The sequence below is a fragment of the Rhinolophus ferrumequinum genome, chromosome X, assembly GCF_004115265.2.
Source record: "Rhinolophus ferrumequinum isolate MPI-CBG mRhiFer1 chromosome X, mRhiFer1_v1.p, whole genome shotgun sequence".
NCBI classification, from domain to species: Eukaryota; Metazoa; Chordata; class Mammalia; order Chiroptera; family Rhinolophidae; genus Rhinolophus; species Rhinolophus ferrumequinum.
This window is the reverse complement of record NC_046284.1, coordinates 64,932,486-65,004,574: the sequence shown is the minus strand read 5'-3', so window position 1 is coordinate 65,004,574 and position 72,089 is coordinate 64,932,486.

Genomic DNA, 72,089 nt, shown 5'->3' with positions numbered 1-72,089 from the left:
TCTTTTGATTTCCACTTTCATGGGATATCCTTTTGATTTCCACTTTCATGGGATATCTTTTTTTTTATCCATTCACTTAGAGCCTATGTGTGTTATTAAATTTGATGTGTGTCTTTTAAGGCAGTATATAGTTGGGTCTTGCTTATTTATTCATCCAACCACTTTGTGTCTTTTGACGGGCGAATTTAATCTATTTTTATTTAGAGTTATTATTGATATATAAAATCTTACTAATGTCATCTAATTAATTGTGTCTGGTTGTTTTGTATTTCTATTGTTTCTTTTTCCTTTTGTTTCTGCATTTAAAAAAAGTACAGAGGGTGCCAAAATAAAATGTATACATATTTTAAGAAAGGAAAGCTATATTAAAATTATAATAATATATACCAATAACAAAAGATGAATAAAAGTCATGCTTGACTTCTGCAATTAAAAGAGGTGCTCACCATGGTTACCATCAGCATCCAGACACTTCTGATTATGGCAAACTACTGCTTGAGTAACGTTGACCAAAGTGTTGTATACATTTTTTTTGGCACCCCCGGTATATGGGTGATTTTCTGTGATGGTATATTCTAGGTTTTGGCTTTGTAGTTACTACGAAGCTTACATAAAGACATATCATAGATAAAACAGCCCATTTTAAATAGACAAAAACTTAACTTTGTTTATCTACAAAAGCTTTACTCACCCCCTTTTAATATTTTTGATGCTATTATTTGCCTATTTTATATTGTGCATTGATTAACAAATTATAGTAGTTATAATTATTTTTAATATTATTTTTCTTTGCCCCTTATACTAGAATAAAGTGGTTAACATACCATCTTATGACAGAAATGGGGTTTTCTAAGTCTGGTGTATATTTACCATTACCAGTATATTGTATACTTTCATGTTCTCATGTCACTCTTAGGGTCTTTTTATTTCAGCCTGAAGAACTCTTTCCAGCATTTTTGGCAAGGCAGAAGTAGTAGTGATAAACTCACTCAACTTTTGTTTGTCTAGTAAAGTTTTATTTTTCCTGCAATCTGAAGAATAACTTTGCTAAGATAGAGTATTTTAGGGGAGCATTTTTGTTTGTTTGTTTGTTTCAACATTTTGAATATGTCATTCCACTATCTCCTGTCCTATAGGGCTTCTATTGAGATATCAACTGATAGACTACTGGGTGTTCCTTTGTAAATTATAATAATTGCTTTCCCTGGCTTTTTTTAGAATTATTTTTTATTTTTGATTTTTGACATTTTCATTACAATGTGTCTTGGAGAAAGTTTTTTAGCATTGAGATAATAAGGTGATCTATTAGCTTTGTCAATTTGGGTGTCTAAGTCTCTGCCTATTGTGAAATTCTCAGCTATTAGTTTTTAAAATAAATTCTCGGCACCCTTCTTTCACACTTCTCCTAGAATATCAATTTTTCTGTTTGTTCTTTTGATGGATTTCCATAGATCATGTAGGCTTTCTTTCCTTTTTTTATTCTTTTCTTTGTTCTTCTCTAACTGGACTATTTCAAGATTCTTATCCTCAAACTCACTTATTCTGTTCTCATTTGTACTCTTGAAGTTCTTGTCTATTGCTTTTTTCATTTTATTCTTTTATTCTTCAGGTCCAGAATTTCTGCTTGATTCTTTTTTATGGTTTCTCTCTTTGGTAAATATCTCAATTTGAACCTTTATTTTAAAAATAATTTCATTGAATTGTCTTTCTGAGTTTCCTTATAGCTTCTTCTGTCACACTCAGGAGCACTCACTAGAAGCCAACCTCATAGGGTTGTGGGGAGGGTGTGGTTTTAGCACTCCAGGCATTGGTGGTGACTGATAGGTGACCTGATAGGGAGATCTTTAGGTATTGTAGAGCCAGAGGCTTCTGAGTGGACTTCCTGTTGTGCACAGTCAGCAGGGATCACAGTCCCTTTAATTCCTTTGATAATCACATTTGTCTCTTTCTTGATCTTTTTCCTTCTCCAAGACATCCATGTCTGCCTTAGAACTCTGGGTGCTATTGGAGAGAAAGGGATGGATTTCTCCAGCTACTTCCTGTGCCACTAGGGTAACTGGGTACTTATTTGCTGCATCCAGCATGAGGAGGGTTGTGGGGAGTGAGGAGGGTGGCGCAGGGTTAAGAAAAGACAGTAGCCATGAATAGAGTTTAAGTGTGAGGGCCAAGGGATGGCAGCCTCAAGGTCTGGGCTGTGGTGCCTAATCGGCCTACGCATTAGCTTTTATTGCTTAGGTGGGGATAAAGCTTGTCAATCTGAAGATCTGTGAATTCCATACACTGTAATAGAAAACTGATTCAAGCCAATCACCCTTGCCTGCAGGCAGCAGAAACCTAAGTCTCAGGATGTTTGTACTTCCCCAAGGGAAAAAACCTATATGCATATGAATAGATGGAGAGCACATCATTGAATCTCTTCCCTTGCAGGTTTCTGGAAGGAATGCAGCCACAGAGGCAGAGGCTTTTCTTAGCCTGGGGAAGGTGGGGGGCTGTGCCCACCTTTATGAACCCCGTTGGTTCTCCTGTTGGCCCCCACTTGACTGCGCCAGGCTTGAGTTGTCCCCCCCTGGCTTGAGTTGTGGGGAATCTTACTCGTCATTGGCTGACCAGCCATCTTTTTGGGGACAAACAGAAAGACATAAGGTGCAAACACAAAGGTGTAGCAAAGTCCCTGAGAGGATCCGTCTCACAGACTCTCCTTTCTTTGGGGGCAAGTACAAGGAAACAAATGGTTAGGCTGCTGCATGGAGACACTTATTCATTGTTCTTCTTTTGCCCTGTGATACAGGTTGCTGTCATCTGGTAGTTCATCCTGGGGCATTGCTGTCTTGGGGGAGGGGAGCAGCACTAGTTAAGTTCTTCCTACAGCACTAATTAAGTTCTTCCAATACATCTAGTCATTTTATTTTCTCCAATGACATGCTGGAATATTCTCTCAGGAAGACTGGACTTCTGCAGTTTCTCTCATCATGGGTATCTGCCCGAGTCAACACTCTCCAGTATTTTTCCCGACCATGGCAAGAGAAGTTGGAGCATGTTTGTTGCTCCACTAGTTTTACAACCCATAAAAAAGGCCTGTCTGACTATTACTGGATACACAGGTGGGCAAGACTCCTCCTGGGTCCCTTGGCATATGATGGTGGATCCCACTACTCCTACAAAGGTGCTTTTGTTCATGGGTGGATGTCTAATTCTTTGCCAGAAAAGGGGACAACAGGGAGAAAGGTCTCATGCCACCATGATACTGATGCCACTCTGAGATGTGAACTATATACTTTAAATATGTATAATTTGAATTACATATTTTTTCTTTCACTATAAAATTATTTATTTATAGTTCATATAGTGTTATTATAATTTCCTTTCAGCTTTTTGTTTTGTCTGAAGTTGATACTTGCTAACTTTTTCTTCATTTAAGTGTTATTATTTTTTGTTTTTATTAACTTATCTGTAAACTTTATGCCAGACTTGTAATAATAATCTCAATATTGTCAAATTGTTGCCATATACCTTTCATTTTCTTCTTGAACACAACTCTGCTTCAAGCTGGTGGTGGTATAGGCTGTAGTACTAGAATTTGTCTTTACCATCTTCCTGGGATTTCCCTTCATCTTGCTCCTATGTAAGATTGTCTGTTTCCAAGATTTCATGTTTTCTTCTTTCTTGGTTTGCTTACTCACCTGGTACCTAATAGTTCTGGATAAATGATGCATAGGAAGTGCATTTTTTGAGACATTGCAAATCTGAAAATGTTTTTATTCTACCTTCGTATCTGATTGATAGTTTGCCTGGGTATAAATTTTAGGCTGGAAATTATTTTCCTCAAAATATTGAAGGCATTGTTCCATTACATTTAGCTCTCAATGTTCTGTTGAGAAGTGACTTGCCATTTTGATTTATAATCATTTGAAAGTGATTTATTTATTTTCTTTCTTTGGAGGTTATCACTCTATCTTTTGAGTACTAACATTCAAATACAATGTACTTTTTAAAAAATTTTAAAGAAAATCTATTACGGCTGGCACATGATGGATCCTTTCAATCTGGAAAATCATGTTATTCAGTTCTAAGAAACATTGTTAAGTTATTTCATAAATTTCTCTCCCCTGAGTCTCACATTTTCTCTGCTTTTTATTTCTGGAATTGCTGTTCTTCAGATATTGAGCCTCCTAAATTGATGCTCTTATTTAAACAAAACAAAACAAAACAAAAAAAAACACATAATTTCCTGTACTTCCTTGTCTTCTCGTCCTATCTTCGGTATACTTCCTTAACTTTTCCTGCCACCTCTTAAATTTAATCTGGCTATTGAATTTTTAATTTTCCAGAGCTGGAATTTGATCACTAAATTTTAATTTCTATAACATGTGGTACCACAGATACAATATTCCACTTGTTTCTCTGAAAATATTGCATTTCTTTTCTTTTGCTCCCTGCATTGTTTCTGCTTCTTCTGAATTCTTTTTTATTTGATTTGTCTTGGGTTCTGTTTTTCCTATTAGGGGATCTTTCCAAATATTCCTTTTTAATAATAGGAGCTTTGAGAGTGTGCCTGACTGGTGAGTTCAGTGAAGAGGGCTCTGGCATGGACCTGGTATGTTGGGGGCATGCTGGCATCTCTGTATCATTTTTATAGAGTTATTCCTGCAGAGATGAACATTCCAGTGTCTTACTTAGAAAGATAAACGTGGCTGCCAACGTTCCCAAAGCTGTGTGAGGAGCTGGTTCTAAGCATTTCGCATCCACCTATGTTCTGTGTTCAGAATGGTACTCATTGCCTCAGCTATGCCTGGTGTTCCCACATCCATAGGCCCTATGATTCAACCACTTCAGGCAGCAAACTTTATATTCCACCAGAACAGGAAAGTGAAGTCACTTGAGGGGTGAGGAAGGTGATCTGGTTAGTTAATTGCTTATTGGGCTGACTTGCAATTGCTCCTGTTTTCATATTTTCCCAAGGGCTTTAGATGCCCCTAAATATTGAACTTTTCTGGGTTCATCAGGTACAAATCAACTTGTGTGTTATTAGTATCTTGCGGAAGGCTGTTAGGTTTCAGCTCTCCCTACTCTGCTAACTTAAGGGCAACGATGGTCAATCCATCTGCTTTTCAGATACCCAAATGTTGTGGGCATTCCTATGTATTTATTTATTTATCTAAGGAAAATTGATTAATAACATTATATAAATTTTGGCTGAATGCAGTAAAGATAGATAAATAATTATTTAAATAATATATAATATCTGTATATAAGGTATGGTATACAGATATTATATAATGTTTTTGAAAATTGTATTTATTTTCAGTGTGTTCAGCCATGATGTGCCATTCATTACTTCTATAAACAATTATTGCATGATGAGGAAACAATTCACATATTGAGGTTTCTTGTACTGGGGTTTGTGTGTCTGGACTTACCTAGGAAATGAATAAACTAACCAGGCAGTGTAGATTAGTCTCCTGTAAGGAAACTAAGCCTACAGGAAATTTTAAGAGAAGAGGCTGTTGTGCTTGCTACAGCAGTATACTATGGCAAAACAGTAAAGATAGAATTTTAGTAAATATTTGTGAGCTATCATGTCAGCTTTCTTTAGAGAATTGCTAAAAACACTGGGTGATTCAAGTCAAGATGGTGGAGTAGGTAAAGACTGTGCTCAACTCCTCCCACAACCACCTCAAAATTACAACTAAACTACAGAACAACCATCATTGAGAATAGCCTGAAGTTTAGCTTAACAGAAGTCCTATAATTAAGGGTATATAAAAAAAAAGCCCCCTCAAAACTGGTAGGAGAAGCTGAGATGCAGAGCAGGCTATTCCCACATTCATGTTCTGAGCTAAAATCAGAAGAAATAGCTCAGCTCTGGAGGTTCTCCCTAAGGAGTGAGGAGTCCCAGCCCCACACCAACACCACAGCCCAGTTTTCCAGTGCTGGGAAGTGAAGACCCCATAAATTCTAGCTTTAAAAACCAGCAGAGATTGTGGCTAACTATGACAGAGGGTGGCTGAAGTTCCAGGGATTTCTCTTAAAGGGTCCCCACATGGACTTTCTCACTGATGGACTCACTTGCTCTGAGCTACAGCACTAGGGTAGCAGATAGAAAAGCACCAGGGACATACAAGAAGGAACTAAGTTGTCTGGCTTCATAGCAAGGGATAGAGGGGCAATTTATCCTAGATAGAAGTACTGCCAGAAGCCATTTTTCCTTTGTTGAGCCCTCCCACCATTGAGTCTTCATCAATCAAACTAACACCAGTCACTCTGCTGTGGGGATTCCCTGAGACCCCAGCCCACCCAACATAAAAACCTGCCGAAGCTGATTCCAGAGTCTTTTCCATACAAACATCCTATCTTGTCTCATTCTGCAGACTTTCTTGAAATCTCTCAAAGATTCACAAACCCTGGATAAGTAAGAACTGGCCTCAGCCTGCCCTGTACCTCTTGCTGAGCAGTCCCACCTTGGCACTAGCAACAACAAGCCTTAGTTCACAGCTGCAAGTGGCAACCATCTGCAGATCACGTTGTAGCTAAGTGGCCCTGGGCAGGGCACAAACAGTGACTGAACTTGGCCTGCACGAGAGTCCCTCCCAAGAGGGCCCAGAACCAACGTATCCAATAGTCAGCTACAGACAACACCAGAGCACCATTCACCCATCTCCACAATTGTCACACCCACACCCAAAGGACAGACTTGGCAGGCACAAGTGCCCTGCTAAAGTGAATTCTGCACCATAGGGTCAGCCCCTACACAATAGCTCCTCCACTTTAGCCATAACCAGTCCTCACAACAATTCAGCCTGAGGGTCAGTCCCTCCCATTGATGTGCCAATAGCAATCAAAGCTCAACTACAACAAGAGGGAACACACAGCTCATGTAAGAAACACACCTTGAGCACCTGGATCAGGAGACAAGGGGAGACTACACCACTGGGCCACATAGGATACCTACTACATAAGGCCACTCTACTACCGTGTTTCCCCGAAAATAAGACATAGCCAGACAATCAGGTCTAATGCATCTTTTGGAACAAATATTAATATAAGACTCAGTCTTATATAATATAATATGATATAATATAATATAATACCTGGTCTTATATTAATTTTTGCTCCAAAAGACGCATTAGAGCTGATTGTCTGGCTAGGTCTTATTTTCGGGGAAACAGGGTAAGACCAAGAAACATAGCAGCCTACCTAATACAGAAAATCAAACACAAGGAGGCAGCCGAAAGGGGGGACAAAGAGACACATCCCAAATGAAAAAACAGAAAAAAAATCCAGAAAAATATCTAAGCAAAATGGAGAAAAGCAACCTACCAGATGCAGATTTCAAAATACTGGTTATAAGGATGCTCAATGATCTCAGGGAGAACTTCAACAAAGAGATATGAAACATAAAAATGGAGACAGAAAATATTTAAAAAACAGTCCGAAATGAAGAATACAGTAATTGAAATAAAGAATACATTAGAAGGAATGAATAGTAGATTAGATGAAGCAGAGGACTGAATCAGTAATACAGAAGTTTAGGTAGCAGAAAACACCTAGTCAGAACAGCAAAAAGAGAAAAAAATCCAAAAAAATATGAGGATAGTTTAAGGGGCCTCTGGGACAACATCAACTGTACCAATATTTGCATCATTGTGGTACCAAAGGAGATGAGAGAAAGCAAGGAATTGAAAATTTATTTGAAGAAGTAATGACAGAAGTCTTCCTTAACCCAGAGAAGGAAATACACATACAAGCCCAGGGAGTGCAGAGTCCCAAACAAGATAAACCAAAAGAGGTCTACATCAAGACGCAGCATAATTAAAATGCCAAAGCTTAAAGACGAAGAGAGCATCTTAAATACAGGAAGAGGAAAGCAGTTAGTTATCAACAAGGGAGCTCCCATAAGTCTGTCAGCTGATTTCTCAACAGAAACTTTGCAGGCCAGAAGGGATTGGCACAAAATAATTCAAAGTGATGCAAAACAAGGACCTACAACCAAGATCACTCTACCCAGCAAAGCTATCATTTAGGATTGAAGGACAGATAAAGAGCTTCGCAGATTGAAAAAAAAAAAAAAGAAAAAGAAAAGTTGAAGTAGTACATAATCCCAAACCAGTATTACAAGGAATCTTAAAGGAACTCCTTTAAGACAAAAATTTAAAGAGACTTTGCACTAGTGTGGTACATTAGTTACAATTGATGAGCCAATATTGATACATTATTATTAACTAAAGTCCATAGCCCATTGTTTATATCATGGTTTACTCTTTATATTGTTCATCATATGGATTATTATCAATGTACGAGGTATGATGAAAAAATACAGTGAATGCTTTAAAAAATTATTACAGTAAAAGACACATTGCTATTAATCCCCCTCCAAATACTCCCCCTCATTTCAAACACTCTTATGACATCATTCTCGCCACTTTCTGAAGCAGTTCTGGAAGTCCTCTTTTGTGAGTATCTTTAGTTGAACTGTTAGTATTAGTGTTCTTAAAGAATCAAAAGTCTTTATTAGAATTTAGAAATTTTATTAGAGAGAAATCTATGTAATTATATAATGTATCATACTTATATGAGCAGTAAGTAACTATAAAAGTAATGAGTAAGTAACCTACAATATCCCTTGAATTTATTAGGTTGGTGCAAAAGTAATTGCAGTGTTTGCAATTACTTTTGCACCAACCTAATAACATAACATGTACAAAATGTATAAAAATAAGATTTTCCAATATTTTCCAGCTCATAAGTATTAATTATGTAAGTTAAGACCAAATATTTTTACTTTGCTGTGGCTAATTCTCAGAAATAATAAAAATCAATAAATCTCTTGGTTACTAAACTGAAAGTTCAGGGTTTCAAAAGAGTACTATTTGGCTTTGGAATGGAATATAATTGAACAATCTTTATCGAAGAAATGTAAGAATAATGTTGGGTTAGCAGAACCAAGAACTCTCCTAATAACTAGCTACAGCAGACTGCTGGAGGACAGTAAAAACATAAAAAGAGACTCCCACAGAATTGACATAGGTGTCCAGGAACCTTTAAAAGGTGGATGTGGAAGAAGAACACTGACAAAAACCCTCCAACACTCCAGAATTCACAATAAGCAAAATGCAGCTGCAGACCCATTGCTGGAGGACTTCGAAGCTCGCAATACAAAAAACGAGAGCCGTTGCAATAACAAAACCCAAACTGAGCTCAACTCTGGTTCAGACTGAATCAATCTGTCTGTGGACAGAAACATCTGAAATGGAGTCTCTAATGTCAAGGTGCCCTAAAATACAGACGGGAGGCCATTGGGGAAGTTGGTCTTATATACGTTTACACCTAGAAGGAACATGAACTTTTAGACTGCCCACCATGAACAACTACATCCTGTTGCAGGTCTCAGAATGAGGCTTATTTTACTGAACTCCAATCTAGTAACTAGCATAGTAACTTATATTGACTAATGTTAGCTATTTTTGCCTATGCCAATCATAATTTATTCAAAACAATTTGTATAAACCTGTGTTTTTCTGCCTCTATAAACCCTGTCTTTCTCCTCCTGTCCCTGCCTCAGAGCACATTTCAGATTCCCCCTGAATCTGTGATTTCACATTTCAGATTCCCCCTGAATCTACCTGTGGTTTTACAAACCCAGATAAACTTTTGGTTTGCTTTGCAGCCTCAGTTCTTTCTGCATTGACATGCCTCAACAACTCCTCCGCCAACACCCCTTTCCCCCCCACACACACCCAAGATACTAAATGCTTAACAGAGGAATACACATCATTTTTCATTCCGTTTTGTTTTTTTTCAATATTTGTCACAGCAGGAGAATATAACATATTTATTTAACACAATAACATTGAATGTTTAGACATACGTTATACAGATCTTTAATTTTTTGCTCCACGTGTCCTCTTGCACATGTTACCAGCACCCTTGTAACTCAGAAAGCAATATGGCACAAATAGCTGGAATGAGGTTGAGATCACAGCGTATGGCAGTTATTCATAAATTTTAATCTGTATCAGAATGACTTGAGGAGCCTATCAGAAATGCAGATTGAAACATACTTCTACAGGAATTTATGTTGTATGAGATATGTGCTAAGAATCAGGAATATGCTTTTCTTCTTCTTAACTCCAGTGTATAGAATTGTGTTGTTCATGCTCAGTTCATGGAACATTGTCCTCACAGCCCTTCATTTGTTCAAACGTAATTTTAATTGGTTTTATTCTCCATCCTTCTTCAACGTATTTTCCTTCTCCCATAGACATTCACTCTTATGTATTTGATATATTTCCTTCCAATCCACCTTGCATGCTGTCTCTATGTCTCTATATTTATACCTATATAGACAATAAATAGATGGATCTGAAAATATGAAGTATTGTTTTTATGCGTTTTTAACATGGTATTCTGCTATTATTTTTATTTTTTATTTTTTTCACTGAATATTATTGTTAAACTTATGTATGTCTCATAGTATTAGTTTAAAGTGCATTACACTCCATTGTATGAATGCTTCATGCATTTGTTCTGCTATAGATGGACATCTAGGTGTCTTCACCTCTCTGTTAGCACAAACAACACTAATGAACAAACTAATGCATAACTCCTTATGCAGCTGACAAGAATTTATTTTATTTTTTTTTTAAATATATCTCCCAGACCTGAAATTGCTCAACCATAAGCATTCTCAATTTTACTAAATATTGTGATGGTGTATTTCAAAACATCCACAGTAGTTTACATTCCCAGTGACTATATATTAGGGTTTACAGTTCCCCAAATCCCTACTAATGTTTTAAGTTACTTGACCTTCAAGTTTACCTTGGAATAGTTCTAAGATGGTGTGTTAATGTTGCTTCACTTTTAATTTCCCTGGTTACTAGTGAGGTTTGGCATGTTTTCATATAATTGTTGGTAATTTGTCTTCTGTCTTTCTTTCTCATTCACTTAATATTTACTGAGTGATTATTTTGTATCAAGCACAGCACTAGACATCCAGTGATCAAACAGTGAATTTTTTTTATATTGTTTGTCTGTTTCTTGTGTTATTTTGTTATCTATTGGATTTTCTATCCTTTTGTTGTTGATTGGTGGAAGTTCCTTGCATAATATAGATATTAATCTTTTGTTGGTAATAAACATTACACATAATCTTTCCCAGTCTCTTACCTATTACCTTTTATTTGATTTTGTAGTTTTGGAATGTAAAAATCTTCATTTTTAAGTAACACCTCAGGTGATTCCAATGCAGGTGGTTCCTGGATAAACTGGAGAACTGTTGGGTCTGGAGTTGTTTTCATTTATCCACACTTTAGGAAGCATGAGCATGAAACTAATATACTTAACTGTTAGTGACAAAAGTTTGCTACCTATTTGAGCAGAGCACAATCTCTTTGCAATACCTAATGCAGAGGGTTTTGCACCATGGAATACTGTTCTATTAAACCAACTTCTCTTATAAATTGAAGCCAAAACAGCATAATAAATGTTTTTGTTTGTTTTTTTAATCTCTGAAGTAATTGCATTGCCTTTACAGTCTGAGGATGTGTTACTCTTTTAAATAAAATTGTCTCCCTACAGTTGTTTTCAGCTTTAATATTTTTACAATCAGTAGATCTTCTGAAAAATATTATAGCCTAAAATCAGAAATAGAGAGAGTTTAGCTTTTTCATAGGTTGTCAGGACACCTAAAATCTTCATATTATTTTGGGTTTTATTTGAGTACATTATTCATTCAGGTTATATTTTATGTGAAGACTAAGATAGAAATGCCTTTTTAAAAATAGTTAATTCACTTATAAAGAAACACCAATTCATTTTTTCCTTAGAAGAGTTTTTTACATTCATTTTTTTTTCTTTTCCTAGGCCTAATTTGTACAAGGGAAATATAATAATTAGGTGAAAAATAAATATAATAATTAGCACTAAGTCATCAACTTAATTTTTTGTTGTAGTCATTATCTGACATTAAGGTACAAAGTTTCCCCTTCTCTCCATGTGGTTAGGTTCCCATAATCAATCTCTTCTCCATTATGTATTTTTTAGCAATGAGTTGAAACAATTTTTTTTTAGCGGTGTTAAAAATATTTGAATTCAGTAGAAAAGGAAGTTAAATTCTATCAAACAACTCCTGTTTGTATCTGTTTAATGCTAAATGATAAGTTTAACAGATGTGTTTGCCCCTCTCCAGATATTTTGGTAATATTTATGCACAGCCAATATTTACTTTCTAAAGTTGTTTATTTCAGTTCTCGCCAAAGCTCCTCCAAGGTATAGAAATGAGACATTTTCACTAACAGATGTCTTAGATTAAGCTCCATTTCTATCAGTCTGCCTTTGCCTTTTGCCTGAATGTTTCTTAGGGCAAGCAAGTGTCAACAGCAGTAGCAGCACCCCAGGGGACCCCAGAGAGAGAGTCGTTGGCTTAAAAAAAAATTGGAATGAAATTCGTTTTTGTTCTGAAATGCTGTTGAGATACTTAAGCATGACAACTGAACATAGGAATAATTAATTTTTAATAGTGTATCAGTTATTGTAGTTTTTTATTTCTGTGTAACAGAGCACCCTAATGCTATGTAGCTTAAAACAAAAACTGTTTTAACTCCTTATTGTACAGGTCAGAAATTTGGGCTGTTTTCATTTGGTTGGTTCCTCCTAGGCTCATCCTTGCATTGTGATCAGGTGCTAGCTTGCTTGGGGACTGGCTGGTCTAGAAAACCCTGAGCTAGGAGAATAACTCTGTTCAAGATGGTCTCTCATCATCTAGCAATTTAACTCTAGGCTTTTTCTCTTGGAAATTGAACAAGGCTCCAAAGAACAAATTGAAGTATGAAAACGTTACAGCTTAGGCTCAGAACTGGTATATGGTCACTTATACTGTATTCTATTGGCCAAAACAGGTTGCAGTGAAGACTGTGATTCAAAAGAAGGAAAAATAGATTCTGTCTCTTGATAAGAGGAGCTGCAAGATAAAATTGTGGAAAGTATGGGTACACATAAGAATGAAGGTCAGCATGATGGTTGCTGAAGTTTGCGTTGGCTGTGGTAATTTCTAAAGTAAGTCAACAATGAAGTGTTCCACAATGACTCTTCCTTTCATGAACGATTTCTTTGTAGCACGTGATGCTGTTTGATATCATTTTACACACAGAGGAACTTTTTTCAAAATTGGAGTCAGTCCTCTCCAAACTTGCCACTGCTTTATCAACTGAGTGTATGTAATATTCTAAATATTTTATTATCATTTCAACAATCTTCAGAGCATCTTCACCAGAAGTTGATTCCATCTCAAGAAACCACTGTCTTTGCTCATCCATTGAAGCAACTCCTCAGCTGTTAAAATTATATCATCAGATCGCAGCAACTCAGTCACATCTTCTAGTTCTGTTGCTATTTTCACCACATCTGCAGCTATTTTCTCTACTGCAGTCTTGAACTTCTCAAAGTCATCCATGAAAGTTGGGATCAATTTCTTCCAAACTCCTGTAAATGTTGATACTTTGACCTCTTCCCATGAATCATGAATGTTCTTAATGACATCTAGAATGGTGAATTTTTTCCAGAGGGTTTTCAATTTACTTTGCCCAGATCAAACTGAGGAATCACTATCTATGGCAGCTATAGCCTTACAAAATGTATTTCTTAACAAAATAAGAATTGGAAGTCAAAATTACTGTTTGATTCACAGTGTCCAGAATGGATGTAGTGTTAGCAAAATGAAAACACCATCAATTTCATTGCATATCTCTATCAGAGCTCTTGGATGACCAGGTACATTGTTAATGAGCACTATTATTTTGAAAGGAATCTTTTTTCATGAGCAGTAGATCTCAACAGTGGTCTTAAAATATTCAGTAAGCCGTGTTGTAAACAGAAGTTCTATCATCCAGGCTTTGTTGTTCCTTTTATAAAGCACAGGTTGAGTGGATTTGTCATAATTCTTAAAGGCCCTAATATTGTTGGAATGGTAAATGAGCATTGGATTCAACTTCAAGTCACCAGCTGCATTAGCCCCTAACAAGAGAGTCAACCAGCCTTTTGAAACTTTGAAGCCAGGCATGGACTTCTTCTCTGTAGCTATGAAAGCTCTAGATGTCGTCTTCTTGGAAAATAAGGCTGTTTCATCTACATTGAAAATGTGTTGTTTCGTTTGGACACTTTTATTAATTATCTTAGCTAGATCTTCTAAATAACTTGCTGCAGCTTCTACATTAGCACTTGCTGCTTTACCTTGTCCTCTTATGTTATGGAGGTGGCTTCTTTCCTTAAACATCATGAAACAACCTTTGCGAATTTCAAACTTTACTTTTGCATCTTCCTCACTTTTCTCAGCATTCATAGAATTGAGGAAAGTTAGGGCTTTGCTCTGGATGAGGCTTTGGCTTAAAGGAATGCTGTGGCTGGTTTGATCTTCTATCCAGACCACTAAATTTTGCTCTGTATCAGCAATAAGGCTGTTTCACTTTCTTATCATTCATGTGTTCACTGGTATAGCACTTTTAATTTACTTCAATAACTTTCTTTTGCATTCAAAACTTGGCTAACTGTTTGGCACAAAAGTCCTAGATTTTGGGCTGCCTTGGCTTTTGGCACGCCTTCCTCACTAAGCTTAATAATTTCCAATATTTGATTTAAAGTGAAAGATGTGGAACTCTTCCTTTCACTTGAACATTTAGAGCTCATTGTAGGGTTATTAAATGGCCTAATTTTAATATTGTTGTGTCTAGGTAATAGGGAGACCCGAGAAGAGGGAGAAATATAAGGAAAAGCCACCTGGTGGAGCAGTTAGAACACAGAGAACATTTATCGATTAAGTTTGCCATCTTACAAGGTGTGATCAAACAATACAGTGAATGTTTAAATAAAAAATATTATTACAGTAAAAGACGCATTGCCATTAATTCCCCTCAAAATACTCTCCCTCACTTCAAACACAGTTATCTCAACATTCTTGCCACGTTCTGAAGCAGTTCTGGAAGTCCTCTTTTGTGAGTGCTTTCAGTTGCACTGTCATGGCTGCCTCAATGTCCTGAATCAATTCAAAGTGTTTTCCTTTCAATGATCTTTTTGACTTTGGAGAAGAGCAAGAAGTCACACGGTGACAGATCCAGTGAATAAGGTGGATTAGGACTGTAATGTTTTTATTTGACAGAAATTGCCGTACCAGAAGTGATGTGTGACACGAAGCATTGTCATGATTGAGGAGGATGTAAAGATACTCACAAAAGAGGACTTCCAGAACTGCTTCATAAAGTGGCAAGAATGATGGGATAATTGTGTTCAAATTGAGGGGGAGTATTTTGAGGGGAATTAATGGCAATGCATCTTTTACTGTAATAAATATTTTTAATTTAAACATTCACCGTATCTTTTGATCACATCTCTTATATGGACGTGGTTTGTAGTCCCTCCAAGCAATTACCAAAGTAACATCAAATATTACTAATCATATCACCATAACAAATATAATAATAATGAAAATGTTTAAAACATTGTGAGAATTAATCAAAATGTGACACAAAAACACAAAACGGGCAAATGCTGTTGGAAAAATGAAGCCAATAATCTTAATTGATGCAGGGTTGACCCAAACTTTCATTTGTAAAAAATGCAGTATTTTACAATAAAATGAAATGCGGTAAAGTGAGGTAAGCTTGTATTAAAATGGCAAGTCAGTTTTATTATTAATGTTATCACTGTTACTAATTGGTTTATAGTAATAAATGTAAAATCAACAGATGTTTCAACTGTAAGAAACTATTCTAACCTAGAACAGTGATAAAAACTCATTTTTAAATAGAAATGTTGGGGAGAAGCATTTCTGTGATTATTATGTGATAATAAACAAGCTATTTTATTAACCTTCTATTTCCTAAAAGAACTGTCTTTCTTTCTTTAATTAAATTTTTTTTCTCTGCATAACTGTATTCCTGACCTTTTATTCTATAAAAATCAACAACAGACATTTAATTCTTTATTAAAAGATTGATTTCCAGAAACTTGGGAATATAGTGAAAAACATAAAGTTCAATTAGAAAAATACCCATATCTGTGACATACATACAACAAATAGTATTTTACTTTGGTATTGAAAAGTAAGCAGGTCAACCTTGTTTATAAGCTACAAACAAAAATCAAATGGTAACGTACACTCCTGGAGGTACGCTGAATGAGCCAAGCAGGCAGGGTCCAAGGTAAATTACCCAGAACATCACAAAGAAAACTTTTTGAACTTGAAGTTGAGCTGGTTCATTTCCCCCTCAATACACAACAAGCAGAGATCCACTTCTTTCTCTTTTATAAATGTTTTCAAGATAATCATATATTTGTATAATAAGCACTCCCAAACACTGGTGGACAAAACTGTCCAGAGTCAAGCACTTTCTTTTTAAAAAATTAAAAAATAAATTTCAATTACAGTTTACATACAATATTATATTAGTTTCAGCTGTACAACACAGTGATTAAACACATATGAAGTGATCACTCTGATAAATCGAGTACCCATCTGATACCAAGTGCAATTATTACAATATTATTGACTATATTCCTTATGCTATACTTTACATCCCCATAACTATTATGTAACTACCAATTTGTACTGCTTAATCCCTTCCCTCTTCCACCCATCCCCCAAACCTCCTCTCATCTGGCACCTATCAAAATGTTTTCTGAATTTACGAGTTTCTGTTTTGTTTGTTCATTTATTTTGTTCTTTAGATTCATATATAAGTGAAATCATATGTCATTTGTCTTTCTCTGTGTGACTTATGGCATTGAGCAAAATACCCTCTAGGTTTATCCATGTTGCAGCTGGCAATATATATATATATATATATATATATATATATATATATATATATATATATATATATATATATATATATATATATGGCTGAGTTATGTTCCATTGTATATATGAATTACCTCTTATTTATCCATTCAACCATTGATGAACATTCAGACTGCCTCCATATCTTGGCTATTGTAAATAACGCTGCAGTGAATATTTGAATGTGCATGTCCCTTCAAAGTAGTGTTTTGGGTTTCTGTGAATAAACACCCAGAAGTGGAATTACTGGATCCTTCTTTGTGTCTTGTTATAGCCTTTGTTTTAAAGTCTATTTTGCCTGCTATAAATATTGCTACCCCAGTTTTTTGTTTGTTCATTTGTTTGTTTCCACTTTCATGAAATATCTTTTTCTATCCCTTTATCTGTGTGTGTCGTTTGCTCTAAAGTGAGTCTCTTGTTAGCAGCAAATATCAGGGTCTTGTTTTCATACCCATTCAGCCACCTTATGTCTTTTGAATTGGAGCATGTAATCCATTTATATTTAAATTTATTATTGATAGATATGTAGTTATTTCCATTTTGTTGTTTATAGTTTTGATTTTTTTTTCTTTTGCTTAAAGAGGTCTCTTTAACATTTCTCCAATACTGGTTTGGTGGTGATGAACTTCTTTAGCTTTTTCCTGCCTGGGAATCTCTTTTATCTGTCTTTCAATTCTAAATGAGAATTTTCCTGAATAATCTGGTTGTAGGTCTTTTTTTTTTTTTATCACATTGAATATTTTGTGCCAATCCTTTCCTTTATACCCTGCAAAGTTTCTGTTGAGAAATCAGCTTATAGTCTTATGGGAACTCCTTTGTTAAAAAACAAACAAACAAACAAAAACAAACAACAACAAAAAAAACTGCTGTTTTCCTGCTGCATTTAAGATTCTCTCTTTGTCTTTAACATTTTGCATTTTAATTATGATGTGTCTTGGTGTGGTACTCTTTGTGTTCATCTTGTTTGGTATTCTGTACTTCATGGACTTGTATGTGTATTTCCTTTGCCACATTATGGAAGTTTTTCATCATTATTTTTTCAAATAAAATTTCAATTCCTTACTCTCTCTGCTCTCCTTCTGGTATACCTGTGATGTGAATATTTGTAAGCTTGATGTTGTCCTAGAGGCCCCTTATACTATCTTCGTTTTTCCTTTCTTCCTTTCTTTCTTTCTTTCTTTCTTTCTTTCTTTCTTTCTTTCTTTCTTTCTTTCTTTCTTTCTTTCTTTCTTTCTTTCTTTTTTTTTTCCTTCCTTCCTTCCTTCCTTCCTTCCTTCCTTCCTTCCTTCCTTCCTTCCTTCCTTCCTTCCTTTCTTTCTTTCTTTCTTTCTTTTTTTTTATTCCTTCCTTCCTTCCTTCCTTCCTTCCTTCCTTCCTTCCTTCCTTCCTTCCTTTCTTTGTTTTTCTACTCCTCCTCCTCTTTCTTCTCCTCCTTCTTCTTCTTATTTTTTCCTCCTTCTTGTTGTAATCAGGAGTATTTTGTTACCTTATCTTCCAAATTCCTAATTCAGGCATTTGCTTCATCTAATCTACTGTTAATTCCCTCCAATGTATTCTATAATTCAGTTATTCTATTCTTCATTTCTGACTGGATCTTTTTTATGTTTTCTATCTCCCTTTGTTTCCTATCTCATTGTTGAAATTCTCACTGAGATTATTGAGTATCCTTATAATCAGTGTTTTGAATTCTGCATCTGGTAGATTGCTCACCTCCAATTTGTTTAGTTCTTGTTTTGGAGCTTTGTTCTGTTTTTTGTGTTGTTGTTTTTTTTTTTTTTTTTTTCTCATTTGGAACATGTTTCTTTTTATTCCTATTTTGGATGCCTCCCTGTATTTGTTTCTATGTATTTGGCAGAGCTTTTATGCTTCCCAGTCTTAGTATAGTGGTCTTATGTATTAGGTATCCTGTGGGGCCCACTGGTGCAGTCTCCCTGGTCACCTGAGCCCGATGCTCCAGGTGTGATCCTTGTGTGAGTTGTGTGTGCCCTCCTGTTGTAGTTGAGCCTTGATTGCTGTTTGTACATAAGTGGGAGGGATTGACTCTCAGTCTGATTGTTTATGAGGACTGGCCATGATTACAGTTGAGGAGCTGTTGTGTAGGGATGACCTTATGGAACAGGATTTGCTTTAGCAGGGCACTAGTGCCTGCCAAGTCTGCCCTTTGTGTGTGTTGTTTGTGGAGGTTGTTGATTGGTGCTCTGCTGTGGTCTGAAGCTGGCTACCAGGAAATTTTGGTTCTGGGACCTCTTGGGAGGGGCTCCGTTATAGGACAAGGTCGTTCACTGCCTGTGCCCTGCCGTGGGCTACATGGTATGAGCTACATAGTGATGTGCAGCTGGTTGCCACTTATCCTAGACTTGAAGGTGCCTGGGAGAGGCTAAGCTGCAAACTGAAGCTGGCTGCTGCTAGTGTTGAGCTTCGGGCTTATCAGGAGGTATGAGACCTGCTGGGGCCAGATGGTTGGGGGTTTGTGAACCTTTGAGAGATTTTAGGACAGTGTGCAGTGTGAGAAAAGACAGGCTGTTTATGTGGAAAAAACCCTGGAAGCAGCTTAGATGGTCCACTTTTTGGGTAGCATGGGGTCTCAGGGAATCCTCAGTGTGATGCAAATGGTATTAGCTAGGCTGATAGAGACTCAGGTACGGTGCCTGCCTACGTCTGCACATTGGATGGTGAGAAAGCTCAACAAAGGAACAATGGCTTCTGCCAGCACTTCTGTCTGGAAAGAAAGCTACCCCTCCAGTCCTTGTTCTGAAGCCAGACAATTCTGTTCCTCCCTGTATATTCCTGGCACTTTTCAAGCTGCTGTCCCAGAGATATAGCTCAGAGTGAGTGAGTTCGTCATCAAGTAACTTCATGTGCAGGCCCTTTAAGAGGAGTGCCTGGGCTTCCAGCCACCATCCATCTCATTCAACCACAATATCTGCTAGTTTTCACAGCTAGAAGTTGTTGGGACTTGTTCTCACCACTGGAACCCTGGATTGCAGAGCCTAGTGTGGGGCTGGGACTCCTCATTCCTCAGGGGGGACCTCTGCAGCCCAGAGTTTTAACCCCCACACCATGGGTGTACAACCATCTCATTTCGTGTCTCTGCCCCTCCTATCAGTCTTGATGTGGCTTCTACTGTATATCCTTAATTATAGGACTTCATTCAGCTAGACTTCAGGAGATTCTAAATGATGGTTGCTCTGTAGTTTAGTTGTAATTTTGAGGTGGTCGTGAAAGGAAGCAAGCACAGTGTTTTCCATCTGCACCATCTTGACTTGGACTAAACTCTAGCACTTGTGACTTATGATGTATTTGAAGATAAACTAAGTTTTCATAGTCACTGGAATATTTTATTTTCTAAACACAAGTTAGAGCATGAAAGAAGAAAATTCTCTGTGTTTAGCAAGATACAAACAAATATACCATGAGAATGTTCCTTTTCAGAAAATGAAAATCAAACATGGGTATCCCAATCTATTTATATGTTTTTCGCTGTTATAATGCATATTTTAGAACTAAGCATCATTTTAAAAATACACATGAATCAGGATACTTCTTGATTGAAAGTTAATGTGTTACTTTTCCTTATATCTATGATTGGTTATTTCAGTTGATAAGGGCATGGTATTAGTGAACCCTTGTGAGAATTATTAAAATTCTTATGGAAACACAAGCCTGGACAATCATTTTGTACAGATTTCATAAATGGAGCAAGTATGACTGGATCAGTATAAACACATATCTACTATTGAAAGACAATTTAAATCTCATTGTTATGACAGTTTTTGGGTAGAGTCAGCTGGTTTAATTTAAATGGTGTAGCTCTCAAAATATATTTTAAAAACTCAACAGTGGATATATTCATTTGAAGGCTCTATCTGGACCACTATTAAAGCTGATACCTACAATTGGATGTTGTTTGGGATTATGTGTTTCCAATTGCTTTGCAAATTAGAAAAAAAATCTAAAAAAAAAAAGTAGGAGAGTATCATAATAGATCAATTGTAAATAATATATTTATTTGCTAGAGCCACAACCTGTTATTTATAAAAATGGAGAAACAACAGTCTCTTTAACAAGTGATACTGGGAAACTGAACATATACATTAAAACAAAAAATGAAACTAGACCTCTCTCCCAGACCATATACAAAAATAAACTCAAAATGGATTAAAGACTTAAATATGAGGCCGGAAACCATAAGACTCCTAAAGAAAACATAGCTAGGAAACTATTGGACATCAGTCTGAGTAATATCTTTTGGAATATGTCTCCTCAATCAAGGGAAACATGAGCATAAATAAACAAATGGGACTTCATCAGCCTAAAAAGCTTTTGCACAGTAAAGGTAACCATCAACAAAATGAAAGGACAACCTACTGAACGGAAGAATATATTTGCAAATGATATATCCAAAAATGAGTTGATATCCAAAATATATAAGGAACTGATACAACTCAATAACAAAACAAATATGCAATCCAATCAAAAACTGGGCAGAGGACATAAAAAGACATTTCTCCAAAGAAGATATACATATGGCCAACAGATAGATGAAAAGATGCTCAACATCACTAATCGTCAGGGAAATGCAAATCAAAACCACAATAAAATACCACCTCACACCAGTCAGAATGGCTATTATCAAAATGTCAACGCATTGGTGAGGATGTGGGAAAAAGAGAACCCTTATGCACTGTTGGTAGGACTGCAAGTTGGGGCAGCCACTATAAAAAAAAAAAAAAAAAAAAAAAAAAAAACAGTATGGAGATTCTTCAAGAACTAAAACTAAAACTACCATAGGACCCAGCAATTCCACTTCTAGGTATTTATTCAAAGAAAACAAAAAGACTAATTCAAAAAGATATATGCATCCTTATCTTTATTGCAGTATTATACAATAGCGAAGATATTGAAGCAACTTAGGAATTCATCATTAAATAAATGGATAAAGAATAAGTGATATAAATAATGGAATATTATGAAATAAAAAGGAATACAATCTTGCCATTTGTGACAACATGGATAGATGTAGAAAGTATTAGGTTAAGTGTTATAAGTCAGACAAAGACAAATACCGTATAGTTTCACTTTTATGTGGAATCAAAAAACAAAACAAAAGAAAAAGAGACTCGTAGAAAAAGAGACCAAAGGGATGGCTGCCAGATAGAAGGGGATGAGGGGATAGGTGAATAAAGGGGAAATAGTCAATAACATTAAGATAAGTTAGCACAGTGACTCATGGTTACTAGAATTAGAGGGGTGATCAAATTGTGAAGTATAACAATTTTGAATCACTATACTGTACACCTGAAGCTAATTTAACTAATATAATATTGTATGCTATCCATAAATAAATAAATAATAAATAAATATTACCTCAGGAGATAAAAAACAAAGAGATTTTTGTCCTTGTTTTCTTTTAGAAGTTTTACAGTTTTGGGATATAAATTTTGAGCTATTATCAATTTTGAGTTGTTATGCATTCTTTTTTTTATAGACGTTAGTTTTTGAAACACTTTTAGGTGCACGCAAATAATTGAGTAAAAGTTACAGAGATTCCATGTATATTCCCTGACCCTTCATATGCATAGACTCCCTCATTATGAACATCTACCAGAGTGCTACATTTGTTACAATTAAACCTACCGTGACATATCATTATCATCCTAAATTCATAGATTACCTTACAGTTTATTCTTTATGGGTTTGAAAAAAATTATAATGACATATATCCACTATTATATTACCATACAGTGCAGTTTCAGTCTCCTAAAAACCCTTTGTGCTCTGCCTATTCATTTCTCTCTCCCCCATAAACCTGGCAAACAATGATCTTTTCACTGTATTCAAAGTATTGCCTTTTCCAGAATATCACATTATTTGAATTATGGAATATGTATGTAGCCTTTTTAGATTGGTATCTTTCACTTAGTAATATGAATTTAACCTTCCTCCATGTCTTTGCATGGTTTGGTTAATCATTTCTTTTTAGTGCTGAATAATATTTAATTCTACAGTTTATTTACCGATTTATTTACTGATGAACATCAATCTTCCAAGTTGGTAATTATGAATAAGGCTGCTATAAACACCTGTGTGTAGATTTTTGTGTGGATGTAAGCCTTCAACTCCTTTGAATAAATACGGTGGAACACAATTGCTGGATTATATGCTAAGATTGTTTACTTTTGTGAGAAACCACCAAAATGTCTTCCAAAATGAGTATACATTTTACATTCCCACCATCAATAAATGAGAGTTTCTGCTGCTTCACATCCTTGTCACTATTTTATATTATCAGTGTTCTGAATTTTGGGCATTCTACTATGTATATAGTGGTAGCTTATTGTTGTTTTAATTTGCTATTCCCTGATGACATATGATATTGAATATATTTTTTTCATATATTTATTCGTCATCTGTATATCTTTTTTGGTGAGGTGTCTATGAATGTCTTTGGCCCATTTTTAATTAGGTTATTTCTTTATCTATTGTTGAATTTTAAGAGTACTTTGCATATTTTGGATAAAAGTCCTTTGTCAGATGTTATTTTGCAAATGTCTTATCTCATTCTGTGGCTTGTCTTCTAATTCTCTTGATAGTGTTTTTCACAGAGATTTTTAAAATTTTAATGAAGTCCAGCGTATCAATTATTTCTTTCATAGATCATACTTTTAGTATTGTATTTAGAGTTAATTTCTATGGAAAGTATAATGCAGGGGGTCTGTGTTCATTATCTTGCATATGGAAATCCTATGGTTATAGCACTATTTGTTTAAAAGATTATACTTCCTCCATTGATTTGCCCTTCCTATTTTGATGAAAATCAATTTTTCATGATATTTGTATGGAACAACTTCTGGATTTTCTATTCTGTTCCATTGTCTAGTCTTTTATCAACAACACATTGACAAAATTATTTTGACTTTGTACCATAATAATTTACAAGTATTGTGTGCCCTCCAATTTTTTTCTTCTCTTGCCAAAACTGTTCTGGCTACTCTGTTAGCTTTTCCATGTGAATTTTAGAAAGAACTTGACATGTTTAAAAACTATGCTACAATATCGATTGGAATTGTGTTGACTCTATATATCTACTTAAGGAGAATTAACATCTTAATAATACAAAGTCTTTAAATTTACAAACATAATATGTTGATATATATTTCTCCATTTATACAGATTCTTTTAAATTTCTTTCATCAGTGTTACATAGTTTTCAGCTTATAAGATCCATACATGGATTGTTATATTGACATTTCAGTATTTTATATAACTTTTGAGAGACTGTAAATGGTATTATATTTTAAATTTTGGTGTCCAGTTGTTAGTTACTAGTATACACAATTGATGTTTGTATGTTTATTTTGTCTCTCGAGACCTCACTGCAGTCACTTATTAGTTCTAGAAATTTGTTTGTTTGTTTTTTGGCAGATTCCTAGGCATGACAAAATGTCAGTGACATGTTTTATGGCTGTTTACATTTAAACATACTATTTGAAATTCTTGAGTCATTTAAAATATAAATACCATTTAACATTTTATTGTAGGGTTATATATAGTCATAAGTTACAAATGAAAATCATTCTGTGGATGAAATGTGTTCTCTTTTTATATTCATATAACCTTATGGATGATAATTTTTCATGTTTCAAATACTTTATAAATATGACTGTAAATGGCTTCATGATATTTCATCCAATTCATGTCTCATTATATATGTGTTTTCCCTCTTTTTGGACACTTACAGTTTTCCAATTTTAATTATCATAAAGAATTTTGTAATAAATACAGAGGGTGCCAAAAAAATGTATAAACATTTTAAGACAGGAAAAAAACTGTATTAAAATTGTAATACTCAGTATATACTGATAACAAAAGATGAATACAAGTCATGTGTATACATTTTTTGGCACCCCGCTATGTATATATGCATATTGTGCATATCTGTATAATCTTTTCAAACAATTTTCAGAAAATAGATACTTAGAAGTGAAATTACTATGCTAGGAATTAAAAACAGTTTTAAATCTCTTACTTTTTAAAGGAAATGTATGGCTAATTAAAATGGAAATAAACTATTTTAATTGTAAATATTGAATAACATTATCCACTGCTGAAAATCAGAGTTTGATCGATCCAAATTAACATAGCAATATATATCTAAAAATTTCAATTAATTTTTTCGTGTCAATATCAGGTAGATTGAAATTCTTAAAGTTATTTGATTTTTACATCATCATTAATTGCCTTTCTATATTTTACAGCATTTTATGTTGAAATGTATGTAAAATAACTGTTACACAAAGAGGAAATTGAAAATGTGTAAGCAAACGATACACAAGCTTGCATTATCCTATCATATTATTTCCAATAGTTTATTCTTTAAAAAATAATGGTGTTTTTCCAGTTAAAATGGGAGTGTCGGTAAACACTGTGCTTACCTCCTTTCACAACCACATCAAAATTACAACTGCACTACAGAACAATTATCGTCAAGAATTTCCTGAAGTCTAGCTAAATCAAAGCTCTACAACTAACGACATACAAAAGAAACCATCTGGAAACTGGTAGGAGGAGTAGAGATGCAGAATGGGCTGGTCCCACATGCCTGTGTGATGATTAAAAATCGTGAGGGATACCTCAGCTATGAAGGTCCCTCCTGGATACGCAAGGGGTTCCAGTCCTGCACTAGGCTTCCCAGCCCAGGTTTTCAACAGTGGGGAGACAAGTCCCCATAACTCCTGGTTATGAAAACTAGCAGAGATTGTACCTGAGTGAGACAGAGGGTAGCTGCAGTCTCAGGCACTCCTATTAACTGCCCACACAAGGACTTACTTGCTGATGGACTCACTCGATCTGAGCTCCAGTGCTGAGACAGCCACTTGAAAGGTACCAGGAACTTAAAGAAAGGAACTGAGTTGCCTGGCTACAGGGCAAGGGCTGGAGAGGCAGCATTCTTCAAAAAGGAGGAGCTGGCAAAAGTCATTGTTTCTTTGTTGAGCTCCCACCCCTACCAGCATCAGCCCCTGAACCACAACTCCTACACTGTAGTCATGGCTACTCCTCACAACCCATGAGCTCAAAGGTCAATCCCTCCCACTGGTGTGCAAACAGCAACCATGGCTCCACTACAACAGGAGGGCACACACGATCCACACAGGGACACAACTGGAGCACCCGGCTCTGGTGACCAGGGAGACTGTACCAATGGACTCAACAGGAAATCAACTACATAAGGCCACTCTTCTAAGATTAGAAGATATAGCAGCCCTACCTAATACATAAAAACAAACACACAGAGAGAGCCAAAATAGGGAGACAAAGAAACATGTCCCAAATAAAAAAACAGAACAAAGTCCCAGTAAAAAAACTAAACAACATAGAGACAAGCAATCTACCAGACACAGAGTTCAAAACACTGGTTATAAGGATGCTCAGTGATCTCAGGGACAACTTCAACAAAAAGATAGGAAACATAAAAATGGAGATAGAAAACATAAAAAAGAACCAGTGAGAAATAAGGAATACAATAACTGGGATGAGCAATACATTAGAGCAAATCAAAAGTAGATTAGATGAAGTAGAAGATTGAATTAGTGATTTGGAAGATAAGGTTAGCATAAAACACCCAAACAGAACAGCAAAAATATAAAGGAATCCCTGAAAAATGAGGACAGTTTATAGGGCCTGTGGGACAACATCAAGTGTGCCAACATTCACATTATAGGGGTACCAGAAGGAGGAGAGAGAACAAAAGATTGAAAACCTATTTGAAGAAATAATGACTGAAAACTTCCCTAACCTGGTGAAGGATATGGATATTCAAGCCCAGGAAGCATAGAGAATCCCAAAAAAGTTGAACTCAAACTGGCCCACACTAAGACACACATAATTAAAACACTAAAATTTAAAGAAAAAGACAATCTTAAAAGCAGTAAGAGAAAACCAGTAACGTACAGGAGAGCTCCCATACGATTGTCAGCTGATTTCTCGACAGAAACTTTGCAGGCTAGAAGGGATTGGTACAGAATATTCAAAGTGATGAAAAGCAAAGACCTATAACCAAAATTACTCTACAAAGCAAAGTTATCATTTAGAATTTAAAAAATAGATAAAAAGCTTCCCAGACAAGAAAAAGCTAAAGGAGTTCATCACCACCCAACCAGTATTACAGGGAATCTTAAAGGGACTTCTTTAAGAAAAAAAAAAAAAAGGTAAAATATATGAGTAATAAAATGGCAATAACTACATATTTATGAACAATTACTTTAAATGGAAGTGGATTACATGCTTCAATAAAAAGGCATGGGGTAGCTGAATGGATAAGAAAACAAGACCCATATATATGCTGCCTACAAGAGACTCACTTCAGATTGAAGACACACACAGACTGAAAGTAAAGGGATGAAAAAAGATATTTTATGGAGAAAAAAAAAAAGCCAAGGTAACAAAACTTATACCAGACAAAATAGATTTTAAAACAAAGGCTATAACAGGAGGTAAAGAAAGACCCAGTAATTCCACTTCTTGATATTTATCCAAAGAAACCCAAAATGCTACTTCGAGGGGACATATGCATCCATGTTTATTGCAGCATTGTTTACAATGGCCAAGTTGTGGAGGCAGCCTGGGTGTCTATCCATGGATGAATGGATAAAGAGTGGTACATATATACTATGGACTATTACTCAGTCACAAAAAAAGAATGAAATCTTACCATCTGCAACAACATGGATGGACCTGGAGGGTATTGTGCTGAGTAGAGTATGTCAGACAGAAAAAGATAGATGCAATACGATTTCACTTATATGTGGAAAGTAAGAACAAAATAAACAAACAAAACACAAACAAGCTCGTAGATATAGACAACATTTTGATGGTTGCCAGATTGGAGGGATTTTGGGGGGTGGATTAAAAAGGGGAAGGGATTATGAAGTAGAAATGGTAGCTACAAAATAGTCATGGGTATGTAAAGCATAGGAAATGTAGTCAGTAATATGGTAATAACTATGTATAGTGCCAGGTGGGTACTAGGCTATTCAGGGGATCACTTCTGAAATTATGTAAATATTTAACCACTATGCTGTACACCTGAAATTAATATAAAATAATATTTAAAATAATATGAATATCAAATACAATTAAAAAATTAAAAATGAGTGGAAAAAGGTATAGGGGAATAAGAGGTTCAGATTTCCAGGTATAAGACAAATAAGTCCCGAGGATGTTATATACAACATTGGAAATGTAGTCAATAATATTGTGATAGCATGGTAGGGTGTCAGATGGTTGCTGGACTTATGATGATTACTTCTTTAGGTATAAAAATGTTCAGTAACTACGGTATAATGTGATATTATAACGATGGTGTAATATAATATTGTATGTGTAATAAAATATGTATGTATAACTATAGTATAATATAATATTGTATGTTTGTTATATTTTAATAAAAATCTTTAAAAATGATGGTGGTTAAATGTTAATAGTGAAACGCATTTTGTTGTACCACATTAGGCTTACATGTCTAGTTTACATGATTACATTTCCACTTATGTAGATCTTTGTCATATTATCTATTTGACAATAGTGATAAATAATATGAGAATAAGTAAATGGTCCATAAGGTATCTACTCATGGTTTAATTATTCTCATTAATCTACCTGATTGTTTGCAGCTTATGCCGGTTCTACCCAGTGATATTTAATAGCCCTGTTGTTCTTATCATCGTCCGTATGCAGGCTTGTCAATCACTGACAGTTATTCCTTAATGAACACGTAATGAAGTGTAGACCCAAAGAGTAATGAACTAATCACTCATTACAGTTTTTATTGTAAGTTATCAGAATTTCCTTCAGTTTGGTTTTACCAACATCTTCAGCAGTAATCAACTTCACAACTAGGAATCTTAAATAAAATTTTGAGTCTTACCTGCATTAGTACTCTCAAGTACGTAGGTAAAGGGGTCATTTCGGAGACCTGTGTTAGAGAGTAGTAGAACACACACTTTAAAATCTGGGATAACTGGGTTTGGGTTTGTACTCTTCTCCAAAGTTTATTAGCGGAGGTATCTAGGACTAGGATATGAACTTCTCTAAAGTTCATTTTCATTATTTGAAATGAGGAAAATTCCTAATTTATAGGTTTGTGGTGAGAGTTAATCTAACTTAAAATGTCCAGTAAATGGTAACAGCTGTTAGTATTACTAACTATACACGACTTTATTCATTACCACTTGGACTTTTATTTCATGTCAACCTCCTAAAACATTTTGTTTCTTCATTTTATATTCTCTATAATTTAGTTTTGTGTTAGCACACACAACTCAACATATTAGGATTCCTAATTTTTAAACAGCTAATACTACAGCTCTGAAGTAACACTAAAATTAGTTTATAATATTAAATGCATAAAATTAAGTGAAAACATAGTTTTATATGCCCTTTTGCTGTCATAGATTTATATTACATTACCTCCTGAAGTTAAATGTTTGACTCAATAAATCTTCTGTGGAAAAGCTCTAGGTTGAGGTAATTGTAGGACATTCTATACTTAGGACTGCTATCTTCCTTCAAGAAAATGAAAAATAAAAATGAAGAAAAATGCTATCTTCTCTGGCATATTTCAACCAGGTATATTGGCCAACTAAATATTTTGACATTAAAAGTAGATTTTGAATTGTACGTTCATTAAGTTGGACTATCTTACTGTTCACTGTGCAAATCAATAATAATAAGCAGAGATCACCTAGTCTCTTTTAGGCACTTGCAGCTATTTGACAGAAAGATAGAATAGTGGGACAAGGGACATATAGCTGCTCTCCTGGTATATAAATTGACCTCATTAGAGGATAATGTTCTTTTAATTGGTGGTTAAAATGTTTTCTAGTCATAATACTATTAAAGATGCAGTTCTGGGAGATACAGCTTTTTAAATTTTAGGGTCAATATCAAGTAGTATTACATAAAGTATACCCCTAATGGGCATTGCTTGGACAGGAATGCATCAGAATAGAAAATGTATGGTTCCTGCAAAAGTAAGTTAATTGAATTCTGATTAAAAGTTTATATAAATCTTTAAAGCTTTCACATGCTTCAAATCATTGTAAGATGATATAAGTAGCAAAAAAGCACTTGCAATGAAAAGTGATTATATTAATTTGCTTTACTATCAGTAAAATTGATTTTTTATACAATGGCATTGCTAGTTAAGTGTGACTGAAATTTATAAGTTGAAATACTATTTTTACTCTTTGGTAAGAGGAATCTTGCAATTCTATTATATCCATACTTTTGACTAAACCTAATATATTCTCCTCCAACCAATATCATTTCATAATCATTTCTTATCAGTGTCTAGCTGATAGTTCTAGGCTATGAGCTAACATGACGACCTACTCCTCATCTATCTCTCAGACCTACTTATTATAAGAAGAAACAACATAGCTAATAAATCTTTATTTAATTTGCACATTTCTCTCATTTATATATTTTTTTCCTATAACCAATTTATCTTTAATGGACAGATTATTTTTTCTAACTGTAATCCTGTCTCTAATGTGTCTTATTATCTACTTTAGTTTCTAATCTTAAATATATCCTGATTGATGCTATTTCTTGCCACTTTCCTGAGACCTCCATCTTGTATTTCTTTTTCTGTACCTGTTACCTCACTCTAAGCATATTTGAATCTACATAATTCATGTTTAAAAACAAAATTCAAGAAGATATCTTCCTTTGTGCAGAAGAAACAGATATACCCTCTACAAGATATTTTCTACAATTATAAGCTTCATGGTTCTTGTTTTTGGTGTAAAGATGGAAAAATTATTGAGGAAAAATGTGGCCTAATATCAGGATTAATATGTTCTGTTGACTCAAATGCACATGCTCACCTCTGAAAATATCTCGTTTTTGTCAGGGGTTATTTGAAAGTTGCACATAATGTTTACATACACATATACATACAGTTACACATGTACATGATTAAGTGCACAGTGGAAACTTTGCAAACTTAATTGTCTGACCTTTGTATACATACATGCAAGAAAAATTAGAAACTTTTCACTTAGAGCAAAAGTATAAAACATTATTTTCAACTTCTAAATTTTAGAACTAGCACCATAAAATACTACTAAACAAATGTAATAAATAATTTCAGTTTCATATATTATGATGGCTGAAGAGAATGAACATGATGGAACAAAAAAAAAAAAAGAAATAAAGAGATTATCAGCCCAACCTTTATTTTATTGGGTTCAAATATAGCCAACACTTGGTAGATATGAAATGCCTAAACTCAGGGTGCTATAGTTAGAGGGAAGTGTTTAGTGTTATAAATATGGATGTGCATAACAGTCTTTACTTTGTAGTCCTTTTTACTTTAATCATAATAGGAAAGTAACTTTTTCTTACAAAAGAGGTGAGATATGTAAACAGCTTCTAATTATATAGCTGTTTTTATTATGAGGCAGCAGTTGGAGAATTAGAAAATGGAAGTGTGCATACATATAGAAAGAATGAAAGAATTCATTCTTGGTTAATAGGGAAAATGGATCGGGCATTTAGCCCAATATACTGCAGGAAAACTGCACTCATACATAGTTGCTAAAACATGTGTCAACTTTGAGAAATTGCTAATGAATGCAGTATTTTCGACAACTGTGCACAAGGACTGAGCAGAATGATGTGGCATAAACGTAACTTGAAAATCTTAATTAAGAAATCAACAGAATCTAGATGATTAAAATGGAATTTGTAATAGACAAGGTAACTCCCTTACTAGATCAGAGAGTACATTCCACCAATTTATAGTGAGTAGGATTTAACAATTTAAAATTAGAACATTAACATTTATTAATAATTTATTACATATTGTTACACATATATAACTGTAAACTATTGCTTTTTCTTTCTGGTTTTCTCTCCCTTTCTTACCACATGTGTTCATGTATTTCTATATTTACATACACAGAGAAAAAATAGTCACAAGCACATGGCCGTCTACTGCAGCAATTAAGCAAGAAAATTTGGGCAAAAGTCTTCCTGGGGAGTTAATCTTATCTTAGCACTTACTGCTGAGTAACCATGGCAATGTGTTAATTTTTCCCTAATTTTTTTTTTTCATGTGTGAAACAGGAATGATAATGAGTACCTCATAAGATTGTTCTGAAGATTAAATAAGACAATTGCAGAAAAACTTGAGATCAATGTCTGAGTCATGGTAAGCACTTAAAAATGATATAAGTTGCTTTATTCTATTTTTAATCCATTTCTTTGTTGTATATATAAGGTACTGAGGTAAAGAAACATTTCATGTATTGAAAGGAGAAAGTAAGGGTGAAAGAGACAGGGAGGGAAGTAGGAAATGAGGAAAAGAAGGAAAGAAAGAAAAGAAATAAACAGGAGAAACCAGGTACTTCCCAAATTTTAAAAAATAATAATAATAAAATAAAACAAACTAGAGTAAGATAAGTTTCTACTTCTGGAAAAGTGAAGTAGACTTACATTAATCTGTTTCTTCTGTTAAGTACAACTAAAAATCCTGGAATGAATGAATGAATAGATAAATAAATAAATAAACACAAAGACTCTGAAAGGTGAAGAAAGGGACTGTCTACGGATATTGGGCCCCAAGGAATGGCCTGTTTGTGAGTTCTCTGGATTTTCTTTTGTTTCACATTATTTCACACATGCAGTCAAATAAACCAGCAACCCAGAATTTCCAATGGGAACAGGTGAATAAGCCTTAACAAAAGCTTGTTCTTGTTCTCTGTATCCAAAGGACGAGGAGAAAGGCAGCCTAGCAAGAGAGAAAATCTTCAGATAATAACTGATCTACTCCAGCCAGACACCACAAGCACATAAATTCTGTGGCTACATCACCATTCATACCAGCAAAGGTTGAGTGGGGAGCTAAGATTTCCACTCTCATATCATAAATTCCTGCCGGGGTGCTGTCAAAAAAAGCTGGGACTTTCATTGTTTCAAGAAGGCAATGAGCCTTGGCCCAACCAGTTTCCATTTGGGGAGACGATACTGGGAGCCTGGGCTTCCACTCCCATCCACCAATAGTGAGATGTTCTGCCCCTCCACACTGGGGTGGAGCTAGAGGAAGCATAATATAGAATAAGGACTTCTCATCACTGCCTAGTGGTAACAAGGCCACTCCTTACCCCGGTGCTGTTAATGGAAGCCATAGGGTGAAATCTCTCCCTGCCAGGGAGGTATCAGCAGAGGCTTAACAGGAGCCAGAACACTGAGTTCCCAAGCAGGGAAACTGGAATTCAATCCCCGCCTGGGATACTAAGGAAACAATTATTTTTTCCTGACTAGATTGGTGTCAGATGACAGATAAAACAGAAGATTTAAATAAGATCTAGACTTTCACAATACCCAAAATGTCCAGGGTTTACTTGGAAATCACTTGTAATAGAAAGAACAAGAAAGATCTCAAAATTGATGAAAAAAACAATAGATGACATAAAAATGACAGAAGTATTAGCATTTTCTTTTTCTGTTAAATTTATTGGGATGGCAATGGTTAGTAACATTACATAGGTTTCAAGTGAATATTTCTATAATACATCATCTATATATCACATCATGTGCTCACCACAGAGTCAGTTCTCCTTCCATCACCATATATTTAACCCCCTTTATCCTCGTCTACCATTTCCCTCCCCCCCTTACCCTTTGGTAACCACTCAACTGTTGTCTGTTCATGAGTTTTTGTTTCTTTGTTGCTTTCAGTTTTATATCCCACATATGAGTGAAGTCATGTGGTTCTCTAATTTTTATGTGTGACTTATTTTGCTTAGCATAAAAATCTCAAGATCCATCCTTGTTGTTGCAAATTACAGTATTTCATGTTTTCTTATGGTTGAGTAGTATTCCATTGCATATACAAGGTCACACAATTAAGTTCACGAACTCATCCTAGAAAAAGTGCTGCATACATCATTGCTGAATATCACTACAGTCAACGTTGAAGTACCCCCCTTGGGAAGCTATGCAGTGATGCCAGCACCTAGTCCACCCTTCAAAACAGTTTTGGAACTCTTTTTCTGGAACGGCCATCAGAGCTGTCATCATATTACCCTTGATTTCCTGAATGTCATCAAAATGTCTTCCTTTCAATATTTCCTTTATCTTCGGGTAAAGAAAGAAATCATTTGGCAGTAGACCAGGTGAGTAGGGAAGGTGTTCCAATGCAGTTATTTGTTTACTGGCTATAAACTCCCTCACAGACAGTGCTGGGTGAGTTGTTGCATTATTGTGATGCAAGAGCCATGAACTGTTGGCAAAAACTTCAGGTTGTTTCCGTCTAACTTTTTCACGAAGCCTTTTCAGCACTTCCAAATAGGAAACTTGGTTAACTGTTTCTCCAGTTGGTACAAATTCATAATGAATAATCCCTCTGATATCAAAAAAAGGTTAGCAACATCGTTGCAAGAAGTTCGTAAACTTAACTGTCTGACCTTGTATGTACCACATCTTCTTTATCTAATCATCTATCAAAGGACAATTTTGTTGTTTTCATATTTTGGCCACTGAAAATAATGCTGCAATGAACATATAGATGAGCACATCCCCTTGAAGTAGCATTTTGTGTTTCTTCAGATAAATACCCAAAAGTGGGATTACTAGGCCCTTCTTTGTCTCTTGTTATAGTCTTTGTTTTAAAGTCTATTTTGTCTGGTATAATTATGGCTACCCTAGATTTGTTTGTTTGTTTGTTTCCATTTTCATGAAATACCTTTTTTTGTTCCTTTACTTTCAATCTGTGTGTGTCTTTCAATCTGAAGGGAGTCTCTTGTAGGCAGCATATATGAGTCTTCTTCTTTTATCCATTCTGCCTCCCTATCTTTTGACTGGAACATTTAATCCATTTACATTGAAAGTAATTGTTAATGGGTATGTAGTAATTGCCATTTTATTATTCATATCTTGTAACACTGGTTTGGTAGTCATGAGCTTTTTTAGCATTTTCTTGTCCAGGAAGCTCTTTATCTATCCTTTGATTCTAAATGATAGCTTTGCTGGGTAGAGTAATCCTGGTTGTAGGTCTTTGTTTTCCATCACATTGAATATTTCCTGCCAATCCCTTCTGCCTGTAATGGTTCTGTTGAGAAATCAGCTGAGAGTCTTATCAGAGTTCCCTTGTAGGTAACTAACTGCTTTTCTCTTGCTGCTTTTAAGATGCTCTCTTTGTCTTTAACCTCTGGCATTTTAATTATGACATGTCTTGGTGTTGACCTCTTTGGGTTCATTTTGTTTGGGACTCTGTGTTTCTGGGGCTTGTATATCTACTTTCTTCACCAGCTTAGGGAAGTTTTCTGTCATTATTTCCTCAAGTAGGTTTTCAATTCCTTGCTCTCTCTCTTCTCCTTCTGGTATTCCTATAATGGGAATGTTGGCATGCTTGATATTCTCCCAGAGTCACCTTAAATTCTCCTCAATTTTTTGGATTCTTTTTTCTTTTTGGTGCTCTGATTAAGTGTTTTCTGTTACATTATCTTCTAAATTGCTGACTTGATTCTCTGCTTCCTCTAATCTACTGTTGATGCACTGTAATGTATTCCTCATTTCTGTTATTGTATTATTTTACTAGTCCTTTTTTATATTTTCTATCTCCATTTTTATGTTTTCTCTCTTTGTTGAAGTTCTTCCTGACATCATCCTTATAACCGGAACTCTGCACCTGGTAGATTGTTTGTCTCCAATGTGTTTAATTCTTTTTCTGAAGCTTTGTTCTTTTATTTAGGGACATGTTTCTTTGTCTCCCCATTTTGACCACATCCTTGTATTTGTTTCTATGTATTAGGTAGAACTGCTGTCTCCCGGTCTTAGTAAAGTGACCGTATATACCATGTTTCCCTGAAAATAAGACCTAGCCGGACAATCAGCTCTAATGCATCTTTTGGAGCAAAAATTAATATAAGATCCAGTCATATTCTACTATAATATAACACCAGGTTTTATATAATTTATTATAATATAAGACGAGGTCTTATATTAATTTTTGCTTCAAAAGATGCATTTGAGCTGATTGTCTGGCTAGGTCTTATTTTTGGGGAAACACAGTATATATGGTCACTCTACTAAGACCGGGAGACGGCAGTTCAACCTAACAGATAGAAACAAATACAAGGATGTGGTCAAAATGGGGAGACAAAGAAACATGTCCCCAAATAAAAGAAAGGTCTTAATTTTGGGGTCTTATTTTATAAATAGGTCATATTTATAAATAGGTCTTATTTTGGGGAAAACACTGTAGGTGTGCTGTGGGGCTCAGTGGTGCAGTCTTCCTGGCCACTTCAGCCATGCACTCCAGGTGTGTCCCCTGTGTGGGTTGAGTGTACCCTACTCTTGTCGTTGATCACTGGTTGCTATTTGCATGTCAGTGGGATGGACTGACCCCCAGGCTCATTGGTTGTGAGGATTGGCAGTTACTACAGTGGAGGAGCTCTGGTGAAGGACCTGACTCTACAGAGCAGGACCTGCCTCAGCAGGGCTCTGGTGCCTGCCCATCCACCCTTTGGGTGTGTCATCCTTGGAAGTGACTGGGTGATGCTCCAGCTCATTTTTAAGCTGGCCAATGGACATGCCAGCACCAGGGCCACCTGGGAGGGCACCCACTGCAGGTCAAGTTCAGCGCAACTCATGCCCCACATGGGGCCACCTGGCAGGAGCCACAAAGCAATCTGTAGATGGCTGCCACCTGTACTATGCTTATAGGTGCCTCAAGGGACCAAACTGTGAACTAAGACTGTCTGCCAATAGTGCCAGTCTTAGGGCTGCTCAGCCAGAGATACAGGACATGTTCAAGCCAGATGCTGCTTGTCAGTTCCACAAGCCTTTGAGAGACCCTAGGAAAGTCTGCAACATGAGCCAAGGCAGGCAGTTTGTATGAAAAAGCCACTGGAAGCGGCTTGGTTGTGCCCAAAAGTTGGGTGGAGCATGGTGTCAGAATCAGCAGGATATGGTGAACGTGCACCACCTGTGTCTGCACGCCGGGAAGAGGGAGGGCTCAATAAAGAAAGAATGGCCTCTACCAGCTCCTCCGTCCAGAGAAAGCTGCCCCTCCAGCCCTAGTCCTGGAGCCAGAAAACTCAGTTTCTCCGTGTATGTCCCTGTCTCCTCTCCAGCTGCTTCCCTAGTGCTGGAGCTCAGAGCCAGTGATTCTGTCAGTGTGTCTATGCATGGTCCCTTTACAAGGAGTGGCTGGGAGTGCAGCCACCATCCATTTCAACAGCCACAATCTCTGCTGGTTTTCATAGCCAGAAATTATGGGAACTTCTCTCCCTGGTGCTGGAACCCTGGGCTGGGGTGGGGCTGGGAACTTTCGCTCCTCCAAGGGTGACCTCTACAGCCGAGATGTCTCTCCTGATTTTTAATGGTCATATGCATGTTTGGGACCAGCCAATTCTGTATCTCTGCCCCTCCTACCAGTCTCCTGGTGGCTTCTTTTGTGTGTCCTTAGTTGTAGGGCTTTGGTTCAGCAAGATTTCAGGTGATTGTAAATCATGAATGTTTTTAGTTTAGTTGTAATTTTGATGTGATCATGAGAGAAGGTGAGCACAGTGTTTAACAATTTCCCATTTCCCTCTATTGCTCAACCACTGGTAGTGATGATACTCCTCTCTGATTCTATGAGTTTGAGTTTGATTATTTTAGATACTTCATATGAGTGGAAGCATTATTCACATGTATTAGGAATATATATATATATATATATATATATATATATATATATTATCAGGAATATATATGTATATATATACACACATGCATATATATGTATATATATATATATATATATGGAATATATATATATATATATATATATATACACACACACACACACACACACACACACACACACACACTCCTAATAGGTATGAGGTGATACGTCATTGTGGTTTTGATTTACATTTCCCTGATGATTAGTGAGATTGAGCATTTTTTTTCATACATTTGTTGACCATTTGTTCATATTTTTTGGAGAAATATTTATTCAAACCTTTAGAGCATTTTTTTTTAAGTGGTCCTTTTTCCACATTGTTCTCTTGACCTTGGTGAATATCTTTTCAATTAATATTCAACTTCCCTGTCAGGTAAATGATGTCTCCATTTCATGAGGGTCTGTTTCTAAAGATTTATCTTGTTTTTTTGGAAAATATTTGCCTGTTTCTTCATTTTCCTTGACTTTCTGTGTTAGTGTCTGCGTATTAGTCAAAAGAGCTGCCTCTCCCAGTGTTCACAGACTAAACTTATACTTGAGCAGATTATCACCAATCAGCTTGGCAAGAGATTCTGGAGGTGCCTGAAAATTTCATGCAATTCCCACCAGTTTTCTTCATTTTTGACAGCTTACTGGTGTCTAAACTATACCAGGTACCATCAGCACTTTGAGACAAGTGAGACTGAAGCCAATTCCTCAGGCAGCCCCCTATATAACTTGGGTCATTGAATACATGGTGCACATACCTCCCTCCCTTTTGAGAAGGCGTGAACTGTGGTTCTTTGTATTCTATGCTGAGCCAGAGGGAGTGGCTATGGCAAGTAACAGCCTGATTTGCCATCTCTGTTCTCACTGGCCCCAGAGTATGTCATGTTCAATATCCCATCAGTAATCTGAAACAGGGTAGACAGAAACCAGTGTCCTGAGTAGCACCTGGAAATTTGGGTGTACTGGAAGTGTAGTATACCTTTGCCCCTTCCTGGGTTTGTCCTGATCATATGACACTGTGCTGAAGGTAGGGATTATGGCAAGAAGGTATCTCAAATTTTCCTATCAGCCTTGATGTAGCTGGTTTCACACTTACCTAGCATCAGGAGCCTCATAAGTACTTTTTTGGATTTTTCACAAAGGGAATCTGTCCATGAATCATTGTTGAATCAGTGTGTTCTTGAGGGTAAGAGGATCCAAGGCTTCCTGTTCAGCCATCTTGCTGATATCACTCCCATTTATGACATTTAAAAATCTTTATTTTATAATGGAGTGTCTTCCTATTTATAACTTTTAAATATATAACACATTTTTGAGATATACGAGTAATCCACATACCATACAATTCACATATTTGCAATGTAAAATGTATTTATTTATTTCAGTATATTCACAGAATTGTGCAGGCATCACCACAAGCAATTTTAGGGCATTTTTATCAACGCTAAAATAAATCTTGTACCATTAACATTGTCTATTCTTTCTTAATCACCCTTTCATCCTAGCCCTAGGTAAACACTAATTTACTTTCTGTTTCTATAGATATGTTTATTCTGGACATTTTATATTAATTGACTCATACAATATGTGTTCTTTTTGACTGGTTTCTTTCGCTTAAGATAATATTTTCAAGGTTCAGGCATGTTATAGCATGTATCAGTACTTCATTATTTTTTTTGTCAAAATATAAAATGTCCCACATTTATTTATCCATTCATATATTGATGGAAATTATACTTGTACTTTTTACCTGTTTTAAATAATGATACAATGAACATTCTTGAACAAATTTTTATGTGGACATGCATGAACATTCCTATACACTAGAAATATGTAAGGGGTTGATAGTGTCCTCTAAAATTCATGTCCACCAGGATCCTCAGAATTTAGCCTTATTTGAAACAAAGTTATTTCGATGTGTAATTAAGATAAGATTATCAATATAATATTGTCCTGGATTAGAGTAGACACTTAATCAATTAATATGTGTCCTTATAAAAGACATAAAAAAGACACTGTGACACACAGGGGAAGAAAATGTGATAACAGAAGCAGAGATAGGAGCAATGCAGGTACAAGCCAAGGACCACCCAGAATTGCCAGGAGCCATGAGAAGCTAGGAGGGAAGAATGAAATGGATTATCCCTCAGAGCTTCCAAAGGGAACCACCCCTGCCATCACTTTGATTCCATACTTACAGCCAACAGAACTGTGAGAAAATAATTTATTTTAAAGCCACCAAGTTTATTGTATTTTGTTATGATATTCCCAAGGAATGAAGAGAGTGAAATTGCTAGGTCATATGGTGAGCCTATATTGAATCATTTTAGGAGCTGCCAGACTGTCTTCTGGCAGTGGCTGCACCATTTTACATCCCTACTGGCAGTGTTTGAGGGTTCCAGTTTCTCTACATCCTTACCAACTCTTGTTATTGTCCTTTTTATTTTTAAATTGTTATTTTTTTATATTCCAGTGGTTGTTCCACATCCTCACCAATATTTGATGTTGTCAGTGTTTCAGATTTTGACCATTCTAAGAGGTATGTGATGATGTCACGTTGCTTTAATTTACAGTTTCCTGATAGCATATGATGTGGAGCATCTTTTAATATGCTTAATTGCCATCTATTTTATTCTTGGAGAGGTGTCTGTTAGGTCTTTGACCATTTTTAATCTATTTTTTCTTACGCTTGAGTTTTTTGAGTTCTTTGTATTTTTAGGTTAACAGTCCTTTATCACATATGCATTTTGCAAATATTTTCTCCCATAAAATTTCTGATTGTGCTAATAATGTTTTTTCACAGAGCTGAAGTTTATAATTTTATTGCAGTCTAGCTTATCAATTATTTCTTTCATGAATCATGCCTTTGTTGTTGCATGTAAAAAGGCTTCATAATACCCAAGGTTATCTAGGTTTTCTTCTATGGTATCTTCTAGGAGTTTCATAGTTTTGCATTTTTTATTTAGGTCTATGATACATTTTTGAGTTATTTTGTGATGGGTATAAACTCTACGAGGTCGGATAATTAAATTTGTGAATTAGTTGCAACAATGTTGCCAACATTTTTTATATCAGAGGAATTATTCATTATGAATTTGTACCAACTGGACAAATGGTTAACCAAGTTTACTATTTGGAAGTGCTGAAAAGGCTGCGTGAAAAAGTTAGACGACCTGAACTTTTCACCAACAATTACGGCAATGCACCAGCTCACATGGCACTGTCTGTGAGGGAGTTTTTAGCCAGTAAACAAATAACTGTATTGGAACACCCTCCCTACTCACCTGATCTAGCCCCCATTGATTTCTTTCTTTACTCAAAGATAAAGGAAATATTGAAAGAAAGACATTTTGATGACATTCAGGACATCAAGGGTAATACAACAACAGCTCTGATGGCCATTCCAGAAAAAGAGTTCCAAAATTGCTTTGAAGGATGGACTAGGTGCTGGCATCAGTACATAGCTTCCCAAGGGGAATACTTCGAAGGTGACCCTAGTGATATATAGCAATGAGATATGTATCACTTTTTTTCTAGGATGAATTTGTGAACCTAATTGTCAGACCTCCTATATCTATGTTCATTCATTTTTGCATGAAGATGTATAGTTGTTCCATCACCATTTGTTGAAAAGACTACCTTTGCCCTACTAGATTGCCTTTGCTCTTTTGTCAAAAAGAGCTTCACTATATTTGTGTGGCTCTATATCTGGGCTCTCTTTTCTGTTCCATTGATCTATTTGTCTGTTCTGTTGCCAATACCATGCTGTCTTGATTACTGTAGCTTTATAGTAAGTCTTAAAATCAGGGAGTTTCAGTCCTCCAACTTTGTTCTCTTTCACTACTGACTTGACAATTGTGTGTTTTTGCCTCCCTGTGTAAACTTTAGAGTCTATTTGTTAATAATCATTTAAAAAACAAACAAACAAACAAAAATCCTTGCTGGGATTTGATTGGAATTGCATTAAATTTATTGATTAAGTTGGAAAGAATTGGCATCTGATAATATTGAATTTTCCTATTCCTGAACATGCAATATTTCTCCATTTATTTAGTTCTTAATTTTTTAATGAGAGTTTTGTAGTTTTCCTCAAATAGATTTTGTGCATATTAGCTAAGTATTTTTTTATTTGTGTGTGGGGGGGTTGCTAATGTAGATAGCATTATGTGTTTAATTTCAATTTCTATTTATTCCTTGTTGATTCTAGAAAATAAATTGACTTTTGTATATTACCCTTTGATCCTGCAATCTTGAATAATTGATTAATAGTTTGAAGAGTTTTTTGTTGATACTTTCAAATTTTCTACAAAGATGATCATGTCATTTGCAAATGAGAATTTTATATCTTTCTTTCAAAATTTTACACACTTTTTTTTTCTTTTCTTGCTATATTGCATTAGCAAGTACTTGCAGTTCCAATAGGATGTTGAAAAAGAGGGGTAAGAGAGGACATCCTTGCCTTGTTCCTGATCTTAGTGGGAAATGTTCGAGTTTCTCACCATTAAACATAATGTTAACTATAGGTGATTTTGTAGATATTATTTAAGTTGAGGAAGTTCCACTCTATTGTAGTTTACTGATAGTTTTTATAAGGAATGTGTATTCGATTTTGTCAAATGCCTTTCCTGCATATTTATGTAGTTGCATAATTTTTTTTTTACGTGATGGGTTATATTAACTGATTTTTGGACGTTTAATCTGCCTGGTATACCTGGTAGAATATCCATTTGATCATAATGTATAATTTTTCTATGCATTGTTGGATTTGATTTGGTAAGTTTGTTAAAGATTTTTGCATCTGTGCTTGTGAGAGATATTGATCTTTAGTTTACTTTTCTTGTAATGTCTTTGTCTGGTTTTGGTATTAGGATAATCCTGACCTCATAGAATGAGTTACAAAGCATTCCTTTGACTTCTAACCTCCTAAAGAGATAGTGGAGAATTGAAATAATTTCTTCTTTAAATACTCGGTAGATTTCACCAGTGATCCTACTGGGGCCTTGAATTTGATATTATGAATGCAATTTTTTCTCTCTCTATCTGGTTCTCTTTTGACATATGTCAAAAACATTACTTATGTCTCTTCAACTTCTGATTTGCAAGAGTTTACCATTTGTTTAGAGTATCTTCATTGGACTTTGGAGAGAGCCTGTTTAGGTTCTAGTACTATTTCTATGACTACAAAGCTATTTGACATTGGACAAGGTAATTAGCCTCTTTGTTCTTTTGTTTTAGTTTTCTTCACCTAAAAAATGAAAATAATAAGGCTTTTAGGATTTATATATATATATATATATATATATATATGTATATATATATACATATGTATGTATATATATATATTTGATTGGAAAAGTACATAGGTATTAAATATATATATATGTATATATATATATATATATAACACCATATATATATATGCCATATATATATGTAGATATATATAGATAAAAATCTATATATAGATATCTATATCTATTTTGACATTTATGACATTATAAACATATGACAAGTGTTAACTACAATTCATGCAGCCAAGCATACCTTTGTCTAATTTGATCAATTGGTTAGTTGCATAACTGTAATTATGTGGTCACTTATTTCTTATATTTGTACTAGCGATTTTTCTGGACTAGGATCTTATAGATAAATTTTTCTCCTCAATTGGCTAATTGCTGAGGTTAATCTAAGGTTCAAAAAAAATAAAGATTTAAAATAAAGATTTAAAATAATGGACATGAGAGAGCAAGAAAAGGGATATACGTTTAAGATGCAGTAGTTATTTAGATTAGGGATGAGTTTAAAGGTTCATGAAATCATCTAGACTTCATTGTTATAGATGGCGTGTATGATGCACATAGATAATGTTAGGTAGAACAAAAAAAAATGCCTCTTAAGCCAAACTTAAATTTAAAAAATAGTTTGTGGGGAAGCCATGAATGTATTTTAAAAATATAGGTGCTTCAATAGCAAGGATACGGTAACAGAGCTGACATCTGCATCTTTTAATAAGTCAAACTTTTATCTGAAAATGTCTTAATGCACTTCTCACATAAAGGCAAAAATGCCCAAAGTAGTGAGTGAAATGGATAATAGAAAAAAAGTAGGGTAAATGGATCATTTAAATGGAAAAAAGTAAGATGTGTAGCTTTTGATTTATTCAGATTGGTTCTATGCCATCTAAATTTGCTATCTAGTGGCTCTTTTGCATTTGAGATTCCACTGCTTTGAAACTAATTAAAATATATTTAAATATGGCCCAAATATAAAACATAATCTAAGATCAAAATAAAATTTCTTGGTAAAATCTTTCAAATTGTTATTAAAATTATACCTTTGCTCACAAAAGCTAAGAAAGCTTTAATGGTTACTTAGTTGAATTGTGCTACCTAGGTAATTTGTCATAAAAACATTAACAGTATGTTGTGTATTCTTTTCTGGATAAATGCATAGACTGTTGTTCTTAGTTCTCTGCATGCCTAAAAACACTAAAAAGTACATAGATATTAAATATTCATACTTTGTGAATAGCCTGTGGTCAGTTTAATATAGGTCTTTTGAATAACCTACATGGCTCAACTGACCTTTATGTAGAAAGGATAGATTTCTTTATGAAATTAATGCTAAATACTTAGAATATCTTTATGCATCTATACAATTAAGTGATATCTTTATAAATTGGGTGAAGTAAAATTAAATGTAAACATAAAGGGAAAGCTTTTTATAAGAATCAAGCCCACTAAATTACATGAGTATTTTTAATGGCCTCATTAAGAATTGTGTGAAGTTTCAACTTTCCTGTATTAGGAAACACAAATGGATCAGCAACTTGGAACACTTGCTCTTGTAGAAATTAATTTCTGTATGTACTTGCTGACGTGCCTTAAAAATATGTAGTATTTCCATGAAATATTAGCCTCAACATTTTGTAAAATAAACTCCATTTTCCCAGTGAACTTTTAGTACAGAATAAAAGACGTATCCTTCATGAAAAATAACAAAGAAGAAAAAAAGTTTTGGGAGAGTATGAAAATTATACTGATGTATGGAAGAAACCTTTTTTTAAAAACACACACTAGAAAGAAAAATTAAAATTCTTATAAAAATGTATATGTATGTGGAGGTTTTATATTTAAATGCCTTAAAATCGGCTAAGCTTTTAATCTACTTCAAGTCACACAATTAATTTTGCTTTCACTTATAAGCAGATTGTCCTAAGTTCTATTTAATGATTTTCAGACATTTTTAGTTCTAATAACATGCGGGCCCTTTGAGAAAACACAGGAAATAGAATAAACAGCCTTTACTTAGCCTAATGTCTGCAAATACCTCCATAATTTGTTGAACTTTTTCTAATTTCTATTCTGTTAATTTGTCTCCATATTATTCTTATAAATAAATAAATGGAGTCTTTTGTAAACAAGGATAGCATTATTGAACACTGTTAAATATTAATTTCTCCCTTAATAGAGTTAATATGTCTATATATCTGTGTCTATATCTATATCTATGTATTGGAGGTGCCAAAAAAATGTATACAAGTAGACACTTTGGTCAACGTTGCTCAAGCAGTATTTCACTGTAATCAGAAGTGTCTGGATGCTGATAGTAACCACTTTGAGCACCTCTCATAATTGCAGAAGTCAAGCATGACTTGTATTAATCTTTTGTTGTTGGTATATGACAATTAAGTTTGTGAACTCATTCGAGAAAAAGTGCTACATTCCTCATTGCTGAATATCACTATAGTCACCTTCAAAGTACTCCCTTTGGGAAGCTATGTGCCAACACCACTGCCTAGTCCACCCTTCAAAGCAATTTTGGAACACTTTTTCTGAAATGGTCATCAGAGCTGTCGTCGTATTACCCTTGATGTCTTGAATGTCATCAAAATATCTTCCTTTCAATATTTCCTTTATCTTTGAGTAAAGAAAGAAATCATTGGGCGCCAGATCAGGTGAGTAGGAAGGGTGTTTCAATACAGTATTTGTTTACTGGCTGAAAACTCCCTAGCAGATGGTGCTGGGTAAGCTGGTGCATTGTTGTGATGGAAGAGCTATGAATAGTTGGCGAAAAGTTCAGGTCATCTAACTTTTTCACACAGCCTTTTTTGCACTTCCAAATAGTAAACTTGGTTAACCCTTTGTCCAGTCAGTACAAATTCATAATAAATAATCCTTCTGATATCAAAAAAGTTTAGAAACATCATTGCAACAAGATCATGAACTTAATTGTCAGACCTCATAAGAATGCACACATTTTGAGGTAGCATTTTGGTTTTCTTTGGATAAATACCCAGAAGTTAGATTACTGGGTCCTTCTTTGTCTCTTGTTATAGCCTTTGTTTTAAAGTCTATTGTGTTTGGTAAATGTATTGTTATCCCAGCTTTTTTTCTTTTTTTTTTCATTTCCATTTCCATGAAGTATCTTTCCCCATTCCCTTAGTTTTAGTCGATGTGTGTCTTTCAATCTGAAGTAAGTCTCTTATAGGCAACATGTGTAAGGGTCTTGTTTTCTTATTCATTTAGTTCTCCTATGTCTTGTGAGTGGAGCATTTAATCCATTTACATTGAAAGTAATTGTTGATATATATGTAGCTATTGCCATTTTATTATTCTTAATTTTGATCTTTTTTTCCCCATCTGCTATGTAGATCTGCTATGTCTGTCTGTCTTGGCCAGATAGCCTTATGTAGTAGGTGCCCTGTGGAGCCCTGGAACAGTCTCACTGGTCACTTGCTCCAGGCACTCCAGGAGTGTCCCCTGTGTGGGGTTCGTGTGCCCTCCTGTTATAGTTGAGCCTTGATTGATATTGGCACATCAGTGGGTGGGATTGACCCTCCGACTGATTGGCTGCGGGGTTTGGCCATGTCCACAGCTTATAGGCTGCTGTGGGAGGAGCTTAACCTAGTGAGTGGGATTCATCACAGTGGGCTCTGGTGCCTATTGAGACTGCCCTTTGGGTGTGCCACTTGTGGGGCTAATTGGGTAGTGCTGTGCTGTGGTCTGAAGCCAACCTCCAATTATATTAATTCTAGGGCCTCTTGCAACGGGATCTGGTGGAGGCCCAGGTCAAACATGGCCTGTGACTGGCCAGCGACTACCTGGTAAGAGCTACAAAGTGATCTGCAGTTGTTCACTGCATGTACTGAACTTGGAGGCATGTGGGAGAGGCCATACTGTGAACTGAGGATGTCTGTCACCAGTATCAGGCCTGGAATAGCTCCATCAAAAGGCAGGACACCCTGAGGCCTCCTGCCACCTGCTAACTCACTTAAGATTCAGCCACTGATAAAGCCTCGTGCAGTATGCAAGTTGAGTGAGGCAGGGTCTCAGGGAGTCACTAGAGTGGGAAAAGTTGTGGTCTCCAGGTTAATGTAGATTCTGGGTTGGTGTCAGTACTGAGCCTGAAGCAACTCAGCAATAATCTCAGAGCACACTGAGGCCTGTCACCACTTGCCTGGGTCTTGCAGACTCTGATAGTTTTTCAAGAAAGAGTGCAATGCAGGTGGGGCTGGCTGCTGTTGGAGAACCAGCAGTAGGGTGGTCGGGTGGGTTGGGGACTGAGTGATTCAGCAGGGCAGAGCTACAGAGCTCACCAGACCAATCAGATTCAGATTTGGCCATAAACATAGGGGTCAGGTACAACACAGGAAAGATGGCGCCAACCTGCTGGTTGCACAGGAGAAGGGTCCCTCAGAAAAAAATGCCAGCAGTCCTCCAGCTCTAGCTCCAAAGCTACACAACACAGTCTGCTCCTCCGTTGTCTTCAAGGTGAGTGATTGGGAGTGAGAGTCTGTGTGTGGGCCTTTTAAGAGGACAGCTGTGTTTCCTGTTGCCTTCTGTCATACCCTGATGGTAAGAATCCCCACTGTTTTTCACAGCCAGACGTTGTGGCAGCTACTCTTCCTGGCACGAGTACTCTGGGCTGGTGAGACTGGTGTGGATCTGGGTAACCTCATGACTCTAGGAGGTTATCTCCATGGCTGACATATTTCTCCCAGTTCTCAATCACCACACAGAGATTTGGTGTTAGCCAGTTCCGAGTCTCCTCTCCTCCTACCAGTCTTGATGTGGCTTCTTCTTTATATTCTTAGTTGGAAAACTGCTGTTCAGCTAGACTTCAGATGGTTCTTCTGGTTGATTGTTCTATAATTTAGTTGTAATTTTAATGTATTCATGAAAGGAAGCAGGCACAGTGTTTATCTACTCCACAATCTTAGATCCTCCCTATCAGATTCTTTAATTACATTTTCTGCCTGTTTAATACATAAGGCTTTGCAAAATTTGAAGGAATTAGTTAAACAGTAGATTTAAAGGGTTTAGTTAGCATAATAGTTAATGAAGTTTACATGAGGAGGTTAAACCAAATCTTTTTTTTTTCTCCCCAGTTTATGCCAATTCCATCAAACAAAAAGAAAGTGACTATGCTGCTTTTGTTTTCCAAAAAGTGAGGATTTTTATAGATGCTATTGAGCAGCTATTATGTAGTTATTACTGTAATCTTTGAGGTTTTCCTTAATATACAAACACTCTAATAAAATCAGAAATGCTTATGTAAAATAACTTTAAAACTTCTGGTAGATTTTTTAATACAGTAATTTACTATAAAGACAAACATTTAGGTTTGAATATTAAAAAAGGCTTCACAGAATAATGAACACATTATTCCTGTGGTGAGTTGGGACACTGAGCTTATTAATAGGAATGGTACTGAAGGCCAACTAAATGACAAGGGTAATACCTAATAAAATTTTAAATTTGTAGTTAAGAATTATGAAACAGAGTTGAAATGAGTAGTAATCTATGTGAGCACTTAAAATCATATTCTCCATTTGTAGAACCAGGATATTGGGGCAGAAATATATATAATCAGCATGAAGACATTGAGTTTTAAATAAGAATTATCAAATGGGAAAGATTTTGGATTAGGTTCTGTCTCTATACTGTATTCAGAGAGGGAAAATTGATATATCTTTATTTGTTTTGTTTTCTCTTTCCATTTATAGTGTGTAATAATTATGTTCATTCTATTTTGATGCTAGAGAGAGAATAAATGGCCCCTCACTCATATAACTTACTTCCACATCAATGCTGAATGGAACAATGGTTGACAAGATTTAACGGGGACCTTAGACCATAAATCTCTGTAAAAAGGAATAACATTAAATAACGAAGACTGATGGGGAGAAGCAGGCATCTGTTCCTTGAAGCTACCTCTTTGAAGTATGAAACCATAGACAGTTTGAAAATAGGCTCTGTGCTTCATTAATGTTTCTTCTTCTTTTTCATCTTCTTCTTAATTGGATTTATCTCATGGTTGTCTAGTATAAGGCGTCAAGTTAATATGGATGGTGCATTGCATATTACATCTACCCCCAAAATATAAAACAACTCATTATAGCTCAAACTTTATGGCAAAGAGGTTGCTCTTCATGGCTTACTAACTGGGATCCCTGTTCTGCCAACCTGTCCTTCAAATGGTTATCTTATAAGAAGAGAAAAAGCTTTCCACATCATTCTATCAGAGGATATGAGAAAAGCTTTAAATTTAGACAATCTTGCTTAATTCTTAGTATTTTATCTTGTTTTTATTTTATAAACTATTTTTAATAAGCAATAATATTGTAATTTCAGTTTATTTTTTATTCAGGTTTGAGTTAAAATCCTGGCTCTGCCACTTTTCTAGCTATTTGTTCTTAAGGAAGGGCTTAGCTTCTCTGATCTTTATTTTTTTCATCAGAAAAGTGAAAATAAGTATGTACAACTTTCTGAAGTTTCTTTTGTTAGGATTAAAATAGATAATGCATGCAAAATGTTTTGAATAATGTTTAGCAAATCATAAGCCCTCAGAAAATGTCATTAAAGCTATTACAAAATTTTGTCTAATTTTCTACATTTTAAGGGGGAAACAGAAAGTACCAATTTAGAAAAAGCAAGCAGGGTAATAACTTTTGCCACAACCAAGGAGATCTAAGTGTCTTTTCTCATTTAGGGGCTTTTAAAACACCTGAGCATCCCTTGCTCCAAAAGGTAGTCATTTAAAGAGAAGTAATAGATCAACAACATAGGAAGTTCATGAACAATTAAGTTCACGAACTTGCCACAGTGCACTTACGTTGGCAGCACTGTACAAACAGCTCAGTAAGGTTTCATAACCTTGGTGTATCAGTTTCTCACAGCTGTGTTCGTGTGGATGTGTGGCTATGTCTTGATGAGTGACATTCATTATTGTTGTTGCGTGTTTTTGTGTGCCATCGCGAGACCATCTGAGCTTGAATGAGAGCAACGAACAAAATTAAATTTGTTGTTAAACTTGGCAAGAGTGGAAGTGAAATCAGGGACAGGTTAGTCCAAGTTGATGGGGATGATGCCATGAAGAAAATGGCAGTGTACAAACGGATTAAACGTTTTTCTGAGGGGAGAGAATGTGTCACTGATAAAGAGAGGTCAGCTGGCCAGTAATGAGCAGAACTGATGAAAACATTGTAAAAATTTATCAAATTGTGCATGAAAATCATCAGCTGACTGTGAGAAGCATAGAAGACCAAGTAAACATTGATAGAGAAACAGTTAGGAAAATCTTAACTGAAAATCTTGGCAGGAGAAAGGTGTGTGCAAAAACGATCCCAAAGGAGCTCACCGATGAAGAAAAGCAAAGGAGAGATGAAGTTTGCCAACACATGTTGGAGAGATAAGATGATGTTTTGGACTGTGTTATCACTGGTGATGAAACATGGGTGTACCAATACGACCCTGAAACAAAGCGTCAAAGTACACAATGGAAGTCAGCCAATTCTCCACGACCAAAAAAAGTTCGTTGGTCCAAATCAAGAATCAAAACGATGTTGCTAACCTTTTTTGATATCAGAGGGGTTATTCATTATGAATTTGTGCCAACTGGACAGTTAACCAAGTTCACTATTTGAAAGTGCTGAAAATGCTATGTGAAAAAGTTAGACGACCTGAACTTTTCACCAACAATTCATGGCTCTTGCATCATAACAATGCACCAGCTCACAGGGCACTGTCTGTGAGGGAGTTTTCAGCCAGTAAACTAATAACTGTATTGGAACACCCTCCCTAGTCACCTGATCTGGCCCCCAGTGACTTCTTTCTTTACCCAAAAATAAAGGAAATATTGAAAGGAAGACATTTTGATGACATTCAGGACATCAGGGGTAATATGACAACAGCTGTGATGGCCATTCCAGAAAGAGTTCCAAAATTGCTTTGAAGGGTGGACTAGACACTGGCATCAGTGCATAACTTCCCAAGGGGAGTACTTAGAAGGTGACCCTAGTGATATTCAGCAATGAGGTAGGTAGCACTTTTTCTAGGATGAGTTCTCAATCTTAATTGTCAAACCTCGTATATAATAATTTTTCTTGTATATCAGAAGATTCACTGCCTATGCGTTTCTTAATTTATTGTTCTTTGTTTTGTTCAGGAAGTAAATCAGGACAGACTTAATATAGCTCAATAGAGTGACCAAAACATTATTATCAACCATTGAGTTTCTTGTGTGTGTGTGTGTGTGTGTGTGTGTGTTTACCAATTTTTAAAATTATTTGAAGTAGGCCATTTCCTCAATCATCCAAAACTCTATGATTTGAGGAAAATGTTCTAGATCTGAAGTCAGAAAACCACAGTTGAAATTCCACCTTTGCTGCTTAGCAGTTGGGTAGACTTGACAGATGATTGATTATTCTGCACTAATACCATTCAGATTTATTTAAACAGCATATATCGTCAATTTATCAGGTTTTGATTTTTTAATATCTCCTATTATCCTCAAGATATAGTCATGTTTTCTAGTGTGACATAAAATCCACTTCAAGTATTTAACTTGGCTGTCTAATTGTTGTTTTACTTCCTGCCATATTTCCAAATGTACCTTATGTTAAAATCATACTAAAATTGTGCATTGCATCAAATGTGTAATTCTTTCATTTTTCTCTGTTTGTTAATGGTTTCTTTGTCCTAGAATGTCCTCCACTCTTCCAATCACACTATACCCAGATGATTCCCACTTTGTGTTTTTCATGAAAAAATTATTGAAGAAGTTTTTTGGTTTTTTTTACCTTGGCCCCAATGAGTTTGGTTTCTTGTCTCAATGCTCCTATAACTCCCTGCCATACTTTTATTATGCCATTTATCATACTTGATTAAAGCGGTTTCTTTGTGAGCCTTTTCCACGAAAATATGAGCTCCTTCAGGGCAAGGATTTAGACTGATTCATCTTTGTATGCACAGAATATCTGAAATAAAGATATTATTAGAATATCTAATAATATCTGAAATAAAGTAGGGCTTGGATGAATATATTTTAAATGTGGACGCTTAAAATCATAATAATACTTCATGAAATAATGAAATTGAGCATATGTGTAACAATATTTTGTAGAATGTCATATAATAGGTACTCTATGTACATATGTTTAAAGTATGAAATAAGTAGCATATGTAGCAAGGAGCACTCAATGCAATGTTTGCAAAGTGTTAATTCTAGGAAACATAAACATCTAATATACAGTTTTTCTAAATGGATTTTTGTAGGTTGGCATTGCTAAGGATCATCAATTTAACCATTAAAAAACCTTTTTATAATCACTGTGTCCCAACAACAGTCATAAATAAATAAGTCTGCCTCATATAGAACTAAAATTTATGCAAAATTTCCAAGGTGTAATCTATAGAGTTGAAAACAAGTGGAGAAATCTTGGAAAGAGGTTTATCATAATCAAGACATTCATTCCCTGGAATTTTATTGTACAATTAATAATGATTCTTATACAAAATAAAAATTAGTAAACTGCTGCTATACACAATAATATTTGGATTTTGCAAACATAATGATGAACAATAAAAAGCAGGCACAGAATCATATGTACTTGGTGATTCCATTATTATAAAATTCAAAATCAGTCCAAACTTATTTTTATCCGTAGAAGTGAGAAGAGTTGTTATCTCTAAGCAGGGGGTGTAGAGAGAGTAGTGATTAGGACAGAAAATGGACAGGAAGTTCTGAAATGCTTGTTCTATTTTATAATCTGAGTGTTGCTTACATGGGTGTGTACACTTTCTGATAACTCATCATGCTGTGCACTTGTGTTTTTCAACATGTATATTTAATAAAAATTTATTAAAATTAACTTCTCTCAAAACTTTGCATTTTAACTGTATTCAAAGCCCAAATGAAATCTTTTCATTTGTTAATTTCATTTTTTTATTATAAGGGTAGTAATTTGTAAAAAAAAGAGTTGGATACAGAAGAGAATAAGGAGAATTTAAAATAATAAAAAAGTGATTATTGATTTAGGCTTCTTGTTCATATCACATGGAAAAATAGCCGTTTTTGAAATATAATATTGCCTATGGAGTCTTTAAGGCAGAGCCTGTCTTATTCATGTGCTTTTTCTTCCAGTCTACATAGGGTATCATGGTCTTTGATCTGACTTAGCAAGTTCATTTGTCACCTGCCTCCAATCAGCTGAGCAAGAACCTCCATTAGTCATTTCAACATTCACAATGTTAATTTATTAGTATAGACGATACTGATAAATTTTTAACTTCTGTGATATCAACAGAGGACTCTCTGTTTTTGTTTTTTGTATACTTCCTTCCTCTTGAAGATAGAATTCCTGTGTGATCAGCAGTTGGTATCCCGCCCTGTTTCTCTTTCTGTGGCAAAAGAGAACTCTCAAAACTACATTTCAGCACTTTTCAGAGAGAACAACAGTGATTAAATTCAGCAGTATCAGTTGAGTAAAAAATTTCCCTTTTCATCTATTTTTTATCTCCTCTTGCCCTTCCCCATGGGAAAAGTAAAACCAGGAACCCTTAACACACTGTTCCTTGATATTCAAGTCTGAGTTGGAGAAAATAGAAAATAATTAAACAAAATGAGATAAAAATTATGATTTACATTGGATTTGACTTCTTAAAACATGTTGATGAGGAGGTCTTAACCCAAAGTGACAAAAATGCCATGTGTTCTACTGGAAATGATGTACAAATTGAAGATATGGCCAGTGTAATATATTTAAGGTAATATGAAAGAAAAAGAAAGCCCTTGAATGTTTATGTTCTATTAAGTACCATTCTTTTAATAAATGGATTACATTAGAAAATGAACAAGGTTATGTGGAAGGTCCCACTCAAAAATATTTGTTGTGATATAAGTAACCTTAGTATTATTTATGTACCATAAGTATAGAGAATAATAACATCCAGACAATTCTGAAATGGTCTTCAATTTGTGGGTTAGGCTTGGAAGTTGTTAAGGCAAAACGTTTTCAAATTGTTTGATTTCTCTCTCTTTAAAAAAAAAAAAACAACACACATTTATTTAGCTGCAAGCCACATACTATTAGGTTGGTGCAAAAGTAATTGCAGTTTAAAAGGTTAAAAATAATTGCAAAAACCGCAGTAACTTTTGCACCAACCTAATACACGTCACATATTTAAAGTATAAAATTCAATAGATTTTAGTATATACACAGATATGTGCAACCATCACTAGTTAATTTTAGAGCATTTTCATTACCAAAAAAGAAATCCAGTACCCATTAGCAGTCATTCCCCATTTATTTCCCACTCCATCACACTCCCAGCCATAGACAATTATTAGTCTATTTTGTGTCTCTATGGATTCGTCTATTCTGGAAATTAATATAACTACACACAATATGTATCGCTTTGTGACTGGCTTCTTTCACTTTGCATATTGTTTTGAAGGTTCATCCATTTTACAGCAAGTATCAACACTCCATTTCTTTTTACTGACAAATAATATTCCATGTTATGGATATACCACATTTTATTTATCTATTCATCTGTTAATGAACATTTGGGTTATTTCAATCTTGAGGCTATTATGAATGATGCTTCAGTTAGCATTTGTGTGCAAATTTTTGTGTAGACATATGTTTCCATTTATTTTGGGTGTATACCTAGGAGTAGAATTTCTGGTTCATATAGCAACTCTTTGTTTAACAGCCTGAGGAACTGCCAAACTGCTTTCCAAAGTAGATGAAGCACTTTACATTTCCCCCAACAGTGTGTAAAGACTCCGATTTCTCCACATTCTTTCTAATACTTCTTATTATCTGTCTTTTTTATTATAGCCATTCTAGGTAGTGTTAAGTTGTATCTCATTGGATTTTTGATTTCCATTTCCCTAATGTCTAAAGATATTCAGCATAATTTTATGGACTTTGTGTCTATTAGTGTATCCCTTGGATAAATGTCTATTGAGATCATTTGCCAATTTTAAAAATTGGGTTATTTGTTCTTTTATTTTTGAGTTGTAATTGTTCTTTATATATTTTAGATACAAGTCCCTTACCAGATATGTGTTTTGCAAAAATCCTTTTCCATTCTGTCTGTTATATTTTTAGTTTCTTGATAGTATTCTTATAAAACAATTAAAAATTTATTATGTCTAATTTACCTATTCTTTCTCTGTTGTTTGTCTTTTGCAGTCATATATAATGAACCATTGTCTAATGAAAGATCATGAAGATTTAGACCTTTTGTTTTATATTAAGAGCTTTAGAATTTTAGTCCTTACATTTTATTCTTTGATCCATTATGAGTTAATTTTTTAATATAGTATAAAATAGGGGTCCAAAGTCATTCTTGTGTATGTAGATATTCAGCTGTCCCAGCACCATTTTTTTTGCAAAGCCTATTTTCTCGCATTGAATTTTCTTTGCACCATGGTTAGAAATCGATCCACTCTAAAATGGAGGATTGCATTCTGGATTTTCAATTCCATTCCACTGATCTATATGACTATTATTAGGCTAGAACCACACTCTGAGGAGTATTGCTGATCTACAGTAAGTTTTAAATTAAACAAATATAAACTTCCCAACCTTATCCTTTCTCAAGATAGTTTTGGCTCTTCTGGGGCCTTTGGATTTTCATACAAATTTTAAGTTCAGCTTTTCAGTTTCTACAAATAAGTCAGCTGTGAGTTTGTCAGAGAATTTATTAAATCTATAGATCAATTTGTATACATTGCCATTTAAAAACTATTAAGTCTTCTTATCTATAAACACAGCTTTCCTTTTATTTAGGTCTTCTTTATTTTCCTTCAACAATATTTTGTAGTATTCGAGTGCAATTTTTTAAAAATATTTTTATTAAAATATAGCTAACATACAATATTATGTTAGTATCAGGTATACACCATAGTTAATCAACATTTATATACCTAAAGAAGTGATCAACATAAGTCCAGCAACCATCGCTGACACAGTACTATTCTATCACATTATTGACTATATTCCCTATGTTGTACATTACATCGCATGACTTATTTGTTTTGTACCTGGACATTTGAACCTCTTACTTCTCTTCACGTTTCCCACCTACTTTTTTGATTTTTAAATTATAGTTGACATTCAATATTACTTTACATTAATTTCAGGCGTACAGTGTAATGATTAGACATTTCTATAATTTAAAAAGTGATCACCTTGACTAGTCTAACACCCACCAGGCACTATACAGTTATTAACTGTAACCATATTATTGACTGTATTCCCTACACTTTATTATCCCCATGACTATTTTTTAACTATTAATTTGTACTTCTTAATCCCTTCATTTTTTTTACCCTGCCCCCCAAATGCCCTCCTATTTATCACCTGATAAATATAGTACCCATCTGAGACCATACACAGTTATTACAATATTGTTGACTATATTCCTTATAGTTTATGTCCCTATGACTACTTTGCAACAAACAATTTATATTTAATCCCCTCCCCTTTTTTACCCACCTGATCAACTCCTTTCCTATCTGGCAACCATCAAAATGTTCTCTGTATCTATGAGTTGGTTTCTGTTTTGTTTGTTTATTTTGATCTTTAGATTCCACATATAAACAAAATCACATTTCATCTGTCTTTCCCTGTCTGACATACTCCACTCAGCACAATACACTCTAGGTCCATCCATGCTGCCAGAGATGGCAAGAACCATTCCCTTTCATGGCCGAGCAATATTCCACTCTATATATGTAACATCTATTGTTCATCCATTCATCCATTTACAGACACCCAGGCTTCCTTTATATCTTGGCCATTGTAAACAATGTTCAATGAACATGTAAATGCACACATCCCCTCAAAGAAGTGTTTTGGTTTTCTTTGGATAAATACACAGAAGTTGGATTACTGGGTACTTCTTTGCCTCTTGTTATAGACTTTATTTTAAAGTCCATTTTGTATAGTATAAATATTGTTACACCATATTTTTTTGTTTGTTTTCTTTATTTCCATTTTCATGAAATAGATTTCTCCATCCCTTTACTTTCAGTCTGTGTGTGTCTTTCAATCTGAATTGAGTCTCTTGTAGGCAGCATATGGAAGGGTGTTGTTTTCTTATCTATTCAGCCACCTTATCTTTTGATTGGAGCATTTAATCCATTTACATTTAAAGTAATTTTTTTTTTTAAGGAGGTCACAGCTCACAGTGGCCCATGTGGAAATCGAACCAGCAACGTTGGTGTTATTAGCACCACACTCTAACCAACTGAGCTAACCAGCCACCCCCTAGTAATTTTTCATAGATATGTAGTTATTGCCATTTTATTATTCATATTTTTAATCTTTTTAAAAAAAATTTGTCTTAAAGAAAAGAAGTCCCTCTAAGATTCCTTGTATTATTCATTTGGTGATGATGTACTCCTTTAGCTTTTTTTCTTTTTTAAAAAATATTTGAAGCTCTTTATTAGTCCTTCGATTCTAAATGATAGCTTTGCTGGGTAGAGTAATTAGGTTGTAGGTCCTTGCTTTTCATCACTTTGAATATTTTCTGCCAATCTCTTCTGGCCTGGAAAGTTTCTGTTGAGAACTCAGCTGACAGTCTTATGGGGGCCCCCTTGTAGGTAACTAACAGAAAAACACAAAATTAAAAAAATACCGGGAGTGCCAAAAATATGTATACAAGTGGACTCTTTGGTCAACATTGCTCAAGCAGTAGTTCACTGTAATCAGAATTGTCTGGACGCTTATGGTAATCACTTTGAATCCCTTTTGTAATTGCAGAAGTCAAACATGACTTGTATTCATCTTTTGTTATTGGTATATACTGAGTGTTACAATTTTAATACAGTTTTCCTTTTTTAAAATGTGTATACATTTTTTTGGCACACTCTGTATATGGCTATAAATAGCAAAAAAAAATCATGGGGTATGAAGAATAGCATAAGGAATATAGTCAATTATATTGTAATAACTATGTATGGTGTCATATGGGGACTAGATACATCTGGTTGATCACTTTGTAGGTTATATAAATGTCTAATCACTATGTTGTACACTTGAAACTAATATATTGAATATTAACTGTAATTGAAAACTACTTTTAAAAATTATGGGATGCTACAAAAGCAGTTCTAAAAGAAAAAAAAAATTTTTTTAAAGGAGGAATGACTGTATTTTTTTTTTTTTTTAATTGGGGAAGGGGAACAGGACTTTATTGGGGAACATTGTGTACTTCCAGGACTTTTTTCCAAGTCAAGTTCCAGGTCCAGTTGCCTTTGCTAGTTGCAGGGGGTACTGCCCACCATCCCTTGTAGAGTCGAGGAATCGAACTGGCAACCTTGTGGTTGAGAGCCCACTGGCCCATGTGGGAATCGAACCGGCAGTCTTCAGAGTTAGGAGCATGGAGCTCTAACCACCTGAGCCACCGGGCCGGCCCCTAAAAGAAAAATTTTAAGTGATAATACCAACATTAAGAAAAATAAATCTCAAATACACATCCTAAATTTACACCTCAAGGACATAGAAAAACAAGAAAAAACTAAAATCCCAAAGTATAGCAGAAGGAAGGAAATAACAAAAAGATCAGTACAGAAATAAAAGAGAGACCAGAAAAACAATTGGGAAAAAAAAATCAGTGAAAAAAACATATTTCTTTGAAAAGATAAACAAATTTGGCTAACATTTAGCTAGACTAACTATGAAAAAATAGGGGACTCAAATAAATAAAATCAGAAATATAAAAGAAGACATTACAACTGATGTCACAGAGATACAGAGTATAATCAGACCACTATCAACAGGTATATACCACCATGTTGAATAACCCATAAATAAATAAATTCCTAGAAACATACAACCTACTAAGACTGAATCATGAAGAAATCGAAAAATGTGAATAGTCCAATAATGAGTAAGGAGATTGAATCGGTAATCAAAATCCTCCCAAAACAGAAAGGCCTAGGACCAGATGGTTTCCCTGTTAAATTCTACCAATCATTTAAAGAAAATTTAACACCAATCTTTTTAAAAAAATTATTCCAAAAAAGAGGAAAAAAAGGGAACACTCCCAAACTCATTTTAACAGGCCAGGATTACCCTGATATCAAAGCCAAATAAGGAGACTACAAGAAAAGAAAACTGTAGGCAAATGTCACTGATGAATATAGATGGCAAAATTTTAAACAAAATATTAGCAAACAGAATTCAACAGCATACTGAAAGGATTATACACTATGATGAAGTGGGATTCATCCATGAAATGAAAGAATGATTCAATACAACAAATTCATATATTTCTCATTAATAGAGTAACAGATGAAAATCATATAACCATCTCAATAGATGCAAATCTTAAATGTTCTCACCAAACACACACACACACACACACACACACACACACACACACACACACAAACACACAAACAACATGGTAATTATGTGATGTGACAGAGGTGTAGCTAACACTAGGTCAATAATCATTTTGCAATATATAAATTATCAAAATAAAACACTGTACTCCTTAAACTTATGTAATATGTTAATGATAACTTAATAATAAAACTGAAAAAATAAAGTATCTTATAGACAATATAGAGCTGGATCCTATTTTTAAATATATTCTGCCCATCCATGTTTTTTGATTTGGCAGTTTAATCTATTTGTATTTAAAGTAATTACTGATCAAAAAGGAACTAACTTTGCCATTTTGTTGTTTTCTATATGTCATATAGATTTTTTTTGGTCCCTCATTTTCTCCTTTACCACCTTCTTTTATGTTTAGTTGAATTTTTGTAGTGACGCTTTTAGATTGACTTCTCATTTCCTTTTGTGCATATTCTACATGTTTTTCCTTAGGTTACTATGGGGAATAAAACATCCTAAATTTATAACAGTATATTTTAAACTTATAACATCTTAATGTCAATTGGATACAAAAATCCTACAGCATGGTGCCTATATTTAATAATACTGTATTGCATAGTTGAAAGTTGCTAAGAGAGTAGATCTTCATCTACTTTCATCACAAGTTCTCATCACAAGAAAAAAAATGTAGCTGTGTTTCATGATGGATGTTAACTAGACTTATTGTGGTAATCCTTTTGCAATATATACAAATATCGAATCATGTTTTACACCTGAAACTAATGTTATGTTATATGTCAATTTTACCTCAATAAAAAAAAAAGGTACTCCTTTATAGCTCTGACCCCTCCAGCTTTATATTATTGATGTCACAAATTACTCTTTTACATAATGTAAGTCTATGTTAATGGTAACATAGACTTATAATTATATTTAAGGTTTTGTCTTTTAAATCATATAAAATAATGAATATAAATGGAAGAGTAGACTTATGAACCAAAATTACAAGAATACAAAATTTTACATTTGTCCATATATTTACTTTTAGCAAAGAACTTTATATGTTTATACATTTTTTAGTTACTTGTAGCATCCGTTCATTTCAACCTGAGAGGCATTTGTAACATTTTTTTATAGTGCAGGTTCAGTTTATCGTTATTATTGTTTGTTTGTTTGTTTTCAATCAGCACTTTAAATATATCATCCTAATACCTCTGGCTTGTCATACTTCTAATGAGAAATGCACTGATAATCTTATTGAGGATAACTTGTGTGCGACAAGTCATTTTTGCCTTTCTACTTTCAAGATTCTCTTTTTGTCTTTTAATAGTTTGCTTATGTGTCTCCAGGTGTATCTCTGTTTTTTTCCTACTTGGTTTTAGTTGAGCTTCTTGCAACTGTATATCCATATAGTATTTTCTCAATTTCGTAACTTTGACTTTCTTCCCCTATCTCTCTCTCTCTTATGCTGGGACTCCAATAACGCATATGTATATTGATTGGCTTAATGGTCTCTCAGGATCTGTTCACTATTCTTCATTCTTTTTTTTTCTTTCTTTTAGCTCCTCAATCTCAGCAATTCCCAATAACCTATCTTCAAATTTTCTGCCGATTTGAGTCAGTTTTTGAACACCAGTACTGAATTTTTCAAATCAGTTGTGTTTTTTCTCCAGAATTTCTGTATGGTTCATTTCTTATAATTTCTATCTTTGTTGCCATTTTCATTTTGTTCAGATTTTATTTGCCTGATTTTGTTAAGCTGCCTATGTCTCTTCTGATTTAGCTCATTGAGCATATTTAAGATGGTTGTTTTAAAATATTTTTCTAGTAAGTCCTAGGTCTGTATTTCTTTAGGTTTAGTTACTAGACATTTATTGTCTTTCTTTGAATGGGTCTTAGTTTTTAATATTTTCTGATTTTTTGTTGAAAATGGGGCATTTAATAACGCACTCACCTCTCACAATCATTGTGGATTGGCTTCAGGTAGTGGAATATCTTCAATAATTAGACTGGTCTGAAGGTGTAAGGTCCTCTTAGACCTTTTCTTGGCATACATTTTGGGGGGTGGCCTGTGTATGTGTTTTCCCTCAGATTCCCCAATAAGCATGGCTGCTTTTAAATGTCTTAATTCTCCCTAAGAGTGTTATCCCTGTTTAATTTTGGAAATGTAGATATTCTAGTGTATTCCTCTGCTCGTAATCTCTTCCACATGGCACCTTCAAATCTGTAGTGCTCCTGCAGCTCTTTCACATCATGATACTCACTACTTTTTTCAGTGGCCGCTACCTTATATCCAAACTGTGCCATCCACTTCCATCAGCACCCAACATGAGGTGAGACAGAAACCAGTCCCTTGGGTAACCCCAAAACAAATTAGAAGGTTGTAAGCAAGTTCTTCTCCTTTCCTTTCATTCCAAGAGAAGAACCAGGAATTGGCCAACTTCTTCCCTACTGTGCTACATTGTCCCAGGGAAATGGTAGGAAAAAGGCAAGCAAAAACACAATAACATTTCCTATCATTTTGAGTGTGGATCTTTTCTTTGTTAGGTGAAGGTTGGTGCACCTCCATAACTGGTTTCTAGAGTTCCCACAAAGCCACTTTGTTTTGTATGCTTTTGTTTATTTGGTGTTTCCATGAGGGAATGAGGCCCTCGAGCTACCTAATCTGCCATCTTTTTGATGACACTCTCAGTGGGTTTTTTATTGATATTCTTTATGAAAATATAAAAGCTTTCCCTTACAATTAGATTGCTGAGAGTTTTTGTCATCGATAGTTTTGGATTTTTTTCCATTACTTTTTCTTTATTTAAATAATCATATATATGTATATGCATATCTTTTCTTTACCCTGTTGATAAGATGGATTACAAGAATTGTTTTTAAATGTTGAAACAATGTGTATACTTATAATAAATTCCACATGGTCGTGGTAAATAATTATTTGTATACATTTTAGAATTCAATTTGCTTATATTTTGAAGTTTTTGTATCCTTGTTCATGATAGATATTAGTCTGCTATTTTTCTTTCCTGTAATGTCTGCCTGGTTTGGATAATAGTGTAGTGCTGGATTCACAAAATGAAACAGGTTGTATTCCCTCTGCTTCTTTTATCTGGAAGAGATTATAAAGAACTGATTTAATTTTTTCCTTAAATATTTGGTAGAATTCACCAGTGAAGCCACTAGGCTCTGGCATTCACTGTATTGAAAGGTTATTAATTATAGATTTATATTTTTATTATTAGTTTCAGGTAAACAAAACACATAGTGATTAGACATTTACACCCCTCACAAACTGATAACCCCAGCAAGTCAATTACCCACCTGATACCATGCATGGCTATTACAGTACCATGGACTATATTCCCTATGCTGTACTTTATATCCTGTGACTATATATATTTTTAATTATAATTGACATTCAATATTATTTTATAATTGTTTCAGGTGTACAGCATAAATATTAGGCATGTATATAATTTATAAAGTGACCCCTGATAAGTATAGTACCCATCTGACACTATACATAGCTTTTACAATATTATTGACTATATTCTCCATACTGTATTTCACATCCTAATGACCATTTTTTAATTACCAATTTGTACTTCTTAATTCCTTCAGCTTTTTCCTATCTGCCTAAACTATCTGCCTAACCTCCATCACATCTAGAAACCATCAGTTTGTTCTCTATATCTATGAGTTTATGTCTGTTTGTTTGTTTGTTTATTCTGTTCTTCAGATTTCACATATATTTGAGATCATATGGCATTTGTCGCCCTCATTCTGACTTATTTCACTTAGCATAATACCCTCTAGGTCCATCCATGTTGTTGCAAACGGTAAGATTTCTTTTTTTTTTTTTTATGGCAGACTAATAAACCATTGTATATATGTATCATAATTTCCTTATCCAATCATCTATTGATGGGTATTTTGATTGTTTCCATATCTTGGCTACTGTCAATGTGCTGCAGTAAACATTGGAGTGCATATGCGTTTTCAAATTAGTGTTTTGTATTTCTTTGGATAAATAACCAGGAGTGGAATTGCTGAGTCATAAGGTAGTTCTTTTTAATTTTTATTTTTACATTTAAAAAATATTTTATTACATTTATTGGGGTGACATTGGTTAGTAAAATTATATAGGTTTCACATGTACATTTCTATAATAAATCATCTATATATTAAATTGTGTGTTTACCACCAGAATCAGTTCTCTTTCCATCACCACAGATTGGACCCCCTTCTCCCACATCTCCTCCCCACTTACCCTCTGGTAAACACTAAACTGTTGTCTATGCCTATGAGGTTTGTTTGTTTATTTGTTTGTTCATTTTTGCTTTCAGTTTTATAGCCCACATATGAGAGAAATCACATAGTTCTTTTCTTTACCTCTCTGACTTATTTTGCTTGTCATGATAATGTCAAGGTTTATCCATGTTGTCCTAATGGCAGTATTTCATCTTTTCTTATGGCCAAGTAATTATACATATACTATATCTTCTTCATCCCATCATCTCTTGAAGGTCATTTTGGTTGCATCCATTTCTTGGTCACTGTGAATAATGTTGTAATGAACATAGGGGCACATATATTTTATAGATAAATGTTTTCAGATTTCTTGGGTAGATACCCAGAAGAGGGATTGCTGGGTCATATGGTAATTCTATTCTTAATTTTTTGAGGAACCTCCATACTATTTTCCACAGTGGCTGAACCAATTTACATTCCCATCAGCAGTGTATGAAGTTTTGTTTTTCTCCACAGTTTCTCCAACACTTGTTATTACTTGTTGTGTTCATAATAGCCATTCTAACAGATGTGAGGTGGTATGTCTCATTCTGGTTTTGATTTGCATTTCCCTAATAGCTAGTCAAGTTCAGCATTTTTTCATATATTTGTTGGCCATTTACATGTCTTCTTGGGAGAGGTGTCTGTTCAGGTCCTCTGCCCATTTTTTAAATTGAGTTGTTTGTTTTTTGTTGTTAAGTGTTATGAGTTATATATATATATGATATTAGCCCCTTTCAGAGGCATTGTTTGCCAATATCTTCTCCCATTCAGTTGGTTGTCTCTGTGTTTTGTTGATGGTTTATTTTGTTGTGCAGCAGCTTTTTAGTTTGATATAGTCCCATTCATTTATTTTAGGTTTTACTTCCCTTGCCTTGAGGTCAAATTCATAAAATCCTCTCTGAACTATAGGTCCATAAATTTAGTACCTATGCTTTCTTCTATACAATTTATCGTTTCAGGTCTTATGTTTAGGACTTTGCTCCATTTTGAATTAATTTTGGTATATGGTGACAGATAGCAGTCTAATTTCATTCTTTTGCACGTGGCATTCCAATTTTCCCACCACCATTTGTTGAATAGGCTTTTGCCATTGTATGTTTTTGGCTCCATTGTCAAAAATTATCTGCCGGTGGACGTCATAAAAATGGTCCCGTAAGGTGAGTCTCTTGAAATCTCCCCTGGAATTTACAACAAATTGAACAACTATAATTCCACAAAGGATTCCTAGCACAGCAGACAGGCAAAACTAAGAGATGCACAACTGAAATAATCTAAAGGTGGGCAAATGGGGCGAGCCATGGAAGAGGGAAGCGGGAAGTGCAGAAATGTGGGCTACATAGGAGCAGGAGCAGACCTAGTTCGGAGATCTGAGCTCCCTGCATTTCTGAGCTCCCGTAGTCATGGGAGAGGGAAGAATTCAGACTGCTAGTGCCCCCTTATGGCCCACAGTCCTACCTGAGAGATCAGCAACGCTCACGGTGGAGACCTCGGAGCAAAGACTGAAGGAAGAAGGGTGAAAACGGTAGATTAAGCCCTCACTGCCAGACAGAGGACAGAAATCATAGGCATGGAGCCTAGCTGACCCTTCCCAACCCTCCCAGAGCTCGCCCCACCCCCACCTGCCCAGTGCTAGAAGTGACACTGCCCACGGTAGCAGTGTCAGATCAAACGAACAGAATACTTGCAGTTCTGAGAACTGCGGCCCACAGCCAAGACGTGCAGCCCAACTAGTTCCATCAAAGAGGAGGGAGACTTGGATACAAGACTGGCTGTTCTGGTCGTGGCTCTCATTGCTCTGGGCCACCTCTCAAAACCCACTTCACCCTTGTCCCCTCCTGTCTGGGCGAATCCCTGCAGGAGTAAACAGAGCTGCTAAAGCACACAGGTTCTGAAACTGGTGCAAGAAGAGCTTTGGAACTTCAAAAGCTCTCCGTATCCCCACACAGATGCAGTGCCCTGTGACTCAGTTGAGCTATTCATAGAGGAGAAGCCCACAATCAAAGCAATCCCCAATTGTGTGAGAAGCTGGAACAGTGCAGAGAAAATATAACACTAAAGCGTGAGAGACAGTAAAAGACTGTTTGCAGTTGGAAAAAAAAATAAAGCATTCTACCAACACCGACTGGAAAACAAAAGAAAGACTTCTTCCTATCAACCTGTTGCAGAAACCTCTTTAGTAAATGCCTAGGAAGAGAAATAATAGTTCATTAACTGGTATGAATGATCAAGGTACCAAGACAGCTCAGAAAGAAAATGAAAAGTCTCCAGAAAATGAACTTAAAGACACGGAAATATGTGACTTAAATGACAGAGAATTCAAGATTGCAGTGCTGAAAAAACTCAACGAGATGCAAAAAAAACACAGACAGGCAGTTTAATGAACTCAGAAACACAATCAAAGAACAAAATGAACACTTCACCAAAGAGATTGAAATTTTAAAGAAAAGAACCAAATAGAATTTCTGGAGATTAAGAACTCAATAAAAGAAGTGAAGAATGAAATAGCCAGCTTAGGTAGTAGAGTTGACCAGATGGAGGAATGAGTCAGTGACATCAGAGATAGAAATCTGGAAATGACATAGAGGTAAGAAGAGAGAGACTTGAGAGTTAAAAGAAATGAAAAAACTCTACAAGCCCTTTCTGACTCAATCAGAAAGAGCAATATAAGAATAATGGGCATACTAGAAGGAGAAGAGAGAGATAAGGGAACAGAGAGTATATTCAAATAAATAGTCGATGAGAACTTGTGGAAAGAACTGGATTCTTGAATCCAAGAAGCAAATAGAACACCTAATTACCTCAACCCCAACAAGCCTTTTCCAAGGCACATTATATTGAAGCTGTCAAAAATTAATGACAAAGAATCCTCAAGGTGGCCAAGGAAAAGAAGATGGTAACCTACAAAGGAAAGCCCATTAGATTATCATCAGGTTTTTCAGCAGAAATTCTACATGCCAGGAGGGAGTAGAATCAAATATTCAAACTATTGAAAGAGAGAAATTATGAGCCAAGAATAATATATCCAGCAAAGATATCCTTTAGATATGAAGGAGGAATAAAGACCTTTCCAGACATACAGAAGCTGAGGGAATTTTCTAACACATGACCTGCACTACAAGAAATACTGAAGAAGGCTTTTTGATCTGAAACAAAAAAGCAAAAGAATACAAAACCATGAGTTGTATTACAAACAGACAGAAGCAGGAAATGGCAACCCCTACTCCGAATAGGACATTATACATTTAAACATAACATACAGGGTAAAGAAGGAAAAAATAAAAAAAACACTTAAAAAAAGAGGGAAAAGAGAACTTATTACTGCAGCACAAAAATCAACTCATAGCATAAATAGGGACAAATTGTGACAACAAAAACAAAAAAGGGGAGAGAGTAAGGTCTGAACTGGCACAACAGAATGGAGAAAGTAAGTATACTGAAAAATAGAATACTCTAAATATCAAAATTTCTTTTACATATATTTAATGGAAACCACTCAAAACAAATCCAGAACTGAAACATATAACATAAAAAAAGAAGAAATCGAGAGAAAAATCATAGAATACCACCACCCTGAAATAATAGACAGCAACAAAAAGACAAAGAAACAATGGAGACACCATCCTACCAGAAAACCAGAGACAGAATGATAGGAAATCCTCATATATCAATAATCGCCCCAAATGTAAATGAACTGAACTCACCAATAAAAAGGCACAGAGTAGCAGATTGGGTCAAAAAACTAAACCCAACCATATGCTGCCTCCAAGAGACACATTGCAGCTACAAGGATACTTATAGACTCATAGTGAAAGGGTGAAAATTGACACTCCAAGCAAATGATATTCAGAGAAAATCAGGTGTAGTCATACTGATATCACATGAAACAGACTTCAGGATAAAAAATATAACAAGAGAAAAAGATGAGCATTTCATAATGATAAAGGGGACTATACAACAAGAAAACATAACAGTCATCAATATTTATGCCCCCAATCAGGGAGCACCGAATATCTCTTAGTATATACTAAGCAACTACTGACAGAACAAAAGGGGAAAATTGACCAAACACAATTATACTAGGGGACCTAAATACATCATTGAGAGCTATGGATAGATCATCCAAACAGAAAATAAATAAGGACATAGCAGCCCTAAATGACACATTGGATGAAATGGACATCATTGACATTTATAGAGCACTTCATCCTAGAATAGCAGACTATACATTCTTTTCTAGTGTATATGGAATATTCTCAAGGATAGACCATATATTGGAACATGAAACTAGCCTCAGAGAATTTAAGAAGACTGAAATCATACCAAGCATATTCTCTGATCACAAGGCTTTGAAATTGGATATCAACTGCAAAAAAAAAAGCAGAAAATACCACAAATATGTGGAGATTAAACAACATTCTTTTAAAGAACGACTGGGTCAAAGAAGAAATAAGAGGAGAGATCAAAAGATACATTGAAACAAATGAGAATGAAAATACATCCTACCAAAATTTTGCAGATAAAGCAAAAGCAGTTTTAAGAAGGAAACTTATATCATTACAGGCCTATCTCAAGAAAGAAGAGAAATCTCAGATAAACAACCTCCAGTTACACCGTAAAGAACTAGAAAAAGAAGAACAAAGGAAACTCAAAGTCAGCAAAAGGAAGGAAATAATAAAAATCAGCGCAGAACTAAATGAAATAGAGAAGAAAAAGACAATAGAAAAAAACAATGTGACAAAGAGCTGGTTCTTTGAAAAGATTAACAAAAATGACACACCCTTGGCTAGACTCACTAAGATAAAAAGAGAGAAGACACAAACAAACAAAATCAGAAATGAAAGAGGGGAAGTTAACACAGATGCAACAGAAATACAAAGGATCATCCAAGAATACTGTGAAGCACTATACCCCACCACATTCAATAACCTAGAAGAAATGGACAAGTTCTTAGAAACATATAGCTTTCCTAGGATGTATCATGAAGAGCTGGAAAATCTAAACAGACCAATCACCAGTAACGAAATTGAATCAGTCATCCAAAACCTTCCCAAAAGCAAAAGTCCAGGACCAGATGGCTTCACTAGTGAATTCTACCAAACCTTCAAAGAGGATCTAATACCAATCCTGCTCAAACTCTTTTAAAAAAATTGAAGAAGAGACAATACTCCCTAACTCATTTTGTGAGGTCAATATTACCCTGATACCAAAACTTGGTAAGGACAACACAAAAAAAGAAAACTACAGACCAATATCTCTGATGAATACAGATGCAAAAATCCTAAACAAAATTCTAGCAAATCGAATGCAATAGTGCATTAAAAAGATTATATATATACATCATGACTAAGTGGGGTTCATCCTCGGGGCACAAGCATGGTTCAACATATGCAAATCCATCAATGTGATACATCACATAAACAAAATAAAGGACAAAAATCATATGATTATATCAGCAGATGCACAAAAAGTGTTTGACAAGGTACAGCATCCATTTATGATTAAAACACTTAATAAAATGGGTATGGAAGAAAAATACCTTTACATAATAAAGGCCATATATGACAAACCCTCTACCGCTATCATAATTAACGGTGAAAAACTGAAGCCTTTGCTCTATGTTCAGGAACACGACAGGGCTGTCCCCTATAACCTCTGCTTTTCAACATAGTGTTGGAAGTCCTTGCCAGAGCAATCAGACAAGAGAAAGAAGTAAAATGCATCCATATTGGGAATGAAGAAGTTAAATTGTCACTTTTTGCAGATGTCATGATGCTATACATAGAAAACCCTAAAGACTCCACCAAAAAAGTATGAGAAACAATAAACAAATACAGTAAAGTTGTCAGCTAAAAAATCAATGTACAAAAGTCCATTGCATTCCTAAATACTAACAATGAAATCTCAGAAAAAGAAATGAAAAATCAACAGCAATTCATTTTGCAATTGCAATAAAAAGAATAAAATACCTAGAAATAAACAACCAAGGATGTGAAAGATGTATACCATGAGAACTATAAGATATTTTTAGAAGAAATTGAAGAAGACACAAAGAAATGGAAAGACATTCCGTGCTCATGGATTGGAAGAATCAACATAGTTAAAATGGCCATATTACCAGAAGGCAATATACAGATTTAATGCAATCCCCATCAAAATCCCGATGGCATTTCTTAAAGAAATAGAACAAAAAATCACAAGATTTGTATGGAATCTCAAAAGACCACAAATAGTGAAACAATCCTAAGAAAAAAGAACAATGATGGAGGTATCACACTCCTTGACTTTAGCTTGTACTACAGGACAACAATAATCAAAATGGTATGGTATTGGCAGAGAAACAGACACACAGACCAACAAAACAGAATTGAGAACCCAGAAATAAGCCCACATAAATATGGACAGGAATTTTTGACAAAGAAACAAAAAACATACAATGGAGAAAAGACAACCTATTCAATAAATGGTGCTGGGAGAATTGGCAAGCCACATGCAAAAAAAAATGAAACTAGGCTGCTGTCTGTCACTATGTATCAAAATTAACTCAAAATGAATCAAAGATCTAAACATAAGACATGAAACAATAAAATGCATAAAAGAAAACATAGTGACTAAACTTATGGACCTTGGGTTCAAAAAGCATTTTATGAATTTGACCTCAAAAGCAAGGGAAGTAGAAGCTAAAATAAATGTATGGGACTATGTCAAACTAAAAAGCTTCTGCACAGGAAAAGAAACCATCGACAAAATGAAGAGGCAACCACCGGAATGGGAGAAGATTTTTGCAAACAATGCCTCCAATAAGTGACTAATATGCAAAATATATAAGGAACTCATACAACTCAACAACAGCAAAAAAGCAAACAATCCAATAAAAAATCGTCAGAGGACCTGAAGAGACATTTCTCTGAAGAAGACATACAAATGGCCAATAGACATATGAGAAAATGTTCAACATGACTAATCATGAGAAATGCAAACAAAAACCACAATGAGATATCACGTCACCCCAGTTAGAATGGCTATCATCAACAAGACAAATAGTAACAGTGTTGGAGTGGCTGTGGAGAAAAAGGAACCCTCATCCACTGTTGGTGGGAATGCAGATTGGTGCAGCCGCTATGGAAGGAAGTTTGGATGTTCCTCAAAAATTTAAGAATAGAATTACCATATGACCCAGCAATCCCTCTCCTGGGCATCCACCCAAAAAATCTGAAGACATTTATCTGTAAAAATATATGTGCTCTGATGTTCATTGAAGCTTTATTTATAGTGGCCAAGACATGGAAACAACCAAAGTGTCCTTCGATAGATGATTGGACAAAGATGTGGTATTTATACACAATGGAATATTATTCTGCCATAAGAAAAGATGAAATAGTACCATTTGTGACAACATGGATGGATCTTGAGATTACAATACTAAGCAAAATAAATCAGACAGGAATAGCAGAGAACCATATGATTTCACTGATATGTGGTATATAAAACTGAGAACTACAAAAGAACAAGACAAACAAATGAAGAAACAAAAACTCATGGACACAGACAATAGCTTAGTGGTTACCAGAGGGTAAGGGAGAAGGGGGGTGGGAGATGAGGGAAAAGGGGATCCAACATATGGTGATGGAAAGAGAACTGACTTTGGATGGTGAACACACAATGTGATATATAGATGATGTATTACAGAATTGTACACCTGAAATCTATGTAACTTTACTAACAATGGTCACCCCAATAAACTTTAATTTAAACATTTTGAATGTATTAATATACATATAGTTGATGGTTGGATTATAAGTACTCAGTGAATATGAGATGTATGCTGGACACATTTTATAATAACCTAAATTTGTTCTCAGATAAAAAAAACAATTATTTGCCCATATATATGTGAGATTATTTCTGGGTGTTCAATTCTATTCCATTGATCTTTGTGTGTGTTTTTCTGCCAATACCATGCTGTTTTGATTATTGTCTCTTTGTAGTGTAATTTGAAGTGAGGGCGTATGATATCTCCAACCTTGTATTTTTTTCTAAGATTGCTTTGGGTATTTGGGATGTTTTGTGATTCCATACAAATCTGACGATTTTTTGTTCTATTTCTTTAAAAATTGCCATTGGGATTTTGATGGGGATTGCATTAAATCTGCATATTGCTTTGGGCAATATGGCTATTTTAACTATGTTGATTCTCACAACCCATGAACACAAAATATCTTTCTATTTCTTTGTATTTTCTTCAATCTCTTTTAATAATGTCTTATAGTTTTCAGTGTATGGTTCCTTTACATACTTTGTTAAGTTTATTCTTAGGTATTTTATTCTTTTTGTTGCAGTTACCAAAAGAATTGATTTTTAGTGCTTTTTTTGAAATTTCATTGTTAGTATATAGGAATGCAATGAATTTTTATACATGGATTTTATATCCTGCAACTTTACTGTATTTGTTTATTGTTTCTAATAGTTTTTGATGGAGTCCTTAGGTTTTTCTATATAAAGAATCATGTCTTCTGCAAAAAATGACAATTTGACTTTTTCATTCCCAATTTGAATGCCTTTTATTTCTTTCTTTTGCCTGATTGCTCAGGCTAGAC